At 42.3% G+C, this 60948-nt stretch overlaps 1 protein-coding gene across 3 annotated transcripts; it reads left to right on the top strand.

The window, feature by feature from the left end:
• The first annotated feature begins 13325 nt into the window (after positions 1 to 13325).
• On the top strand, positions 13326 to 58885 carry RNF152 (ring finger protein 152). Of its 3 annotated transcripts, none has more exons than XM_062569838.1 (2): positions 13326 to 13525; positions 54097 to 58885. In XM_062569838.1, the coding sequence occupies exon 2, from the start codon at positions 54264 to 54266 to the stop codon at positions 54873 to 54875; it is 612 nt and encodes a 203-aa protein (XP_062425822.1). In that variant the 5' UTR covers positions 13326 to 13525; positions 54097 to 54263; the 3' UTR covers positions 54876 to 58885. The 3 variants fall into 3 exon arrangements, with proteins under 3 accessions (XP_062425822.1, XP_062425824.1, XP_062425823.1); XM_062569840.1 differs by lacking the exon at positions 13326 to 13525 and adding an exon at positions 41258 to 41279; XM_062569839.1 differs by lacking the exon at positions 13326 to 13525 and adding an exon at positions 41319 to 41334.
• Positions 58886 to 60948: the final 2063 nt, after the last annotated feature.

Below are 60948 nucleotides of genomic sequence, written 5' to 3'. Positions count from 1 at the left end.
GGTAACAATTTAGAACCAATGACCTAAATTCAATTATATAAACTGTTATGGACTTTTAACATAAACATACATCGATCTCTTTAATTTTTGGAAAGCTGCATTACACTGCATACTGCTGCTGCTGCAACTTTGACAGTGTTAGCTCAGTGAAATTGTTAAATGCACTTGAAGTGCTGAAAATAATAAAGCCATATGTGTAACTGTGTATTTCATAAATGAGATGGCATCACCATAAACTGTGAAAATAATGCAGCTGTATGAAATTACAGTGATGAATGTGCGGTTCTACTAGTAAAAGCCAATGAATGAGAATGCTGGCACCAAACTGTTCCCTCAAAAACATGGGCATTAAAATGCTCTGTAGGAGGCAATCGCTTAATATGCCCTTTGTTTATATGCTGAATAGGACACTGGTATTTTCTTTTCTTCCTAGTCCTTGTAGATATCTTTGGGTTTTGGTGGGAATGGGAATGTTAACTACAGACATTTATGTTACCATGGTTGCCATTCAAGGTAGATAGGCTTGGCATCAGCTTTGGAGAAAATCATCCATTCTGGCCTTTGAGCGGCTGCTGTGGTGTGAAAGAAGACAAGAAATGAGAGGAAGCAGAGAACAGTAATGGGGATTGCGTCTGCACTATATTGTTCCCTGCTTCTCTCTAAGGCCAGACAAAATTCTCAACTTAGTAGATCATTACGATCAGTGTACGGCGTCTGCATGCAGCTCCCCAGAAAACTCAGACTGGGAAAACAAAGGGCAAGTTAGAACAAGGGACCAAACAAAAACTTAAGCCATTAAGAGTTGATGGCAGAAAGACAAGGAACAGGATTACAGCCAAAAGACATTCAAATAAAGAGATGAAGGACAATGAGTAAATTGCAATGACTCACAGAGGATGGAGAGACAAAGACCATATTTGTTATCAGCTCCTAAACGATGCGAAAAGCACATCCCAAATTCTCACATGGGCACACCCAGAGAAGAGGCCAGGACAGATGCTGAGGAGTGGTTAGTGGGTGTCCTTTGCCCTCCTCATGGTCACAGGGAAACCTGGTCAGACTGCTAGGACACACGTCTAGGTTACCTGGGAAAAACAGTATTGGTGTGAGCAAGCGAAATCCATTTTGTTGTAAAATAAAATCATCTTCTGCAGTTGCTACAACATTACAACACTAAAGATGAAAGTTTAGAAGCAATTAAGTCTCTGGCTAGTCTGACTACACTGACAGATATTTCCTGAAAGAAACACTCTAGGATAAAAGTAGTTGAGCCATCAGCAGATAAACCAAGATTTGGAAGCTTCCACATCCTGAGCAATTGGTGTGCTAGTGTGTGCGCATCACCTGGGAGTGACTACTGATGTTCATTGATCTTGATAAGTATGCAGAAACCTGTGTGGATAAATAGCAGCCTTGCCTCTTATCACCGGGCCATAAACTGAGCCTCTCCTTTGAACTCCTCATAAATAAATAAATAAATAAAATAAAACTAGAAGGGGTTGTCAGTATGTGAAGTACTGGTAGAAAATACCACTGGGTACATGGAGAGCTGTATGCCTTAGGTAGCTCATTGCTCTTACATAATGAACTACAGGCAGCTGAAAGAGATGAGACAGTGCCTTATATGTACCTTGCAGAGAAAGTCCACACCTCACAGGGATAGCCAAAACAACCCAGTTCTCTTAACATGCACTGTTCTTGCTTCCATTTTTCAGCTGCTGTGGCAAGACTATGCCCCCCCAAAATCCCATAAAACACAGTGCCAGCAAGAACTAACCTGTGCTGGTGAGGCTGCGATGTTGCTTCAGCTGCAGACATGACTACACAGCATGAGCTCTAGAGAGAGGTTTGTCATGCTGCCATCAGCACTTTCTTGTTATATGGGATGTCTGGACAGGTAGGAAAAATATAAGGCTCTGGCAAGCAGCAACTTGCAACTGTAGCTGTTTTTGCAGCTCAAAAATAATCCAATGTGAGGCAAAGATTGACTAGTCTGAGAGCAGCAGGAGCAAGGGACCAGAGGCGAGTTCCCTCCTCATCTCAGATTTACAGTTTGGGCCTGCTTTATTTTATTGTTTCCCCCCAGCTGCCTAGCAGCCTCCTGGAGCCACTGTCACACATCAGAAAAGTTTTCCTCATAAAATAAAGGATAGAGCAAGCCATCTAGGGCTGGATCTGGCTGGAGCAGGGTGCTGTATTTATAACACATCGAATTTGAGGAAGGTGGTTACAAGTGTTCAGGCCAAATAATATACTTCATAGCAGGAAAGGAATTATTGGGCATGAGGTGAAAAGAAAAAAAAATCCTGGTAATGTAAACGGTGTTGCTTGATCTGATTCTGATAAAGCCATGGCTGCACAAGATCAAAACTACCTGGGCCAATGAGCCTCTCATAGAGACCAACTGGATTTGTCCAAGACATCTATGGTGCATAGGAAAGGTGAAATCCACAGCAGAGAAAGGGGTTGGTGGAGCTGGTCTATATCGCATGACTATGTTTGCTCATTTAGCTTAAATATGCTGATCCTAAGTTCAGAACCTGCTCACTGTTGGATTTTCCAGGCTTGTCATAGATTATCATTAGGGTAGAAAAATCTGTGTCTTCTGTTATCTGTCATTAGCAAGAACACAAAAGTCTATGTAAAACCACATTAAGAGAAACACAACACTTGTGACTTCAAGATCCACGCTTAAATGAATGCTACTTTGGAATACTCTGCCTATGAAAGTCCTCTTCATGTTCATTTGCCACATTTTCGTTAGGCACCTGAGTCACATCATTCAAAATGGCCAGAGTCTACAGCCTTCAGCCAGGCTCATAGTCCAAAGACCTTTAGCAATGAATTTCCTAATGTGCATTGAGTACTGCAGTTATAAATTACCCAGTAATATTCTCAGTTACTATAAGCTTTAGACACATCTGATTTAAGCATGGGGGTGAATTTTTTTCCCTCCTCCCCTAGAGGACCTTCACTGCAAAGATCCATCTTTCCTTAGCTGGGTTCATGTCCTTGGGTCTATGGTAAGCAGCTGGTGACTTCCAGAAAAGGTTAGCTACAACTGTGAGCGTAACAGTGGTTTGGAGTCAAAGGCTTTTCTTTGTTAAAAGTTGGGAAGATGGCAATGAAAGGAAACACTGAGTGAGAAAAGAATAAGATAAAAGAGGTTGGGAGGTCTTCAAAGTATTGCCGAGATAGGTAGATAAAATAGTTTTAAAAGAAGTCTGAAAGAGAGACAAAGAAAGAAAGAGAGTAGAAAATTAGGCAATAGAGAGGGAAGAAGTGTGAATAAGATGAAAACTGCGGCCTAGGACCCAGGACAAGAGAGACTTAGAGAGAACAACCTCAAGAAAAAAGTCCTTGAGAAAATTTTTTTTTTTTTAAAAAAAAAAAAAAGACTAAGATGTTGAGAACAAGTGGAGACACTGTGGAAAAGAAAGACTTGCAGGACAGAGGATGCTGCTCTTTAAAGAAGAAGGGAGGAGAAATATGAAAGAGAAAATAAAAGGAACGGGGAAAGCTCTAGGCAGAAGCTGGCATGAGAGAAAAAGTGGTTGGAAGAGAAATAAAATGTTAGAGGGAGAGCATGAAGAAAGGTGTGTAATATTAAGACTAACAAAAATTATCGTATTTATTCATGTTCTTTATGGATTATTTTTCCTTGGCAGCTTCTGAGGTGAGGGTCCAGCTGCCATGCACTCCCCTCTCTCCACGGAGAGCAGCCAAGCACTTCTCTCTGAGGATGATGAATGTGCAAAACATTCTTGAGCATTTCAACTTTAAAGTGCTTTCCAAAGCCCCTTTCTGCCTTGGGCAGCTTCCTGCACAGTCTCCCTGATGGAAAATTGGCAGCTTTGTTAAAACCCACATGTAGACTCCCATGAGCTCCTTTTGCAGGATTGTAGGATTGTCCATTATTAATGTTGAAATAGGTATTTTGTGGTAAAATAACTGTAAGCAGTCTGACCTCCCTTGCAAAGAGGGGTAGTCTGCTCCCTCCTCCCCATCTTTCCTTGTCATTGTGTGCATGGTAAGAGACAGATGGGCTGTACTCTCTGCCTGTAGCAGTTTATTTAGCAACTTATTTATGGCACAGTCCAAATACTACTGCATTCGATGGAAATTCTTCCACTAGTTTAAATGGGAATTGGCATGGCCCTGTAAGGCCCACAACTATGAGATTCACACCCAGCCATACCCTTTGGACTCCTCTTAGGATCCGATTTGCTGAACAATTTAATCAGTGTGAAAGGCAAGATAGTCCTTAATCCTTTTCTTTCTTCCCTTGAACAAAGAGATGCCTTTTTCCAGCTGCTTTAAATCACCTTTTCCAACCCTAAAGTAATGTTTAAAAGAAAAGCCTGTCTTGCAGGTATTTTTTATTTGTCCAGACAATGACACAGTAAAGTTTTCAAAAGTTTGCTAGTGATACAAGGGTGTAAGTCCCATCTGATTTCAGAAGTGAGGCATGGACTTCTTTTTGCCCTTCAGCCCTGTTTTCCTTGTCTTCAGCCAGATATCTAAGGAAGTGCCCTCCTTTGAGGAAAGAGTGAATAAGATATTTTAAACAATTCTTTTTAAATCAGAGGCATGTATAAGAGCTGTCATATCACAGGATTGACATTAGGGACATGGAAGGTGTTTAAACCAGGTAGGTCTCAAGGCGCAGGGCTCTAAACTAGGACCTTCTGAACCTATTTTCTAACAGCAGTGTCAAACGTGATAAAAGTGGCATTGCGTTAGAAAACATGTACAAACTTGACTGGTCTATATGAGCTCTAGGAGAGTGAGTATTACTGAGTTGGATCTATCATCAGCTTAATAAAAAGCTTATTCCCTCTTGGACCATACGCAGGTTGTTTGGAAGAATATGTCTTAATGAAGTGAGGCTGGGATAAGATAGAGTATTTTAGAGAACTCCCACTGTAGAATGCCTCTGATGGTACGACCCCTATCAGAGGGTATCTACACTCGTACAGCAGAAATGTCCTTTTGGCTGGTGAGGTCTGAATGCTGTCAGCCTCATCTTGTTTTGACCATCTTCAGGAGGTAGAAAAACCATGGGGACATACATCAATAACTGCAGTCAATCAGACTGTACAGGCTGGCATAGGTCTGAATGCTTCTGTGTTGCTGAATGTGATCCTGAAAGCTTTTTGCCCAAACAAACAGTCCTGTTGTCTTCAAATAAGACACCACTGAAATACCTCAAGCTTCTTCCAGGGGTAAAGGGGTTGTAGGATTAGGCCCTGAATGAAAGACCACTCTGCAAGAATTACCTCAGCCAGAACAGTCTCATCAGATATCTTTTACACGGCCAGGATTTTCTGTAATGTATTTCCTTAACACAAGCCGTGTCATCTCCTGTGCTGATACGTGTGCTAGGTTCTCTCATTTTCAGAAGCTCCAGTTAAAAAACAAAACAAAACAAATTGCTTCATATTCAGGTAGATAACGAGCCATATTGTTTGTCCCCAGGAATCAATGGAATTTTCTAAAGAGCCTTGTAATTTAATACATTTTAAATCAGAAGTTGGTGGTAAATTTGCAGCTGTAATATTAATTATAAATGATGTCATATGCAGGAAGTGTCAGAATGAAGAACATTCTCTGCCATTATAGTGCTGAGCACATAAACATCCCAGCATGCTTGTTTTTTCCATGCATGCTTCAGATTTTGACATCGAAATCCCAGCCTTTGGTCCTGATCCTGTTAACACTGAACAGTGTAAGTAAAGTTACTTAGCTCAGTATGCTTGGCTGTAGCTATTCATACATGTAAGATCCTGTAAGAAGAAACAGTAGTTTGCAAGCGTTGAGGGGTAAACAAATCAAGGGAAACAACTGCATAAACATACTGACTGACACACCTCATTCTCTTTTCCCTGCAAAGAGAGAGAGTATGAGACCAGTCTTACTCCCTTGAAAATCACTGGAGTTTTATTGCTGGATTTGAGCCCGGTGTTGTATGTGTAGTAACCATAGATTTTATAAGACCAATCAACACGCTAAACTAACTGGCTTGTTTGGTCATAATGAACTATGTTTATAGAGTGTTTACACAGTGTGATTTCATCTTCTCAAGGCCTGTAATGTGAACTGTGGACTCATACTACCCTACGGGTTATATATGTGATACTTGTATTAGGGTAGAGAAAACAACCTTTCTCCTTCTCAGTTTGCTTTAATTGAAGTCTGAGGTGAGTTGCACCACTTTTTGCACAGTCTCTAACTTGTTTAAACTTTAACCTTTTGGGCTAATATTTTCCACGCCAGATGTCTACCTCAGTCTGATACCGGAAGAATGTTTTTAGCTGTTCAGTTCTTTCTAGGAAATTCTTTCCCAGAGCGTTTTTCTTGTAGAAGATGTAGCATTATTCATCGCACTTTGGAAAAGAAAAATGAAGATCTGGTAGTGATAAGGTTATGTGGAAAATCTAGTTTAAGGATGTGCCTTTTTTGCCTCCCATGAAATATATCCGAATTCAGCTAAGTTATAAACTCTTGGAAAATTGCAGTTTGCACACACCGAGTAGAGGCTTGTAAATTTGGCAGCTACGTCCTTTGATGTTTCTGTCTGCCCACAGTGTGCTCCTGTCTATGGCTGCAGGGACTAAATGGGATGTTTCTGGCAACAATGTTAATGCCTCTTAGCACAGGCATTGATGCTTATGCTCAGCATCATTTAATTCTGGGACCCCAAAAGGGAGGTGGAAGGGTCCAGGCCTTTAGAAAGGTTGTGTAAACATGAGGCCTAAAGCAGCCTAGAGAGGAAGCTTGTGATTGGGGACTCAGGGTGGGGAAGATACTGGGCCTGGCTGTAAGAAACTGGAGTGGGAAGGTGATGGGTTGATTGCACCAATAAGTGGAAAAGGCCCAGCAGGGCTTGATACCAGGGTGTGAGGCCACAGGAGGCCAGGGACAAGAAGATAAGGTGGTTGGATGAAGAGCTAGCAGGGGAGCTGGGCTGAAGAGGCTATGCTGCCTACATCCCAAGCAGCTGGTGGTGAGCCTAGCATCATGTGGAAAACAGCAGGTGTTCATGTAACTGAAGGGTATTCCAGGATGAATATGCCATGGGAGGCTTGCAAAATCAACCGTAACTTGAGCATTTCCTAACTTTGAATGCTTGACTTCACAGCTTTAATATTTTATTTAATGGAACTTTTTATCAGCAATAGATCTGTGTATGTGTAGTTATATACTATATAGGACTATATGTAGTTGTAGTGAGTTTGTGCCAAATAACAATCATAATGCTATATTCTGTAAGACCTGAACAGTGAATGAAGTAGTTGTTGCACTTAGTAAATTATCATGAAATATTTTCATGACATTTATTTGTGTTGTGTTTGTATAAGAGGATTATAATTCCGTTAAACCTTGGCTACCTCAAAGGAGGACAGTACATTAACATGGATGAATGAGGGGTTGTCTGACTAATGGACTTTCAATAGAGCTAATGCCCAGCAAGAAATTCAAAATTGCTTTGAATAACGGAAAAGGTTGGTTTGTTTGGTTGTTTTTTTTAAAAATAATCAAGCTTTGGTAATTGAAATTCATTGATGTGAGAGTATTTTTCACATAGATATGTACTCTTTTGTTTATTATACAGTGCAGTATTAATTATCAAAAGGATACAGTTATGACTCTGTATTGATGTTCAGTAAAAAATGAAAGATCAAGATTTGATTCATGCCAGTATATTTTTCTAAACATCACCTAGTGATGGGGTAATGGGGAAAGAGAGTGCAACTCTGCAGATAATTACTAGTGCTCCTAAGATTTTTCTTTTTCATTTCCTCACAACTGCAGCAGGGACAATATCCAGGACAGTACAGAAAGTAACTACTTCCATAGCACCACTGGTGTGTTTATCCAGTACTAGGCACTGACAGTAAATTGCCCTACGTATGGACTCACATTACATGTAGCAATTGAATGTGAGTGGTTTAAGGCTGCTTCAATAAAATGCCTGCAGTGTGGAGTTTCCCGAATGTAGTCCTCACACACAATGGGGGCAAGGTTGGCTCCTTGGCCTTGTGCAGACTTTCTACACTGAGGGTGAAATTTAGTAATGCTCCTGTTACAACACTCCTAGAGCCAGGAAACTCCCTCACTGGAAGTTTCTATAAGAAGGCTCAGATTCACTGGGGTGCTTGGACATGGCTCATCCTTGCAGCACGTGAATAGAGTGTACTTAGGCTATCAGGAAAGAGCAGCCCCAAGACTGTGCTCTGGACTTGACTTGCCCTCACCCTGAGCTGGTAAGAGCAGCCTGGCAGCGGAAGCTCTATACAGCGCACAGGGATCATTTAAATGTAAGAAAAAGCCTCTATATGGTGAGGGTAGTCTAGCACTGGAATAGGTTGGCCAGAGAGGTTGTAGAGTCTCTATCCTTGGAGATATTGAAAACTCAACTGGACACGGCTCTGAACAACATGCACTAGCTGACCCTGCTTGAGCAAGGGTTGGACTAGATGATCTGCAGTCATCCTATCCAAACCTAACTATTCTGCAATTCTGTGACTGTGGGTGTAGCTCCCCTGATGTGTCAGGAAGGCACATTGGCCCACACATCTGCACAGGCTGTCCGGAAGTGGGACCTAGGGTTGGTGTAACAGAGAGTTTGTGGCTACTCCAAGGCAGCTTGCTCAAATTAGTTTGGGCAGAGCCATTGCTTTCAAGGAGACAACTGATATATTAGCACTCCCAAGTGCTCTCCTTGATTCAAAGCCTACGGGGGGGGGGGGGGGGGGGTATTGGGCTATTTATGCTGCCTATCTTTTGGCACTAAAATTCAATTCAGGAAGCATTTTTTCCCTATCTTGTCAGTGGAAAGAGATAAGCCCAGACAGAAGGTGACTTAAGACTATCTAGGCTGGACTCTTGCTCTGAATCACCTCCTGGGGCATCCCTCCTCTGATTACAAAAGGAGTTGGGGAATACTGAAGGAGTTAATTCCCTGACTAAATTTTGTACCTAAAGCTGTCAATGCATCTCTGTTTTCAAGGATACAGAAAATAGATCAGCATTTACAAGCTCCAGCACAGGAGAAGAGTATTGGTCAAATTTCTGAACCTACCCAGGAACAAAAAGTGAGCCAAATAGGATACAGGTGAACACAGAATACATATTTGTTGCTATTCTATGACAAGCAGATTAACCGTTTTCTCCATCTTGAATTTAATATTAGTGGGGTAGAGAAGGCTCTCCAGATAATTCGTGATTTTTTTTCCACTTTTTTTGTGAGGGAGAGATGGGTTGTAGGCAATTCTTTAAACTGTGTTACTGTGGCCTTTTTACATGCCCATTTTCAGGTTAGCAGTCTGTAAAAATAGTCACTCTGACGAATATTTCAAAGCATGCAATAAAACAATGTTTTATGTAAGACAATAAGGGAATGTGTATGAGCCTGTCAGGCTTTGATGAGCCAAAATGTTCATCATAATTTTATCACTGGGTATCAATATGAGGAGTGGCAATTACATGTAACCAGTGGGGCCTGAACCTGCTTTCACGGATTGAAGCCTTTTTAGTCTCCATGGACTGTATTTTCACCCTCACAATTTTAGGCAATGGCCCTCAGTGAAGTTTTCATGCAAGGCATGAGGTTTGACAGGCCTTGATTCAATGATGGTTTTATGGTGAATTCAGTGATGGTTTTATGGTGAATATAATTTTTTTCCATTGGTTCCAGAGTTCTGTGACCATAAAAAACCTAATTTTTCCATTAAAAGATGTTATTTGAGCAGTGAATATTATGAAGTTTGGTTACTTAATTGCTAACTAAGACATGGGCACTCACTAGCTGCCAGCCAGAATGGAAAACAGCTAAATTCTCTCTGGCTTTTGCGCAGGGGATTCAAACAGGTTTCTTTCTCTGCCCTGTTGGTGTTTTTTTTTTAAAAAAAAAAAAAAAAAAAAGGAGAGAGACATTATTAACCCTGATTTCTCCTTCTCTGTCAGACTGGCCAATGGGTTTAAAAGCTGCTGGAGGAAAACAGAAAGATATACAGTGTGATGATATAAAATATTAAACAACAGCAGAACACACCTATCGTGTGGCATGATACAGGACCACTTTCAATCTGTCCTTTCACACCCACAGCAGCGGACAATCCTTTTTACACAGTTTTGCATTTGGTACGTACTGAAAAGGGTATTGCTAAAGAACTTGACACCCTTTAAGAACCTGAATACTTGTAAACAAAGTTTTAGAAAAATAAATGATAGGGAGCAATCTAAACCTGAAATCTATTTCTTTTCCTTTACTTCAAACCTATTGCTGGGAACTTTTCAAGGTTTCTGTCCTGGAGATTTAAAGGCTCTTATTCTCTTAACAGGTGCAGCATGGGGGGTGACAGCAGCAATGCAGCAATCCTCTTGGGAGTAATTAAATTTCCCTTTTTCCTTTCCTTTGTCTGTTGTATGTGTTTGGCAGTGCTTCTGCGAGGAGTTATGCATGTATGCACCTTTAATCCCTGCGTATCTCCATTCAGCAGAGGGAGTGAGATGCTAAATCTAAGCGTGCAGACTAGCTGCTCCGGGATCAAGACCCTCATGTTTTCATGTAGGAGCAGAAATATTTGTTTCCTTGCGGTGTACTCAAGCCCCATAGGGGTGTATGCTGGACTATCTAAGCTCTGCCGCAATGATAAAACCACAACAGCAATAATAATAATAACTAACAAAGTCATCGTGCCAATGATGCCTCGTAGGATACTTCTTTCCTAGCAATTCATCTTTTTCTACATCTGTACAATGCTCGGCCTCTTTGGCAGACATCATTGCAACAGTGCTGGCCAGCGCTTAGTGGGAGACAGAATTGTTTCCATTTTTGTAATTTCCATGTGTTCCATTTTTCCTCTCCCTGTCCTGGGGAGCCTTGAAGGCCTGGGGTGGGAACCATTGCGGCCTGCTGGGAGCGCGGCCAACTGAGCATGAAGGGATGGCAGGCGGCTCCCAGCCCCCAGCTAAAGGACATCTCCAGAGAAGCAAACCTACACAGCAGCAACCTGAATGGAGTAGCACAGGGAAAGGAGAACTTTCCCTACTGTGGGAAGAAGACTGCCGTGCCCCAAGTTAGCCATTTTGGTTTTGGTAAAGACTCACCAGTAAGACCACTTTTGGCCAATGCCTTAGTTGTGTATTCACGCTGCTAAAACGTAGGCTGGAGTGCAGCTTCCCTCCTCATTCGTACTGTTTGCACTCAGACCTGTGCTCGGGGGAGATGAGAAGGGAAAGCCTGACCACCTGCTCATCACCATGGTCCAGTCCTGAGCCTCCTTCAATGTGGGCTGGATGAGTGTGGGCAGAAAGTGCATGTGTCACGGGGCTCAGTGAGCTTCTGCAAGTCCACTTTTATATTAACTTTTTTTTTATAAAAAACACTTCTTGTGCTTACAGGCCCAAGTGATCGCCACCCTGCACAGTGTCCAGCATCCAAGGTGGTTTCATGCAGCCAAGGACTTGCGTGTTTGCTCTTAAGCAGATTAAGCAGCTGCAATGTGAGGGAGAAGGGGGGAGAATAGTGAAATGTTTTGCACAGTCCTTCTAGCTTCTCGGTGGAGAAATGAAAGTCAGCTGTGTGTGTTAAAATGATGTTTGTGGTATCATAAAATATGTCATAAGAATTCGAGACTAATCTGCTGGAGGTAGACACGATCCAGGAACCAGACCCCAAATGGTGGATGAATTCAGCCTTGTGTACTTCAGCCTTTTCTCAATTATTTGATTAAAAACAAAGAAATACTCTAGGACCTGAAAATCTGCTTTGAACATTGATTCAGAGAGTGGTAACTGAGTTTTAAGTATTTATGGCAAAACTTTAAGCTGTACTAGTGAATACATTATAGACTCTGTCCATTAAAAGTGATAAGCCTGGCTTGCTTGAGTCCTTGCTCTACAATTAGCCCCTTGCAGAGGAGAGAGGGGAAAAGGATGGAAAAGAAACCAAGCAGACTTTCGTGAAAATGACTCATTTTGCTGATTATTAAGGTTTTACTCCTCCACAGCCAACGTCTTCAGTGTGGAGCTGTAGGAGCTGGGGATGAGACAAAAAGCAACATCCAGATAATCTGTGGATCTGCTTTCACTGACCATCCTATGGTTTGCCCCCAAACAGCACTGGCTCTGGAGAAAGTCTGAAGCCCGTGGTAATGAGGACCTTCACCAGGCAGTGGGGAGATGCTTGTCTACAAGCAAAGAGCTTGTTGGTAGCTCTTTCTGGTTTGCCTTTACTGGTCCTATGTGAGACGCTAGGAAGTATGTATGTATTTGTTTTCTGCTGGTGGTGCAAATAGGATTGTTTTCTCTGCAAGCAGTGTAGGAATGAGTCTGTGGTCCTGTGCTCCTATGCTCTACCAGGCATAGGCCTTGGTGCAAAGAATGAAATGGAGGCCTTATTCCCTTGCCCAGCTCTGGGTCTGGTATGATACGAACGCGTCACTGCCCATAGATAGCTATTACTTAGGTGAGTGTCCATCAGTAACGCTGGTCTAAGCCTCAAGCTGAGACTGAAGGTCTTCAAGGCTCAAGGCAGTAGCCGCTCGAGGGTGAGGATCTGCTTTGCAGATCTTTCACAGACGCACACACCTTGTGGAACCACGGCCGGAGGGGGCATGGACACGCACTGTGGGCTACACCAGTATTTAGGCGCAGTTACCCTTCCCTGGGCAACCAGACGCAGAACAAACTGCATTTTAAAACCAGAGCATTTCCCAGCGCTCAAGGCCCCCCCCCCCCCCCCCAACACACAGTATTTCCTTTTCGCTCTCCTCCCTCCCACAGCTCGCACTGCACCCGCGGCGCAGAGCGCAGGCAGCGCCCCCGGCCGCTGCCGTCCCCGCCTGTCCCCGGCGGCAGCGCGGCCGCGCTGGAAAGCCGCGCTCGCCGCCCCCTCTGCGCGGCCGCGGCTCTCGCCGCTCTCCCGGGCGGCGGCGGCGGCGGCAGCAGCGGCGGCGGCTGCGCCCGGCCCCCGCCCGCCGGCGGCCGCCCCGCCTCGGCGCCGCAGCCCCGCGCTGCCTCCGCGCCTACCCGCAGCGCTAACGGCGGCAGTGCCCGTAGCAGCCATTGCCGGCAGTAAGCGGCAGATGCTTGCAAGGTCAGCGATCCGCGCCTCCCCCCCCGCGGCCGCGCTGCCCCCGCGGCCTGGCGGCGGGGCGGGGGGCGGTGGGAGGTGCGAGGAGGCGAGCGCGGGCGGCGCGGCTGCCGGGCGCGGGGGGGAGCTGGGCGGGCGGGCGGCGAGCGCCGGGGGCGGCTCCGGCAGCGACTCGCCCCCGTCGCACCTCCGTGCCTGCCCCCAGCGCGGCGGCGGGGAGCGCGGCGCTTCGCAACCCACTGCCGGCTGCCCCCGGCGCCGGCTGCGCCCCGCTCGCTGCAGGCGGGACGCGGCCCGGGCGCGGTTGTGCTTCCCGGCTGTCGCCTGCTGCCTGCAGACCGCGGAGCCTCTGCCCCCGGCCCCGCTCCCCTCCCCGGCCCCGTCATGCCGAAAGCGAGAGACGAGGCGCGGTGAGCGAGTCAGGTAACCCACGAAACGCGCTCGATGTCGGGAGCCCTCCGTGTGGGCTCTGGAGGGCTGCCGTGCTCGGAGGTTACTTTGAAATCCGGCTGGGCTTGTCTGCAGCCGCCTCAACGTTAAGTGGAGTACGCTTATCCGTGTCGTTCCCCAGCAAGTAAATCCGGATAACTTGTAGACTGGGTGGATTTTTTCCTCCTTTCTTTATACTGCCAGTTAGAGGAGAAGATACCCAGTAACTCCGATAGCATCATGTAGCGCTAGACGTCTTGCTCGTTTTTATAAGAAAATAATTTATTCTTTTTTTCTAATAGATAAGAGGAGGGGAATAAACTGCTCTATGCAGGTATATTCCAGCTCTGTAGAGTGACAGAATTGTGAGTTTGTTGTAGCTTTCGATGCTGCCTGCTAGCTAGGGTCGCACTGCAAAAATGTGCGCTTTACAAACATCTATCACCAAAGTGCTTTGTTTCAGCATGCCGTCTGGTGGAGTGACTTTGGAAGCAGTTCTGTGTTTGCCTCTCTTAAAAATGTGGATATGATTAAGATGTGTGCACTAAGTTGTTAGTTGGGGAGGCATTAAGGGTGTGTGTATGTGTAATATATGTGTGAAAGAAAAAGAACAAAGAAAACAGGCTTTTGATAACGTCCCATTAATTCAACTATAAACACTGTAATTCCTCAGTTCTTGTTTACTCAGTAAAACTCTTTTCCTCCTTCTCACAGATATGGTCCATGATCTGTTTGTTTTTCTGTACTCCCTTTCGTAGATCTCTTCTTCTGATACAGATTCGCTCAGGGTTTGGTACTGAGTGAGGCTGCTGGAAAATATTTGTAACCTTCTAACTTCTGATGCATGTCAAGGTCTTCTTTTTAGCCTTTTTGTATCCAGGATGAGGCAGGCATTTTAGAAATGCCCACTGAGTCTGAACTAGCGCAGAACTCATGGGATGATAATAATAATTTAGATTGAAAAAAAAAGACCTTCTGAAAATGCTATTATTGGGCATATAACAATATGTGATTGGATTTGAGCTTCTTGTTAATCGAAGGAAAGATAAAATGTGAAAAAGAACCATGGCTGAGGACTACAGAGTTAGACCAATTTTGTGCTGTTGCTGTCTGTGGCACTGGCGTGTCATCAGCACATGCTTCTGTGGAAAATTCCCTGCGTCCTCATGCTTTTGTTGGCAATACAATTTAAAGCCCAAATCTCTAGTTGAAACCTGTAACACTTTTCTGTCAGAGGTTTTGGACAACTATAGGAAATAGATGTTTATTTTCTGCTTCTTGTCCGGGGGGAAAGTTGGTTGGGGCATACCTGAGCGAAGTTTTGTTGCATGTTATAAATCTCCTTGGAAGCATTGGTCAGGGCTGTGGAATATCCAGATAAAAAAGGCCAGTGGGATCATAAGTGCTCAGTCTTAATGTAGCGTGTTTAAGTTATACATGCGAATGCAATAACTCAGAGGAGATGCTCATTCTAAGAGTTGCTGTGGCTTAGCAGAGTGCACAGGGGACTGGCAGATAGAGACCTCTGGACAGTGATCTTGATCCTGCAACTGACTGACTGGGACATCCTGCTCTGCCAAAATCCCTGCGTGTTTTTTTTCCCCACGCCTGTCTCTACTTCCATTTCTGGCTTCTCACCTTGACCCTCTGCTGAAGTGGAACAGGAGCTCCATCAGCTGCGATCTGATGGAGGCTGCAGCACAGTTTCAACTTTGGTCTCATGTTGTCCCAGTGAAATTGGAGGGATACACACAAGCAAGTGCTTGTGCAGGGCTTTAAGGTCAAGGCTTCTTACTGTAAGCTTTCTACAATGTGAACTGTTTTTTTCTTTTTTAAAAAATTGTATAGAACAAATGCTATATTGTATTTGGGTTCAGTATGAAATAACTGACCTTACTTGGGACCAATATGTACAAAAATACCAGCAGTGGTGCTTCTCTGCTGGAGTTTTCTGGAGAATTAGTTTGTACTTGGGATCTGATGTGTTGCTGGAAGCTGGTGATATTCAGACTCTTAAACTCTCTAGTCATCTTTTCAAGTGTTCAGTTTCCTAAGTCATTGAACGACTTCTTAGCATATGACCCCAGTTAGTTGGTATGTGGACGATATGGGTTGCAAGTGATTAACATGGCCTAGATGATGCCCTGATTAGTTTGTGTGACTCTGTCAAAGGCCCAGGAGCTCCTGTGTGATTTCAGTTTCTGACCATATGGCCCCTGACTTAGGGCTCTAATGTTAGGGCACTGACCTTTTAAAATGGTGGTTTTATATTGCTTTAAGATCTAGTGTTCCGGGAGTTAGCCTTTTTAAATGGTGATTTTATATTGCCTTCTGTATATCTATTTATTCGTCAGCCAGTTCTGCAGATCTTCCATGCATCAAGTAGCAGTTATTCAGGCAAGTAGATCCACTGTCTTGAGTGTGGTTATTCAGCTGAGTAAATGCTGTGCAATCTGAGTAAAAGGCACTAGATTTTGGGCATGAGAGCTCTGTTTTTTTGTAGAGAATGTAGGGAATGAATTCAATAAACCTGAGCCCCTAGTGTACCTTAATTTCTGTCCTGTTCTTTGCTTTGCTGTTAGTTTCTGGGTGGGCTGGAAGTGAGATCTGAGCCTGGTCTTTGCTCCCTCTTTACAGTATGTGGGTCTTCTAGAGAAATTCCACTGCTGTTTTTGAGTCTGTCCAGAGTTGCCTGCTTGCTTTGCTGATGCTATTTTCTACACAAATAGCTTTGCTGCTGCTGTGCTGGGTTCTGTGGAGGGAGCAGAGAAGCCCTTGGAACTAATGCAGCTCTGTAGCAGTCTGTCAGAATAAACAGTGTTAGAGGAAACCCCTCCAGCTCTTGTATGTGCAAGTTAATTGTGCAAAATCTCCCCGAGTCCTGAGCAGGCAAGGGCTTTGCTCCCCTTCTTGCAGCATTTGCTATTCTCACTGCAGCACAGTTGACCCCTGTTTCAAAGGCACCTGCGTGCTGCATGTCACTGAAAGCCATGCTATGGACTGAAAACAAACCTCACCGAGTAGCTTGGGATTGGGCCCGAACCATCCCAGAGGAGGTGGGCAGAAATTTTGACCTTTGGGATTGGGCCCGAACCATCCCAGAGGAGGTGGGCAGAAATTTTGACCTTTCCCTCTCCAGGCCGAATACCTCTTTGGGAATTAATTCAGTCCTGTCTCCTCCGAGTCCCTGTCGGTGAAGTAAGGGCGATTAGGCCAGCTGGCACAGCCTGGGGTGAGGCTCCATAAATCCCAACCAGGAAGCAGCAGAGGAGAGAAGAGCTGAAATCTCTGGGATGAGATCAGCTTCACGCCTGGAACTTCTGAGGAGCTAACAATAATGAAAATGATTGTGAAGGAGACAGGAGCCCTAGCAGCTTCAACAGTTAAAGTTGAATAATAGTCCCTCAGCCCTAACAAGGCACTTCGCCCTTGTCAAATGCAAAAGACTCTCTCTCTCTTCCTGCTGCAAAAATTACCCCTTTCAAGTAACCTTAAAATGTAAATGATTTTGTAATTTGCCCCTTACTGCTCTGGATGCATAAAATCTGGGAAGTTATGGAGCTGACTGCAATATATGCTATGCAGCTCAGACGTTTGATTAGGCAAGAGTGTGTTAAGGCCTTGTTTCCTGGGATGTAACAGAACATGGAATTGTCACTAATCAAATGGACCATCCTTTTTTTTTCCTTTTTTTTCTTTTTTCTTCTATTTTTTTTGTAAACCTAGTTTCCTGAGGAAATGAGTACTGTCTGTCTCCTGCCTTTTAAGTTTGGCCAGTTTCAATCAGATTTGACCAACGGGTGGCAGTCTTGAAGATCATTAATTTCCCACATGTTTTTCTTAAGATTAGTGGCTGGATAGATGAGAAGTCTTGAAGCAGCTCTGCCTTTAAAGAAAAGGAGACAGGCTTTAGTCATTATTTGTTCTGCCTGATAGCGGTTAACCGGCCAGTCATCATATGGGTAGTGCTTGAACATCCAGCACATTCACAGCCCTGGCCAAATCACAAGGTGTGTGTGGTCTCCAGTGTAGTGGTTGGTGGGAAAACAACTTTTGTAGGCACTGCAGTTGCTGTGATGGAGGGCAGGACGGTAGATGCAGATGACCTGCATCTGTAGCAGACTAGGTCTGTTTGTTATGCTTCTTGCAGCACAGCCACTCTTACTTTTAAAGCCAAAGCAACTTGAGATTTAGGAAGGATGGCAGGCTGACAGTTATAGCTTGGAGCCTACTTTTCTTGACCTCCAGGACACCTTGGGCCTGAACGAAGGTGAGGTTTGGAACCAAAAGGAATGTGCAGTGTGAGTGGGACTTAAGCAGAGGTGTGTGTGTGCATAAACACACATGTGCAATGACACTTTGATTATCTGAGTGATCGCACACATCTTTCCTGTTGAATTCAACGATAGTTTTGAGTGTGCTGTACATTTCTCCCCAGATATCATCTGTGAGAGAATACAGTCTTAAATGCCCATGCAGCCCCCTCCCCGGAGTTATGGTAGGCCAGGTGTACTTCAGCTAATGCAATGCTATGAGATTTCAGCTGCACACTTCTGCATGGCTAAGAGCTCCAGTGTAGATGCAGCTATTCTTATATAGGTGTCTGGGGTGATCTGTCTTGGGAATCTGGTAAAAACAATACCAGGAAAAGGAGTCTTAACTGCAACCTGGAGGTTGTACAAGTTCTAGAAGGATTTTCAGTATACCTGTGCTGGACATGGTAGGCAAATCTTTCATAGACCTAGGCTAAGTAAAAAGTGAGACATCTGCTCAGACAGAGGCATAAGAAGGAGGAATGTTGAGGTGTTATGAGCAAATATACGTATTTTGTCAGCCTAGGTATGTTATGCTACACTCGCTGCTGCCACTGATCTTGAGAGTGTATCTGCCTACCTGTTGCCCTTGGGCACAGAGTGTGGCTTTTTCAGAGCTCCTCAGTGTCAATCTCTACTGTAAAAATAGTAAGCATTACCCCAGGGGGCCAAGCTGAATCTCAAACACCCATGCGTCACTTGTCACTCCTCTTAAGACGGTATGAAGCAACTCAGAACAAATATATCTGTCAAAGTGATATGAAAGGAGAAACTGTGGTTGGTCTGCCGTCATGGGATAGAGCCTGTGGCACACCAAGCTGGGCGAATGAGGTAAAGGGGGCTGCTGTTCCATCTTTGCCTTTGCAAAATCTGCCCATTAGGGACTGGGTTGGAGACCTCTGGAAGTAAAAGCCTATATAAAAGAAACAGATTCTTGGGCAGAAGTTGTGCTATCTTTATCTTCTAAATCTTGAGCGTAGTCAGGGTAGCTTGATTCACGCTGACTTTTGGCATCACACTGACTGTTGGCATGCATATGTTATAGCCAAAGCACTTACTAAAGGAAAAATTTGCTTTCCTGTCTTTCCTTCCCATGTATACCAACTACTACCACTGGTAGTGCAGCACGGTAGATTACTGTGATCGTTAGGAATGGCCTCTTGTGCTCCAATTAGACATCCCATGCAGTTCACTCCTCTGATACTACTGTATGCTGGAGCTTCAGAGAAAGGTGCAAGAAATGCTGCAAGAGGCAGTTTTAGAGTAATCTGCTTAGAGAGCACAGATTCCTTACCCCTCCCTGGGAGAGGTGGCTCTGTTACTGGAGGCAGAAAGACTCCTCTTGAACTCCAGCTTCAATTAAAGCAACAAAACATTGCTGCAGTAATGTTCCTGCCTGTTCTTACTAGCCATATATGGCTAACATGATACAGCTAGCACTGTGCATTTAGTGCTGGTAGTACCATATTGCTCTGTTATGTTTTAAAATAAACTGACTGACTTGTATGCCAAAAGCCAAGGATTACAGTGCTGTCACCAAGGCAGACTTTCCTGCAATGGAGCTTTTATGAAATACGAGAACTGGAGAGAGATGGTGTGCTCAGAGTGCCTGGCTGAACCTGAGGGACTTGATAGCTCCAGATTTTGCAGGCTGTGCTCTTCCATGATGGGGAAAGATGGAAACTTGCTCTGTTAGGAACAAGAGAGTGTGTAAAGCTTGTAGCAGTAGCTGCCAGCAGCTGTTAAACAAGGTAAAAGTACTGCTTAAGAGAAAGAAAGGGGAGGGGTTGCAAATGAGGACGTACAAAAACCAATAGAATTTTTTTTTCTTTTCTTTTTTTTTTAAGTGTAAAACCTATACAGTGAGTACACCATCAGGCACAGTGCATCTTGCCAGCTAATATCTGCAAATAAAACAAGTGAGGTTGTTGCTGTTGCAGCTGCTTTCCCTCATGGAGTAGGGTGAGCCAGACTTGTCTGACTCTGAGAAACATGTTGGCAATTTGCCTGAAGTCCGCGGCGCACAGGGTAATTTACTTTAAAAACCCAATATAAAAATTATCATTCAGAATGAACACATACAACCATAACATTTGCTTGCAGTTGTATTTTCTGTGACACACTCTTAGAAGTTGCTTGTTGGCTGCATTCACCGGCAAACACAGCCTGGAGGTGATTGGCTTCATCCCTGACCTGCAGTTAACAGCAATAATTATACTTAAACAAGTTCTAATGTGGGAGGTGGGAGGGATTCAGTGGCTTGGACTACCAGTTGGGTTATCTGGGATCCTGGCCTTGAGAGCTTTCCTTCTGACCTTGGGCAAAGCTCATCAGCTGCTCTGTGCTTTTAAAATCTGATCTGTTACAACTCATTTCAGAGTAATTAATATCAGTCTTGGTTTCCTCATCTGAAACAACCCCAAATTCCCCGAATATTTGTACATGAAATTGACGCTCAAATATAAAATCTTCCTCTCTTTTTCCTGCCTCTTACCTCTGATAAAGGTGGAAGAAAAAGACAATCATTCATAGCCATCTGCTGGAGACATCAATCACACTGGGAGCAGAGTCTGCCGGTTCCACACGTTATTAATGATGAAAAGATATAAACATATGAACTTATAATTATGTTGCATTTAAATTACTTACAAAATAATGACATTAGGAGAACAATGAGGTTACAAAATCAAGTGGACAGAAGCAAGGAAGTGCCAGAACTAATGTTGCATAGCTCCCCTTTGCATCTGCATTATGATACAATCTTTAATTCTATAATTGCATCATTTTTTCCCTTCCACAGAGTCCCTCTTTCAGTGGATAGGTAATTACTGCATAATTCATTTTCTCTTCCCCATTTACTTTCTGTGTGTGCCTCAACATCTATTTATTTTACACCCCGCCCAAACCTTGAACTGAGCTGGTGTTAGTTCCTTCCCAGGGGCTTCGCAAATGGGGAAGTTCTTATTCTTGCAACATCTCAGATGTGGTACTCTATTCATTTCATAGCTGAGGAATGGAGGCAAGAAGCAAATACAGCTCACACTGCTGAAATTCCTTCAATTTTGGCTGCTTAAAAGAGATACTAAGGGATAATTTTATTTTTCACTTGCCCCAGAATACCCAGCATGATCTAGCAGTTCATATCGGAAGCACGAGAATGATTGACCTGAGCTGTAAGTCTCAGTACTGCTGCAGGTTAGCCTTGGATGTCCTGGATTTGCAGAGAGCAGGGACTGCACCATTAGGGGTCACCCGAGGAAAGACTGGTTTCAGTGGTTGCTGAGTGTCTTAAAAAGACTGGAACAGAGAGAGAGAGAGGGAACTCTGTTCTGCAGGTAGTATGTCCGACTTTCTTAAGTGATGTGGTTCTCTTTTTTTCTTTCTCCATTGCCTCATTCACTGTTCATCTTTCTGATCTCTGCTGAGTGAGGTGGCAGGGTCTGAGACAACCTGTCTTATTCCCAAAGCAATTGATTTCCATGGCACAAAGGATTTGTGATCATTGAGTTAAGAGACAGAATCAGTGCAGATGCATAGGGGAGCTGGATGAATGTTATTCAGGCAGTCTTTGTTATGGTACCTCTTTGATTTTGAGTACTGCCATTTGCAATCTTTGTATTAGAAGTTAAAGATAGCTGAGTTTTAGTGTAATATTCTAACTATAGAAACAGAAGAGGGGGGTGATGAATACAAATTAATCCTTTCACACGAAACTGTAGTGATCTGGGTCATCCCTGGCTTTAGACCTTGGAGCTGCTGCATAAATTTCTACCCCAAGAGCTAACAGCCTGGCTAGTAGCAGTAGTAGGCTATGGTTGCTGGAGTAGTTGCCAGAGCAGGGTGACATGCTCAGTAAGTTGTCCTCAGCTTTCACAGGGAGTTTCACAGCCTGGAACTGCTGTGTTGGGAGACTGGGTAACTTCAGGACCCCATCCAGAGCGGGGAGGGCAGTGCTCTCTCATGGGTCCCGGTGGTGCTATTGGAGAGTTTCTCATCCCCTTAAGCCCACCCTTTGCCGTTCTGAATCCATTCCCTCTGTTCCTGTGCACCTCTAACAATATCACCTGCTTGTTCCCTGGCTTTCTGTTGGTACTGCCAGCACCACCTGTGAATTTTCAGAGGTACCAGATCTAGATATCCTGCTGGGGCTGTGTGGAATCTTGATTGAAATTTATATCTAAAAGTTTTGCTTGTTCAAACTGAGGATAAAAGCCAGCCCAGTACCTTTGAATTAAGCATCTTTGGGGATCATCTTCCTTAACTTTTAGTTGAGAGCCTTTATTGTGTGCATCCTCTGAGATTAGGCAATGGGTAAATGATTGCTTTAGACCAACTCTGTAAAAATGGTTTACACCTAAAGGATATGCTGTGTTTTGCCCTGTTTCTCAGTGTTTCTTTTTGTGCTTGATCCGACTTAACCTTGTTCTACAATTAAACCTAGGGGGACATGCCATTTGAGGGGAGGGGGCTAAATGTGAAATTTAAATTACAGAAGTTCATCGAGAAGTGAGACAGGCTGGCCACTCATGTTTTGGGGGGGTTTTGGTGATGAATTAAAACATTATAATACTACCAGGCTTGCAGGTTCTGGAGACTGAGCTTCCCACTGAAATGCAAATTGGTGCAATTCTGTTGCTTCCTGGAGAAATAATGTGTGTGGTTCCAAGCAAGCATTCAGATGCTCTCTGCCTGCATTTCAGTTTTCTGACCAATTTATGGTGAGTTTCTTCCTAAAACCCTGTTTGCCCAAAGAAAGGGAGGGGAAGGAAAGTTAGTACCAGCCCCATACTACAGGAAGAAGGAAAGAGGCAAAAATTTCTGATTATTCTGTAACAAGCATAACAGTTGGCTTTCTTTAAATGCTTTGTACTTTTTTGTATCATTAAAATATGTAAGGAAAAGTGGATGATACGAGCTAGAGAAAAGGCGGTTGCCAACAGAACCTGATCATGGAACAGGCCAGACTGACCTGCAGCAAAACGATCAGCATAAAAATGATCTTAAACTCAGACTTGTGTTCTCCGGAATTTGTGATATGAATTAAGTGCCTTGATGAATATAAATCATGTCAAATTAGAATCATAAAATCAAGACAGAACCAAGTGTCTTAATGTTTTGAATGACTCAACAAATTGTACATCTTTATAAAATAAATAATAAGTCAGATACTAAAAACTTGCATCATCCAATTCTCACTGCTTTATCACAGTGTATGAATAAGTCCAAGGGCTAGAACTTAACTACTGGACTCCATGGGACTGATTTTCAGCTCTGGTTTGTAGGTGCCTTTAGGGCCAAAAACATCATCCAATGGGTCTGTGAGAGGTAACTGGGAAAAATGAATTTTATCAATATAGAGATCTACACATTTTTTGAGGGGGAAAAAAAGTTCTGTGAATCAAAAATAGATTGTGTATTGCTGACCTAGTTATCTCTAGCTGGGAAGCCTGCAGTAAGTCTGTGTACCTAGGATTTGAGCTGAGTTTGGATAGGGGTTGTGTTTTGACTTCAGTTAATCTCTGATACAAACTTTTCCTGTATAGTGTATGTGCATGTTTTTCTTTTGAGGTAAACTTATTTAGGCAGATCCTCAGGCACTGTAAGCTGTCATAGTGCCTTAGGGACAGAATCTGCTCTTTGGTAGGGTGGCCTCAGTGCTGCCCCAGCGCTACATTGGCGTCTCTCCATCTTCAGTTCTGCCTCCCCCTCTCTTCTTCCTCCCAACATCTGTGGTTAGATGCTGAAAGGCAGGGACAGGACTTAGAAAAAGCTGGCTCAGCAGAAGAGGTGGAGAGCCAGCTGATGCCAGTATTAATATTCTTTCAAAATTGATGGATGAGATGATTATAAAATTGCAGAGGGAAGTGAAACTTAACAGAATCCATGTTTTAATTGTATTCTGGATTTTTTCAGCAGCCAGCTTCTAAGGTGCAGGACGGATTGAGCATTTTTTAGGGCTGTTGATGTAGATTGTACAAGATACTGTAAAAAAAAATCTCAGTGCAGTTGGTTTTCTACACTTTGCTCTCAGTGTTCTTCAGTTGCACTATGTGGCAGTATGCTATGTGTAGACAGTAAATCAGATCTAAAATACTATCCTGATGCAGCTAGAGGAAAGAGGAATATATCACAAGCAGCTCCAGCTTTACCCGTAGTGTTAAAATGCCCAAGCCTACAAAGTCTACTTGGGTTTGGACTTTGAATTTCTACTGTATGCCCTTCAACTCTGCTGACAGGACGAAGGATGTCAGAGCTATTAGTCTTCCAGTGATAGCTTGAGTTCTTGTATCCTCCTCTCTGCATGCTAGCCATCTAGCACTTGAACCGTCTTACCTCTAACCTACAGAAGATCCTCATTCAGCTGACAAGCCCCTGGCTTAGTTTTGAGTAGCACTTCTAAACTGATGACCTGCCTTGCAATGGAAGGTTTTTGTTTTTTGCAGTTCAGTTTATACCCTTTCTTCTTTTTTTTTTTTTTTTTTTTTTTTTTTGCTTGTTACTACTCTTACTGCTATGAGAAAGAATCCCTTCCTGACTGCAGAGGGTGCCTGCACTGAATGTCAGGCTCAGGTATGCATCACTCCGGAGCAGGGATGGAGGCAGCACATACTCCTGAATCTCCTCCCTACACATCAGATTGGAGCTGATGGCAGTGGTACAGCTCCCTTTGATTTGTGGGTCTGACTTGGACCCTATAGTGTGCACAATCCTGGGCTGTAGTGTCAAGGTCCAGTATGTACGCAGTGAAGTATGTTTTTAGGCTCTTTATGAGACGGCAATTCTCTTTTCCTCTTTTTTTTTTCTCCTTTTTCTTTTCTTTCTTCTTCTTCTTCTTCTTCTTTTTTTTTTATTTTATTAAATAGCTTTTCCAAAAGTCATTGAATACTTCTGGTAGGCTGGCTAGCATGAAAAAAGTATTGTTGTGCCATACTTCATAGAGTCCTAACAGTCACTGTGCCAATGTGCTCTAAGCAGAAGTATATTTAAGTGGTCTAAACAAAAAATGGGTAAACTGAGATACCAGGAAAATAATGACCATCATTACCGATGTTGTTGAACTGGAGGCAGGAGATAACTAATTTCTGATGCATTTTATTTGAAAATAAAGTCCAAATATTTGTATCTTGCATAAAATTTTTTAATAGACACAAGTTTTGCTGAAGTATACTTCATTTTATAACTAGACCAAAACCTTCTCCATTCAAATTTTATTTTCTTCAAGCTTTAACAAAACCCACTATTTTTTTAGTAGTAATTTTTCCTAGCCCTTTTTACCTGTTGGGCTGAAAACTTTCCTATGTAATCTCCTCAACCGAAACATGATTTGCCCTAACTGTACTTATTTTTAAAAAGCACATGTGTAGGTGTTTTGGTTAAGAGGAGGAACCATCAGGATTTTTCGCTTGTCCCTTTCTGCCTTCTCCCAAGTCAAAAGCTTGAGAAGGAGACACCTTTCAAGATAATTCCTGTTTAGGAGTAGTCTCTTAGTTTAAAGTCCCGGTCTTTGGAAGTGCTGACATCTTCGGCAACGTGCCTTTTGTTCTCATCAGCTGCAGGTGGAGTTGCATAGAAGGTTCCTCAGGTGCCTGGAGGACTGCTCTTTGTTTCTGAAAGTGAGTAATTTTGGGTGGAGACAGTCTTCTCTCTGTGTGTGTTAGAGTTTCCAAGCTTGGTGTCCTCTACCTCTTTCAGTTTTTTGGAAGGACTTCTGGGGTCTGACCAAGATGGAACAGGCTTCCCCTTTTCCCCCTGGTTATATCCCTGGGGCAGCTGCTTATAATCCAAATTTTGCAAATAGATTGTCTCCCTATATAATTTTAGTTCCTCTTTCTGCGTTTGCTGTTCTAATGTTAATTGGTTATTTTAATGTCTTCAAGCTAAAATTAGGGAAAATACACTGAAGAAAGCAAGTGCTTTGAGAGGAAGGGTTTCTTGTAGAAGAGTTTCTTATAATCTCAAAGCTGGTGTATTCTTGTTTAATAAAAATGGTTGTGTGATGCGATTGTGATTGGAGTTACAGAAGCTTCTAGCTAAATAAGCACTAAGTCCTGAAGGTGAGTGGCAGATTGCTGTGGCCTTCTGACATCCTAAATGATGAAAATCTTTGTGTTGTTTACTCTGAAAATATTCTCTCTGTCTCTCCAGACGTGTACTGTTTACATACACACAAATGTTAAGATTTTGCGGAGCACTCGTGGTTGCTGTGCTTTGGGCACAGCTGGTAATGCTCATAGAAGGATTTCTATTATACAAACACTTGCTGCTTAGAAAGTAAAAATTTGCTGATAGTGGCATTTGAAGTCCAACAATTATGCCATCAACTAAGAAAGGAAATGCTTGCAGTTGATCTATGCTGGGAAATGTGTATGTGCATGGCAGCCATTCCTGCTTACAGTAGGGTGAGGGATGGTGGAGTGTTCATGTTGTTACTTGGAATATTTATATTCTTCAAGCTTAGTTTACTAAAAATACTTTCTAAATATAATTATTTAAAGATAAACCTCATTATGCTTTTTTCCAGACACTTGGAAGTGTGTTTTCTTCATTCTACCACAGTAGATCTGTTAATGTCAGTGACTACGGCTACAAATTGCTTGTCCTCTCGTAGCTTGTCTTGGCTTTTGTGGGATCAAAGACTGCTCATTATTTTGTCCTGTTTCTTGCAGGACTTCCCTTTTGTTTACTACACTGGTCTGTCTACCAGTTTTCCCGTAACTTTTATGAGAACTGGCAATATGGAATTGATATCAAGGGTGAGGGGCTAACCTAGATATAATTTATGTCTGATGTTTCTTTTTACCTTTAAAGATCTTGTGATCCAGACCTCACTAACACAGCAATAATAATTCTTCATGAAACAGAATGCTGTTTTCATCATTTGATCTCAGAACACTCTAAGGTCAGATAATGATACCTGTCTGTAAAATGGGAAATCCAGAGAGTGAAAATCACACAAAAGCTCACATATGAGCTGGATCAGGGAGCAGCAGAAATAGGGCTGCTCCACCAGGGATGGCAGGCAGGGAGCTGAGGGCAATCCCAGTGTGGGCAGTGCCCTCAATGCCTGGTACCATCCCATGGGGTCCAACCATGGGGGGCAGAGCTGAGGGCAGGTGACAGGGGCCCTAAAGGGCCCCAGGCATGGTGAGGGATGTCCAGGGCCAGGGTCCATCCAGGGAGCCTACTTGGGAGTGGCAGGAGATAGGGCTAGACCCTGGGCTGGAGACATGGCTATGATGAGGGCCATGTCCATCGAGGAGATAAGGCTGGAGCCTGCACCACTTGGCATCATGGGGCAGGGACGGATGTCCCTGGGCTGGGCTGAAATGGGGGCTTGGGTCTAGGGTTGGCCCAGGGTGTGGGCAGGGACCGGCGGGGCTGGGGTGTGTTTTCCAGGGACCTCACAATCGTGGAGCAGAACTAGGGATAGAAAAAAGAAAAAAAAAAAATTAAGTGCCAACCCAGAACTTTATTCATTGTGCTTTGTTGCTTATCCAGCATTATTTTCAGGAGGCCTTGAAGGTACTTTGTTTTAGCTGAACATCGCCTCATCCGTGAGCTCACTGCATTTGCAGTATCTGGCTGGTTTTGTTTGCTTAGCTAAGGACGGAAGGGCTTGGGAAGTGCTCGTGAGCTGTTAGGGTAGCTGGCGATCTCTCAGGCTTAAAGTACATGGCTGTATTCATGACTGCATTCAGACTGCTGTCAGCTGCCACAAAGCATGAAATACACGGTATTACCACACTGAGCTTATTTCAGAGGGACACGGCAGCTTTTGCACATAGGGCTTTGCAATCTAAAGGCTCATTGTGCAAGTCTTAGAGATACTTGATGAGAGGCCAAGACGGTTATTTGCATTAGTGATGAGATGATTAGTAGACTGTTCATGTTTCTCATTAGAGACTATGGAAGACTGTGATCAAACAGAAAAGATTTTTTTTTGTGTGTGTAATTTATGAGACCTGCTGTTCAAACCTTCATTAATGCTCTCATTTATTATCTTCAAAACTGGCAATGGGGAAGGAAAACTGGAAAATGCTAATTGTTTTGTGCACTGTCAAATAGAAAAAAAGACGGCTATTGCATCAGGGTAATTTCACTTCCTACAGAGGCTCAGATGCTCCCAAATGCTGGTGTCAGGGTTGATCAGTACAGTACTACAGAGTGAGTGTGCTGGAAAACAGTAGAGGGATCTGACTTTTGTATCTGAATATATCCTCTGAACATCTAGCCAGAGCTGATGGTTTGTAAATGGTATCTTTATTTTTACAGGGGAAATTGAAGGACCAAGCTCTTTGGTCCACAGTTGTTCTTGCTATTTGTCACATGCTCCATTGAATGAGTTGTTTCAAATGGAGAACATTTTTTTCCAAAATGAGAGATTTCACAAAATGAGAGATGTGCAAAAAAAAAAAAAAAAAAAAAAAAAAAAGTTTAATTCCTTTTTTTTTAATTTAAAAGCAAAATGTAAAAAGACACCTCTTTACTTCCTTTTCTCCTCTTTTTTTCTATATTTCTCTCAATGGTAAAATGGGAACAGTGAAAGGTTGAAGAAAAAGTTTTGTGTATATACTCATACGTGTATTTATGGAGGGGAAATGAAATAATAATGAATGTTTTTGGCTTACCAGCAAACTGTTAGAGAGAATCAGTGATTTGTGAAAATTTGTTTTTATGGAAAAAGGCACTTTTTTAGCAACTTAAAATAGCTTTCTAAGTTATTGTACCCATGTAGCCTCGTGGTATATAAATACAGGCTTCATTCTCCCCTTTTTGCCTTAACTTTTTCTACCCACAGCACAGTTGTATTGATTTAAACTTACCCTAGGGTATTGAATAGCCATGGCTAATTATTCTTCTAAAGCCAAATTTGTTTGTTTGGTTGGTCGGTTTAGGTACCAGATAGTAGCACAGGTGTTAGCAATTCCTAGCACCCTACTGTGCTATGCACATCTTTGAGTGATCTCCCTGCTGTGCAGCTATCCCTGGGTCACAGTTTGGGAATCTCTTTTCGTCATTTTTTTAATATTGCACAGATTTTAGCAAGAGCCAGCCACAGCTAATGAAGGATCTGAAGTCACTGGAGTGATATACTGGATGCAGTTGAGATGTATCGGATTCCCCTTTCACAGATCAAACAGGGTTGCATGCAGTAGCTTTAGCTGGGCACGGGTTGCTTGTGCAGTGAAGAGGACACTGGAAAATGTGTACAAGCATTTAGGTCAATGAAACCACCTTTGAATGTTTCAATAATGTCAAACGCAACAGAAAAGCTGGACTTCTGTGTTAAATAAATGGTCCTTTCCCAATAGAGAAGATCTCTGATAGTACTTACAAAAGCTATCGGGAAATTGTGGATTAAATAACTACGTCTATGATCACACATTTATTTTCTGTTCTTGCTGCTTCTCTGATTTTGCCATTGAGGTACAGGGAAGAAGCACAAAAGAAGTGAGAAGAGAGAAGAGTTAGTTTGTTCACCTTTTTGTTTGTTGGACTTCTTTAATGCATCTTTCTTGTCTGCCTCTGGCTCCTGGCGGTGTCTTATGACCTCCTCTCTTCAGGGTGATAAAATGTGATCCACAGCAGCGAATCCCATCAGTACCATCCATTCAGAACTTCCTGGGTGTGGAGAAATGTGGAAGCCCAGCGTACTGAAAGCCCTGACCTGCGTAGAGTGGTACTAGTATAAAAACAAACAAAAAGAAAGTTCAACCATTATTAAAAGAAATAATGTAAATGATTACAAAAAAGTATTCATCACTACTGTTCTTCCTCAGGAAACAACCTACTTGCATAGTTGGCCTTATTTTAATAACTTTTTAAAGTTACTGAAGATTAGCTTCATCTGAAAAGAGGACTGTAACTTGGTGTCAGTGCGCCTGGGACGTGTGGATTATCCTCTTGTGCCAGGATATATGTGGTTAGACTTTTTGGAGCTTGAGGGAATACTCTTGAAGTGAAAACTGGAAGCATTTAAGCATTAGTTGAGCATTAGGCCACTGAAGGCCTGCAAAAATCGTAAGCAGAAGAAACACAAGTTGCAGCTTTTTAGTGTTGCATAGAAGGAAACTATTAAACATGTTTCCTTGGTAAGCAAACAACATATTTGTGAACTGTATTCTATTACTACTTTAATAAATTTCCCCATGTAATTGCCTCTTGTTCTAAGGTAGATTGCTGGCATCCTTTGCATTTAAAAAGCTGGAAGAAACTACTTTGTAGGAGTAGCAATTTCAGGAGATTGCCTGGAATCTCAAAGTTGTTCATTAGGTTTCTTTGAATTACTGGGTGATGTATTTGGTACCTAGTATTTTTTGCAGAAGTGCATAATGTAAATAAATTTGATTAGACAGTGTTCGTAAACTTTGTCCTTTGGCTGGATTTCTGTAGCCTGTGAAAGCACAAAACTCCAGGTAGCATTGGCAAGTTCTCTTCCTGTAAATGCCCTCCCTGTGAAGAGCTGGTGTGGAATAGCAAAAGGATAGACTAGTGGGTGTGCTGCGCTTTCCAAATCTGTACAGGTCTATGTGCTGTTTTGAAAATATATGTATGTGATGCAGCCATCCCCGCACAACAGGTCTAGAATCTACCCTTTACTATGCCCCAGTCGCAACCGTATGGCCTGCTTATGAACCTCGCACCAGGAGAGGAAGGTAAATATAGCATCTACCTGCCCTTACCTGTTCAGAAAGGGTATTTGGTATCTGGGAAACATAGAGATTGCCTTGCAACTCGTCCTCTCCCCAGGAAGCTGGTGCAAGTGAGAAAGAGCTAGAGAAATAGGGTCTTAAAATCATTGTTGTCTTTCTAAATGTTCAGAGGGCGTGAATGTTTCAAAGCAATGAAGGCAGATGGCCATGTGCCCAATGCAAGAAATGATTAACTCCACTGCATTTACGTTTATAGTGAAATTGCATTTTCACATCTCCACAAGGGATTCTTTACCAGGATACTAACCTAGCAAAGCTTTTCTTTTTGTGGACCTAGTGTGATAAAACCACCTACTCTCTTGATGAAAACACACTGAGCTGGTAAAACTGCAATTTTGCAAGTATAACTGAATCCTCGCTAAAGAAATTCGGCAAAGCAACCGTAGTGGTGTGAGGTCATATTTCTTCATGCTCCAAGTTGACACTGCTGTGCAAGAAAAGGTATGTCAGAGAGGCACAGCTTTAGCCAAGTTTAATGACGGTGTTTTCAGAGCCCAACATAGGCTTAATAACTACTTGGAGCATTATTTGATGGAAACGTGATTTCACTTCTTAGTGATTCAGTAATGTGGAGATTTGAGATTTATGAGTCATGTTTTCAAAGGTGTTTTAACGAGACTTTCAAAGTAACGGGTACATTTTATTGCATTGAAGTTCATATGCATGTACAAGCTTGTGAGAACTAAATCTGTTTGTGCTTGTGAATTAGACAGTTGCTTTGCCATGTGCAATTTGTGTTTGCATGCAAAATAATTTGCATTAGCAGTAGAACATTCCATGTACTTATAACATATGTTATAACAAATCTGCATGCGAATGAAGTAGACCTGGGAAACGTAACTAGAGGCCGCTGAGGAAAGACTGCGTCTTTGCTGGAGGTCACCAGACTCTGCCTTGCCTTAAAATCAGAAGGAGGGAAAGGAAAAGAAAAAGAAAGAAAAGAACATGGAAGAGGGTGGAGATTACCTGGTCGTTAGGATCCAATCTACTTCAATCAGTGCAGTGCACTGTTGATGGCAGAGAATTATGCAGGGCTCTGTTTCAACAGGTTTCCAAAATGACTCAGAATAAGAACTGACAATGAGGTCATGTGGATTATTTTTAAAGGACCTGTTGTACTAATTAGGGTATGTTATGTGGTTTAGTACTTGTTAAGCATGCCTGGAGTTACTGGTAAGAGTTCAACCTTTAATTTTGTGCTGGAAGCAATTTCCCTTCAAATTTCAGAGATGAACAGCAGTCATCATTAAAGATTGTAACATATTAAACCCCAAAGCACTGTATAAATAATGGGGGAGGAAAGTAACTGCAGGAAGCAGGGAGAATTAATTAATTAATTGCATAACGGAGGCCTTACTGAATACTTGTTGTCACAGTGAGAAGATACGTCATATCGGTGTTTAATACGTATTTATGCATATGAACAGACTCGACATATAATATATATAAATTAGGCTTCCATGATTACTTATAATAGCTTGTTATGTAATTGTTTGAATGAGGCAACAAAGAAAGTAATACTTTCAGGCTGTATTTCTTTTGCTATTGCAAACAAAAGTTCCGTTTGTTCCACTTTTAGGCACTCCAAACTGCTCACGTTCTTTTTTTAATCTTTCTTTGCCCTTACTTCCTGCTGCTTCTCTCGCCAGCACCACTCCGTTTCCTCTTGTTCCTGCCTTGGCCTCCAGCTCCTGTCATGAGTCCAGTGTCTTTTCTTGTGCTACTTTCTTCATCCTATCTGTATTCTCCCTAATCATGAGTAACACAGTCCTTCCCTTACAGATGTAAATCAGACAGACTGTTTTCCCCTTAATTTCTGTAGCAAATAGGAAAAAAAGTCTTTTCAAGGCATCTTTGTTTAGTGTTAGTCTTCAGATACTGTAAAGGATGGATAGAGACCTTAGAAAAAGAATATTGCTACAGTGAGGATAAGTTAAACATTTTATCTATAAAAATCTCGCCAAAACTTACATATAGCTGAAAAAATCTTCGTCTCCCAATATATAATTCCAGTGAGGTAACTTTAATGAAGTTCAGACTCAAGGTTTTATATCCTAGAAAGTTTGTTTCCAGTAAAGCCACACTGTTGGCTGTTTGAAATCCAGAGATGAAATTCAAATCTGTAAGTGAGGCCTTGTGCCCACGGGAGAGTTAGGATGCAGCTCTGTCTCTACCAATACCAGGTCGTTGTGCAGCCAGGCTGTGTGGCTATATTCAGGCAGAATTTAGCTAGAACACGCAATATAGTATTTTTACTGTTCTTTTTGGTGATTGTGGAAGGAGAGTGATTGGGTGCAGAGTCTTCTGGACAATGCATTTTACCAGTGAAATGACCTTGAACTGATGTTGTGTGGCATGCCGGTGGGTGGTGGCGGCCTCAGGACCGGCTTTGCTTTCTTGTGACATGATGTTGGCAAAAATTAAGGAGTGGCATTGGCAAGTCCAGTTGTCTCGGCATCGCATTTGGCCTCGTGTTCTTCTTCCGACACAAGATTGGCTTGTTTTTTGGGGTGGTTTTTATCTAGACCAAGCACACCCATCATCAGCGAGCGAAGGTAACCTGCATGTCCTGGAGGATGTACCCCATGAACATAACGTACTCTGCTTGTCAGCGGTTGCCATGAGGCTGTCAACTTTGAGTTCTTTCCACTTGAGCTATGTCTGGTGTTGGCACAGTCTAAGCTAAACCGAAGCCATTTGGATACCAGTTTGGCTTCCTTGTTACTCCTCGGGACTATTCATTTTTCCCAGTTGTTCCCCCTCCCCAAAGGCTGTTACCCGTTTTGTTGCAGAACTAACGGCTCTGTGGCACCTCCAGTGATGCTTCATTGCCAGGCAAAAGGATGAAAGCACTTTGTCAGCCTACTTCAGGCAGAGAAATTTATATCAGAGAGAAGCATATGTAGAGAACGCCAATTACTCACATCATCAATATTTATACAGCAGATAATAGTCATCGTGGACAAGATGAATGTTGTCACAACAGCGGTAGCTCTGTGGGGGGGAATACAATATAATTGTTAGTTTTTTTTAAACAGGATAATTACTTAACTTCAAGGCGATTGGTGAAAAACACTTAGAGGTGGACTTAATATTTAGTTGGGGCTCACCTTCTGGATTTTAGAAATCAATAGACATGCCCCTGCTTTTGCTCTACCCTTGTGTCGCATGGTGAAAACCGTCTGGGAAGTCATCATCCTTTACGTGCGGCTTTCGCTGAAGCCAGGGAGGGTGCAAGTCACTGAACATAAACGTTCACCCCCCGCCAAAACCAAGCAACTTGTTTTGAAAATGAACATTTTGTACGTCATCTGCGGACGGGTGCATGTTTGTAGGTGAGACAGAGCATGCGTTTTGCTTTTAACCGATGCAGTCCCGGTGTGGAGGAAAGGCGGCGTGCCGCCGGGCGCCCGCTTCTCCAGGGCGTTGCAGCAGCACTGCCTGGGCTCCCCGCTGGGCCCCGCATGGCCGTGGCGAGCAGCTCCCCTTCTCGACTCCGGCTCAGCCAGGCGGAGGGGAAGTCTGCATGGTGGCTTCCTGTTCACCCATGAAATGCAATCCTGATTTCTGTAGAGAGTGACCGTGCCTTCCACCCACCTTTTTTAACCATTTTATGGCCGGGTGATTATTCCGAGGAGTCATTCCCCTTCAGTGAACCTCTGAGAGGTTGCTATGCTTTTAAAAAAGCATTAAACCTAAAACTACATGCATGTGAGCCCTTTGCAAGCGATAATTTACGTGTTGATTTTTTTTCTCCTCCTTATAAAGTGCCTGTGAATAGTTCAGTTTCCTTGTATTTATTGACACTTCAAATCTGAGTATTTGAGCCTTTGAACCCTGCCTTTCCACTAAAAAAACCCCACCCAGCCACCCTTTCAATTCATTGGGAACAGTACACTTTAGTGTGCCGTACTTGGTATTGAGAAGTTGAGCTCTGTTGGGTTGGTTGCTGTTTGTAGGATAAATAACATAGCTTGAAGTTTCTGAAACACTGAAGTAATTAAAGCCCGTTTTCAGCAGAGTAGATCCTAGATCCACAAAAGGCCTTTAGGGCTGCAGTAGCAAATATCAGGTACCTTGTCCTATGGCATATGGATAACGAGGTTCCCTGTGCAAGGCCAGGAGAAGGGTGGACACCCAAGAACAGTGTTTGCAAAAGCCAAGATCCCAAAGATGAAGCCATGTAATCTGCCTACAACAAGGCAGGGTCAAGAAGAGGTCTTTTAAGTCTGCCCTTTGGTTGCAGTGAAATGGGCAGACCAGCTCACTTCATTTTTTCCTGTCTCGAATTAGGTATCTTTTTCTGAGATGTAAGCAGTGGTGGAGCTAGCGGTTGCTCTCCATGACTTAGGTGTGATACTCACCCCAGGGGAAGCTGGGATTGTGTTCCTTTCTTTGTCTGAGGGAATGTGATGATGGAGCTTTCTCTTCATAGGTAAGCCCATTAGTTTGCCTGGATTTCGGCCCTCCTGTAAATGAATTTTTAATATAAAATAATTAAACATTCATTGGGGCAGGGACCCAGGTCTTTGCCTTCTGCTCATAGTCACTTTTCTGATCTGAATATTGAATTATGTACTTCAAACTAGAACAGTTCAGCCAGAGGGACTGATGGAGCTCTGCTGAGCTACTGAAATTACTGGTACTTAAAGCTTTCATCTTGGATATGGGAAAAGAACATTATTACTTTGTCACATTCACCCTTAGTGAATGAATGTTTTCTTCCGATTATACCCACGTTCTTATGTGAGTTCAATGAATTTGCCTGTGGTACGTGGTTTGGAGAAGTCTTGACCCCTGTTGCATGAAGATTGAATTGGACTGAATGAGTGTCTGAGGCTAAATTGTTCAGCTTAGATTTTCCTGGTGCAGGTGAAACTAAGGCATCCAGGAGTGGCAGTGTTAGTGCTTAAGATGATTGTCACAAGTGCATAGTTCTTACTGCAGATGCTTTCTATATTAGAGATCACAGACCCAGTATTGTACCTGTGTCTTCCAACTTTTTCTTATATAGTGTCCCCTAACTTTTTTCCTGATGTGGTGTGATCTTTACCCAAAACTTAAGCATTCTGACAGGTTTACTTAATTACCTTCCCCAGATCCCATTGAGGCAGTCACTGCATGGAGAGATCTATATAGCTGTTAAGACTGTTGCTGGATTATCTGCAAAGGTGTGAATCCAAGTGTTGATTGCTCCTGTTGGGGAACTTGGTACTGTCAGTGTGTGCAGTCAGGAAGGGCAGCAGGACAAATCAAATACCTTCCCAGATTGAGCTGAGGGGTAGATTGGTGCTGTTGAAGGGTGCAGTTGTGTTCTGTTTGAGGTCCTGCAAGTACTGGTCACCTCGTGGAGGCATGGCTGCAATTTATAAGACTGCCACTTAAGTGAGAGAGCCAGCCCACAGAGAGACTGGTACTTGACACTGTTTGCTCCATCAAACATTGCACATTGCAACTCAAGATAGCTTTTTGTTTTTCAGAGTAGGGAAAAAAACAAGGGACCATTGAAGAGAGCAGAGAGTCAGCACGACTGATATTCCAGTTTATTGAACTGTGTTGAATAATGAGGTTTCTCATCAGGCAAGATTGTTTGTACATAATTCTCTGAAACTTTTCATTATGGAAGTTTTACTGGAATCTGGAGATTATGGAAGGGATCATTTCTATTCCCCTCTCCCATTTAATACGGTATTGCAGTTTAGTCTTCTTGTCTCCTGTGTAAGCCCTGATCCATTCCTGAACAAGAAACTAAAAAAATAGAAAAAATGGGCTGCCTACAGAATCCAGAACCCATGAATCTCTCTAATTCTGCTCCTCTTCAGTGCCAAGGACTGGAGCACCACTGTAAAGACGGAAGATCATAATCATTCTGCCGTGCTAGTGCAACCTAGATAAAGCCTTTAGGGATTTTGCTGCATAAGAATTAAAAGATTCCACCCTATGCAGTAGTGTTCATTTAAACTAGATGTGGGAAGATCAGTGAGAAAAAACATGTTCTTTGTTTCTGAACAGTAAAAAGGTGAAGTTGTTTGCCTCTTTAGTTAGTTTTATAGCTGGTTGGAAAAGTCATCCTGCATTTCCTTCTAGAAATCTTTTCTGCCTCCCAATTTTGTCAAAGAATTCAGTGGGATTTTCTTGTTAGGTGTCATGGAGGGGAAAAACCCCAAATATCCTTCCACTGAAAAATCAGAACTAACAGTTAGGTTTAGGAATGCTAGCATACTCTCCCATGGGACCTATATTTAGCATACTTTGTTTTCCTGTTCTTCCCTTGGGGGTTTGGCTTTATGGCTAACTTGCATCTCTTTTCATGCTGAGTTGCTGTTGTGGTTATGGGAGATGTAATCTAGCTGGGAAATCCAGTCTGTGTTGGTAAATGGGAATTTGGGTCATCTTGTGTATTCAAGACTCTAAAATTAGGCTGCCAATTTTCCAGTTTTCAATAAAAAGGCAACACTTCCCTTAGCACAGGTAACATAGCTGTGTAAGCTATTCACTTGAAAACCCAAATTTCACTTGAAACACAGTTTTGATTAATCTAATTTAAAATCAGCATCTTAGCTTAATTTGGCAAGAATAAAATACCAAGTTTTTAGGGGCTTGGCTGGCAATAATTAAATTAGTCTTGGTATTGGAATTTGTTGTAAGGTTGGAGTACAGGAAGTAGGAGATGCTGATTTGATTTGCAAGAGGAGACCTTTCTTGCTTGCCTGGAATAAATATTTCTAAAGTGGAGAGTGGAACTAGACTGGGAAAGGAAGTGGGCACACAATTTACTTCAGACTTTTAATTTTACTTTTTAAGTCAGATGATTAACTTATTAAAGTAGAAATCAACAGAAATATTGGGATTGTATTGACTGAGACAGTCTGATTACATCGTCAAGACTGCTGGGGGAGGAGACATGCCAGTTTATGAAGGTAAAGTATGTGTAGAAATAACGGCTATTCAGTAATAGCAAATTGGTGAGAATTAGTGAAGTAATATTGCTCTCAAATTAGATTTTAATAAGTAATCAGGTTGCTGCAATCACTGTTGCTGCTGTTACTGTTGGCTAATTAGCAACCCCCCCTTCAGAAAAACCCTGACCTTCTCAAAAGTCTTCAGGTGAGCAGGAGCTCAGTCTTTTTAGTCTCTCAATGAGTCTTCTTTCTTTCTCTATCTTTTTGTTTATGACCTCTTGGAAACTGCCGCTCTCTTTTATTTGTGTGGCTTCCAGAGAAAACATAAGAAACAGCAGTTGAAAGGGAATTTTAAAATAGATCAGAAAATCTAGGGCATGTTAAGATGATTTTGAGGTGGTCTTAAAAAAATCCAGCGACTGCTTTTTTTGAGAGGTTTTGCTGAATATTTTGAGACTTAGCCTCCCTCTTTATCTAGTGTTCAGGAAGAGCGAGGCTTTCTTCTCTCTCAGTCAGCATATCGCGTACATCTACATTTGCAGCAAGCGGGACTGCGTGTGGAATGACCTGTCCTTCATTGGAAGGATTTGTAGGGAAAATCTGGCTGAAATCCACTTGTGAAAACAATCATCATGAAAGAGGCTTCACCCAGCTCAGTGAAACTGCTTCACATAGGAATTACTGATGCAAAGAAATACTGGAAGGACTGCAGCCAAGTTGTCTTTGAGGCATCAAAGAAATGACTTTAAAAGAAGTTGTTTACCCATCTGCAAAGTCCATGTGTTTTTTTGTCATATATAAATTTCTAAATATTTTCATATGTAAAGTAAACAAATTCATGCTATCATACTGGTGCTCCTGAACATCCTTGCAAAAGGGCAGTGGATGCTGATGGGAAGCATTTTGATAAGGAAATGTGGATTTTAAGAGAATATTATGCTCGTAGTCAAAAATGGTTTAGAGGAAAAAAAAAAAGCTCAACAGTTTGATTTTCATCTCAGTCTTGATCTGCAGTCCTAGTATTCTGTCTTCTGGTGCAGCAAGATTTGTGACATGAAGCCACGAGAGCAGCTTGAAGGCTGTTTATGGTCTTGCCTTGGTAATGAAGTTATTTAAACAAATTTTGTCATTTTATGACGTGTTTGCTTTCTTCCATATGCCCAGTGGACCAGAACGACCCAAAAATGATTGATGGTGTTTGAGGAAGGGCAATGGAAACATGTCTCTTCTACTACAAGAACCACTGGAGAGTGAGTGGTTCAGCTGGCTGGAATCACCAAGACTTCTGTGTTTTTCTTCTCCTCCCCACCCGCCCAAGCCTGCGTGTCTTAATTGTGAGATTTTGTGAGAATTAGGATCGTTTTAAAAGACAAAACTTAAACCCTAAGCATCAAGATTGTGAAGAAAGGGATTTCCCCCTCCCCTTAAAAAAAACCATAAATTTTGAGGAATTTGACCCTTTTCCGGTGCTTAGGATTGCATTTCTATGCTGTCACCTTCTCTGCTGGCTGAAATTCCTCTCTGTGTTCCATGGGAGAAATTCTTATCTTTTTATGTTAATGGGTGGTTATGAAACAAGAACAAGAAAAAAAAAAAAGATCATGTGCTGGCAATTTAATGAAATGATAAAAATCTACAACTTTGTCCTTTAAAAAGATGATAAAACTGTTGCATTTTCAAATGGAGAGACAGAGAGGTGGCAGTAACCTCTACAGGTGTGACTTTAAATCAGATGGTGAACCAGAGCTAGAATTTTCAGTTTACTCCTTAAGAGGTCTTATTTTCTGGCACTTGTACTCATTTCTTTGGTGTAAGTTTTAAACAATATACAATAGCATTTTTCCTTCTGCATAGGCCTGTGCATTTCTGTGACCTTTACTGTGTTCTTTAGAGGGGTTATGCAATCAGATATAAGGGAATGAAAATACTTAATGGTGCGCTTTTAGAAAAAAGTCTATGGTTTATGCCCATGTAGAATACAGTTTTATTACTCACATTTAAGCACCTGTGTTTTGCACCTTAATTTGAGGAGCCTGAAAGTCCACTTGCAAAAGCTAAGCTATTTTTTGAAAATCAAACTGAGGAAAGAGTATAGGTGGATAAAACAATCAACTTTAAAGAAGGAAGTTTGCATGCTAATATTCCATCACTCTTTGGTTTCACACCCCCATTTAATATATGATTTTTCTTCTAAACTTGAATCCTGTACCTACAAAGAGATCAACTCTTTTTATCTGTGCAGAGTAGCTGATGACAGAGTTTTGTGTGCTTTTGTGAACCACTATCAGCACTTGCCTATGTTTTGCTGCTTGGGAGCGTAAGTTCAGATTCATAGCAGTCTCCTGTATCAAGAGGGGTTGCTCACTGGAGAAGTAAATTTGTTTTAGCGAACAGAGATAGGAGAATATTGAAGTCTCTGCATTAGTTCTGTTTCTTTGCCTGGTAGATGGAGTGTCAAGCAGAGTATGTATCTGTTAAGGGAGATCCATGGAAACAGGAGTTTCAAATAAGTTTTTACAGCAGCAACTGCATAACTTGCTATTTTGGAAATATTTCTGATGTCTCATGATAATCACCAGACAGTTACACGTTTCATTGCTGCTCAGTGTTAAAATTGGTATGGGTTACAGTTACGCTTCATGACTTGCTTTTCCACAGATGAATGTTTTTTGAACCCAATCCACATTGGGATAGCTGCTAAGAAGGCAGAGTAAGCAAGAACAATTGCTCCATCTCTGTTTCCGTGCCATCAGCCCATTTCCTCTGAAAACGTGTATCAAACACGCATTCTTCTGTGCAGCGCGTGTCGTTCGTTGCGCTTAAGCTGAGTTGTGCCCCTTTCAGTAGGTAATGGTAGAGAGCCATCAAGAAGAAAGGTATGTGTCCGTTGCTTGTCAGGAAATGAGTTTGGAGTTCCAAATATAAGCGTATTTCGTAAAACACAGCAAATAGCTTGCAGTGTTGATTGCGAACCCCCTTCTCTAAGAAGGATGCATTGCTTTGCCTGGTTTTGTTTAGGTTGTGTGTGGTGTTCATATCCATGGAAATGACCTTAATCTTTTCCAAATTTGTGTCCGTTTGTGTGTGATGTCAATTAGGGAAAATAATGCAGGTGATACACTGAAGTATACATGAGTGGAAAGGTGATTACCTTCTGGCATATCTTTTCTGCTATTTCTGTGTCAGCAGATATCCCATGGTACAGGTTTGCCTCTGAGGAGAGTTTAAGCAGTAAATACTTTCACTTGTTTGCAAGAGGGCTGTTTATTTTCACTATTTGTGTGTTTTTTTAGGTAATTCATACAGACTTACGATAAAAATTACATTCCCCCCCCCTTTTTTTCCCCAACCAGTTATATGACCTTTAATGTTTTAAACTGCAAACTTTTCCAGGGGAGAATAGCATGGGATTATCATTTTTTCAACTGAGCTGATTCATTACCTCTCTAAGTGTTTGATGGCTATGCTTTGATTTGAGAGTTGGACAAAATAACTGGCCTGCTTAGCTCATCTTTAAAATTTCATTTTCTAAGAAAACAGCACAGTCTTCCTAGGTAAAAAGGCAGCCTTCTCCTATCTCCCCCAAGTTGGCGTGGTGTTTTAAAGGGCTTTGTTTTGCAGACAAAGGGACAGGGAGGTTTTCAAACAGGAGCAAAACAAGAAATTGCTGTTACAGTTAGATAAGAGTTGCAGGGAGCCACAATTATTTGAGATGGATTTATTTCTTCTGGCTGACATAGAGGCTTTCCTGACAGTCAACGTTTAACTGAGAGACGTGGTGGTCTGACTGAACCTACAAGCTTTGGAGTGAGGCAAGAAGGTGGGAAACTTTACCATGGCTTGATAAACAGACAGCAGCGATGGTTTGTAACCATGTGAGTGAGCCCTGTATTTTTTGTGGATGTATAGAGTACTGCCAAAAATATAAGGGAAACTAGTTTCTTAATCTTTAGGGCATGTTTTTTTTTGTTGTTGTTTTAAAGCAGTAGAAGCTAGCATTATTTCAGCTATATTCCAGCCTGCTCCTTGTTTGGAGAAGTGTAGGAGAACAGTGGGAGGCAGGGAGATGCTGCTATCTCTCCGTGCAAAATGTGGAAGGTAACTCTACCTACCCTGCAGGAGCTCTCCCCTTAATGAGCGAGTGAGTCATGAGCTAAGCACTTTGGGATGCAGTCAACAGATGTGCTAGTGCCCTGTTCTCTTATTAGAAATGACTGGGCAAGGTGCATCTCACCTTGCTGATGCATCTCATTGGGCACCTACATAGCATTATGGTGATAAAAGGTAGGACCGATAGCTTTTATCTCTACTGTGGGAAAGTGCAGACAGTCCTCTTAAACCAAACCAAACCTTTCAAGGATTGCTAGTGCAAGGTAGTGGCACGGCACAAGTAGAAGAAGCTTTATTGGTTCTGCAAGCCCTGGTGCTTAATGCTTTATATTCTGGAGTGCCACCTGCTGGCACTTGCTCTATTAGCGCTCTCTTTTCCAGAGAAGAGGAGTTCAAAGCAAAGCTCATGGATGTTAGTAATAATAGTATTAATAAAAATTGTATTAAAAAACATTAACAGTTTTATTGATCACTACATTATTTTTTATTGTCATAGAACTTAGGTGCCCTGTTCATTGTCAAAGACCTTGCTCTGGCAGGTGGTCTGTAAGTTGTGTGAAAAACTGTCACAAGCTTCACAGCTTAAAAATATAGAGCACAGTACGAAGGAATGGTTTAAAGAGCAGAAATGTTTTTTTCCAATTTATGTTGTTTTTTGGCAGAAGTATTGTCTTGACTTCATGAAATATTTTAAATTTTTTCTGTGATTGGCAAAACATGAAATCATCTTTCAAACAAAAGTTTTGTTTGCTTGCTTTTTTAAGTGGTAGTAGTTCACCTGACAGTGACGTCACTTAGACAAAAATTAGTAAAACACTGACCCAATTCTAAATAGTAACAATGATATCTGTAAAATAAATAGTTTTGAAAACTTTTGGGCTAGAAAGCACTGGGTGTTGTAGCTTGGCACAATGAAAATCTAGGTTCAGAGCTGGGAAACTCATCCTAATTGAGAACTTGTTTTGGTGGAAGAAGGGATGTTTTTGGATCTGCCTTGTCACATTGGATTTTTCTATCTGTGGGCCAAATTCTCAATGGCTGGAAGTCAGTGTGGTTCCTTTGGCACGAGTTTGGCTGGATGCATTGATACTTACTGTGTTCCGTACGCTACTGTAAGGCACACATATTACTGTAACAAAAATGGAAAAAAGATCTCGACTTGCTAGAATCTGATTAAGCCCTGCATAAATACTGAAAGCTACCTGCATCCCATGTCTTCTTAGATCATATCTTCCAGTCCAACAGTTTTTAGAGTTGCAGCACAGACTTTCTTCCTTCTCTTTAGCAGTCTCTAAAGCAGCTTTTTGATTCATAACTGCGATTTGATGTGATGTTGTATATAATGTAATTGGAAATAGGTAACGAACCTTGTATGAAGTTAAGTCTTCAGAAGTTACTATTGACTTTGGGGATGTGCTCTTGAGACCCTAGGGATGAGTGTGATTTTTCTACCTGCCCTTTCAAAATAAGATCCTATAGATGCTTAGCAAGAAACAGCTCTGAAAACTAGGAACCACATCAACCGTGTAGTCGTTTTCAGGCTGTGATCACACCATGGGATCTGTTGAAAATTTCACAGCAACCAAAGGAGCTGAGAGACTGTCTTTGTGAAAGTGCTGGTATGAATCAGTTGCTGGTAATTTTGGTATCTTTATCTCATTTGCTTTTGCTAGCTGGGAAAGAAAAAGTGATATATTGCTAGACTTAAGCATTACAAATTCAGCAGTGGATGTGAGTAAGAGGTACTTCTGGCTCAGTCAGTGGCTGACAAAATTAGAAAAAAGAAAATCCAGAGTCAATATAAAAAGCTTTGTTTGCACTTTGCTATACCTTTTTATGAATTTATTCTGGAAAGAAATAGTTAAATTGAAATGCAGTTTGAAATGACATGATCATCTGCATTAAAATTTCAGTTTTGCCTACAGAAGTAGTATTTTCTTAACTTGGTCTGAAATTGTTAGTGTATTTGAGCCTCTTAAAACTGCATTACTTTAGTTAGCTCTAACTCAGATTCAGAGCTCCAAGAAATCATGAGACTGACTTGCAAATTAGAGGCTAAAAATTAGAGTGCTGTAACTAACTGTGGGATTGAGGCTTCTGAGATTCATGTTCTCTAGCTTTTCTTCTGAAAAAATGGGGCTAGAAGCTATTGTTAATGAAAACTGAATTGATTCTTCATAATCATGTGAGCCTAGAATCCACTGTGGCCATAAACTGTCAGGATTGTGATGAAATCCGGCGCGTTAGCAATCCTATGCTAGTTACCTTTTCCAAGTTTGTTCTGCTGTTACATTGCAAGGACTGCAGGATCAGGCCCCAAATTAAGAGGTAAGACAGTTTGCTTCATTTTGACCTCTTGCTCGAATGTAGCATAACACAGTCCTTTTGCAGCATTTGCACACAGCAAAAATGGTATGGACTTTGGGTTAGCGCTGACAAATGAAGGACATTTAACATGAGGATGTTTCAAAACCAGCCAGGTTTTGACTGGCAGAAATATGATGGGTGATGTCTGGCCTAAACTTTGAAATGCACTGTAAAGGATGAAATACAACCTGACAAATCTTGGCAGGTCTGATAAACTCCTTGTAGCTACAGAAGGTGAATGGCTCTTGGAATTGAATACAGTCTCTTTGAAGGAAAACAACCATAGATTTCAAGTAATTCGGACCAGAATAGTTTATCTTCATATGCCTAAGCATTTGAGCAGCTGATTGCGTGGCTGCCAGAGCAGAGAGGCTAGTGGCCAGTAGCTTTGAGCTCAGTGTCAGGGGGCTATAATTTACCTCAGCCCACCAGAGACAGTTGTGGTGATGTACCCCAGCAGGCCCAGCTGTTAACCCTGGGTTGTGGCATATGACCATGAGAACACTGTATTGCTTAGCTGCAAGTTCCCTTTGGTCTGTCAACTGTGCTGGTTAATTTGAGGGAAAAAAGAGACTTAAATGAAAATTCCGTCACTCTTTTCTAGACTTCATTTGAAGACCATTGAAGCTAAAGGGAGTCGTCACATTACCCTCTGCTCCATGGACTGATGATGAGAGTTGAGGACCTCTCCTGGCATCAAGTTGTTCATTGCCTCTCTACTAGTATGAAATATCTCCCAGTGGTGCCGGAGCTTTGAGTCCTCATGTGCAGCCTATCGGGGTAGATGCAGCTGCGTTGGGAAGGATGGGTTGTGTTTCCTTAGGGCATGTGTTTTCGAGGTGGCACAGGGGTGGCCGCAGCTACTGACATGCTTGATCTGCCCGTGGCTGTTGCAGTCGGGTTCTGCATTAGCTTTATTGACTGCTAGCGTTTTAAGTATGTAAATATGAAACCAACTTCACGAGTGAGTGTTGTCCCATTGACTTCAATGGCGATGCGCTTAATTGTGTTTGGCTGAACTGGGACCTTGTGGAACGTTTATTAGCATGGGTAGAAACATGTGCTTTGGAAAAGTATTGGAAGAAATTATTTATTCAGCGTAGCCAGTAAGTCCTTTTTTAAAGGATTTTACTGCTGTAAAAACAGTGATGTAAATTAGGACAACTTACCACCTAGAAATAGGAAACCATTAATATGTGTGCAGTTTAGGCTTGGTTTAACTCTGCTTGTGATCCATATTTGCAGCGGGAGTTGGACTGTTCCCAAGATCCAGGAAGCAGGCATGATATTAATGTTACTAGCTACCAGGAGTATTACAAGGTGAATGATTACTTTCCAATAAGAAAGGAGCTTTTGGGCTGATGCCAGTTCCTTTTGGGGTTGTCTGCAAACCAGAATGACCAGTGCTGTGACCTGAGCAGCTGTACTGCTTATCAGAGACTGAAAATGCACGGAGTTCACAATTTGTCTGCATTAGGAAATGACATAGTTAGCAGTTGACCTTGAAGTGCTGCACTAGTTGGCTATTTGCTGCTCTCTTATGAAGATACGCTCTTGAAAGTGGTTCTTCTATGTTATGGCATCAGTTACACTTTTTTGCTTGATGAACGGGGGACTTTAATCTCTTGTTCTGCCTGTTTAGAAAAATTTGATGAGAAGGGTAAAGAGATGAAAATGCTTTGCCTCCCTATCTAATCTCCTTGAAACCTTACTCAACTTCCTTACGCTCTATGAAAGAATTTCTTTATTTATTAGTACAAGGCCTAAAATAAAATATTTTATAATCTTACTACCATCTAATTCAATGTAAATGGATGTTTTACTTTGATTTCCTGTTTTTTTTTTTTTTAACTAGCTGAAACAAAAGAACCAACCCCTCCCCACACCCAAACAAAACAAACCCCAAACCAGCCCAGCCCTTGCTGTGAATACTGTGAGTGTAGCTGCTGAGAGATGTGGGTCTGGGCAGCGCTTCCTCAGGAAGCCAGTGCTTCGTGAGGGCAGAGCGGGTTGAGCAGGCTGCTTGCAGCCAGCAGTCTCCTGGCTGAGACAGGAAAGCAGAGCACAGTCGCAGCAGTTAAAGCCCTCATGTGAGGGACTCCCATTTCCTGCCGTAAGCGTGCAATTGAAATTTCAGTTGGTGGGTTATATAGGCAATATATGAAATGTGTTAGTATTGATTCCTTTCTCTCTTCCTCTCTTTGGGCTTGATGCAGGTAGAGTTTGACCTAGTTTTATCAAAAATCTACTCAGTGACCCCAGAGAGCGGTAGTATTATCTCTTGTAATAGACTGGCTGTCTCAATGCGCTAATTCAAGCTGATTCCCACTCAGTCACCCACTGACCTATATCAGTAAGAAGCTTCTTCATTTGAGATGTATTTAAAATTAGATTTTTTTTGATGGTTGTATTTTATAAGTCTAATACCAGATTCTCAGGGGAGGGAGGGAAGAATCTTTTAATTAAATTTCTCTTCAGGTATCAGGCAAATTCCGTCAATGGCAGATTAAGCACAAAGCTCTAATGGAAGAGCAAAATTTGTCATTTAACTGATAAGGTGCGTCATGTCACCTCAGTCAAAAGGGGACTTTCTCATTCTCTCTCCCCGCCCCAGCATTTTCAGCACCACAAAATTCTGTTATATTGTGGTAAATGAATATCTCTTTTGCAAAGAAGATGTTGCACTGCAATTAAAAGGTGTTACTGAGAGCAATTCTAATGACCAAAACTTTTAGTCTTTGCATGGGCAAAGCTCCTCCTGTATGCAAAGTTGCAGGATTTTGGCCTTACTGACTTAATTTGTGATGTTATTTTGAATTAGGCAAGCAACTTCTAAATCTGTCTTTGCCATTCACCTACTCCTTATGTTCTGAACAGAAATGACTGCTGGTGCTGCTTATTTTTAGGGTATGAGAGGTAGACTTCTTCCTCTCCTCTCTCCCCAGACCCCACCTTGTTCCTCCAGATGGGGAACTTGAATAGCAAATGAGTTTTTTATCTGGTAGTGGAGAAATCTGTGCTTTTTTAATTCCTCTCACACTGGAGTTTAGGAGCGAGTGGGGCATAATTGAGAGCAGTCAACAAACTGGAAGAAATGCGAATGGGACTGTAAGAGTTGTACTTTCGTATTTCGAACGGACTGTAAAAATGAACATTGTCCCTTGGGATGTTCTGAATGCCAGAGATTTTATTTCCAAGCTAGAAGGGAACCGTGAAGTTTCGTCAGAAGGGAAGTTTTCAAATTTGGGAATGTCTTAGCACTACTGTTGAGTGTCTCATTCTGTCAGGGCACTTCTTCAGAAAGCCAAACTCTGGGGCTTAGGGACAGCACAGAAATGGTACCTTCAGATTCATAACAGGCCAGGACTGAGGTCCCTTGTACTCTGCCAGGTTGCCATGAGCCTGGTAGTCTGAGAGATTCGGATACATGTAGCTCCAGAGCTAATGAAGTGTAAAAAAGTTGGGCTGGTAAGGAGCAGGGTCAGGGCTTGCAAGCCGTGGGCTCCACGTCCACCCACACGGAGAGCTGTCGAGGAGCTGAGTAGACAGATGGGCAGGAAAGCTGTCGGCTTTCTGTCTCAGTCTGATTGAAATTGGCACATTTCTGTGGGATGTTTTGATTTCAGATAGCATTTCCCACTGGTGAAGCACTCCACATGAAACTTTCTGACAAGAGGTAGTTTTGCTGTTTTGACTCAGCAGTAAGAGAGCGAGTCAGTCGTTTGCTGATCAGGCACATTACGGGTGATTAGTAGTGTTTGCTGTTGGAACAAAGTGCAGCTTATCTTGATCATATAGTTGACCAAAAAAAGTTCTTTGGAACCAGGGAGTGTGGACGTGTCAAAGTTTGCAGATAAAAGGAAGGAACAACACAGCTGGTGAGGAGAAATGGAATAACATGCAGCATGTGAGTGTCTCTCTGTTTTCTGTAAACACCTAAGTTTGGTGTTTGCACCTGAATTATTTTTTTTGGTCCCCAATATGTAAGTTTTTAATGTTTGGTTACATTCTTAGGCCCCTTTTTATCTATCTAGCTCTTGTTGCTAGCACTAGTGGGTGACAATTTCTAATGTAAATGCTCTGGGTTAATACATTGCAACCAGACTCCCCTCTCGTGACTGCACCTCAGATTGCTAGGCTGCCAAAGCAGCAGGAGAGAGGCCAGCTTCTGTCTTGTTTGATCTGTGCAGCTGAGATGTTCCAGAGCTGATTCTCCAACCTCCCATCAGCATGGTTCCCCTGGCTATGGTTTGTAGGATGTTTTAGGCTCATATATTACAATTTACTCGGCTTTATTTTCCATGGCTTTATGCATCTGCGAGTGTGCACACCTGATTCTCATCTTGGCAAATGCTTGACTGAAGCTGAAGGAACACTGCCAGGCTGCACTGGATAAGGATCAGGCCAACTCAAAATGCTTTTCTTTTGCAATACTTTTTATGCAAATGTGAATAACTGTATGGGAAGGGTGTAGGCTGACTGGCCTAGAGGAAGGTGCCTGGCAAATACGTAAGTCCAGAGAGAAGAACAGATTACCGTCATTGTCTTATTATTAGCTGTATGTCCCTGAAAATACGTATAATCTCCCAGTTGTAGTCTACATGGTGGATGGACTGTGTCCACTGAGATATTTTGTAAGTTCTAGATCACAGGCTGTCATGGCTTTCATGGTTGATGGAAAAGGTAATGTGTGCAATGAAAGCCACAGAAGATCTCAAGCATACTGCGGAGATGCTTTCACCTGGGAGGTAGGGGAGAAATCTGTGATTTTCTGTCCTTTGTTGATTCTCTGTTGGAAATAAGAATTTGTCCAGAAACTTTCACCCCTACCTGGTGGCTGAAGTAATTGTCCAGGAGCTTTAAGGGACTCTGGGTGGTGCTTGCATGACCTTGTACCAACTGCTTCTTCTTTCAGTGCTTCTTTTCTTAGATGATGAAAGGGTGTAATGACGATAATACTTCTCTGTTAACAAGAGTGTTGGAATGAATAAATTAATTAATCTTTGTGCTGTTCTCAGTTACTATGGTAATTAGTGCTACAGAACAGCCTAAAAATAAATAGGATCATTTAGTGAAGGATATTCAGGGGATATCAGGTGGCACATCCTGGGCATTTGCAACAACCCCAATACATTATTCTTCAAGAGTAAATTTGTTGGAAACATGCATGGATATTGAATTTCATAGTAGAAGTGCTTCCAAATATTGAATATATTCCTTCTTCCTTGCTATCGTTTTGAAGCAACTCTAGCAGGCGTTTCTTTTCATATCTGCAGGCTGATGATTCTTGCAATTAGTTCCCCTTTTGAGAACAGTTGTCTCTTTCCCCCTATGTCTCTTTTCCAGCCTAAGGGCACCTAAAACAAATGGATCTTTTTCCATCATAAATCATACATACTCTGTAATACTGTCTAAGTGCTTGATGTGTTTGGGGAGTTTATGTAATGAACCTTTCTTTAGAAAGGTGACGTATCATCAATGCACTGCCTTGCTAAAAGTGTGTTATTAACCTTGCCATACAGCAAGTACAGCATAAGTATATACATAAGACTCTGCAAAGTGTTTGAAGTTTTCAATAATCTGCTGACTACATCAGCCTACTCCTAAGTCAGCCTCTAAAAATGTGGTGTGATATTTAGTGTTCTATGAATTGTATTAAATTCCACAGGTACCATTAAAAATAAATTTTGTAGGCTTTCATGTTAATATAATTTTGGACCCTACCAAGTTAGGAAGTACGTGTGAAGATAGCTCTTAGTTCTGCAATGGAGGCAGAACCCCTTGAAGTATGTGGTTTCCACTGCTTAGGATCACTGGGGCTTGTCCTTATACAGCAAAAATATTTGTTAATAGGCAACGATTTGCAATTATTCTGGTCTCTGACTTGTTGTCCAGCTCTCATCCCTCATGCATGGATGTTTATTGTCTGTCTTTTTACTGTACTGACAAGGTTCCAAAAATTATCATCTTTCTGACCTGGCCAATTTGGAACTACTTTATAGCTATGGTTTGTGCAGAGCTTTCTCTGAGGAAAACCTGATTTCAATCTAACTCCTTTGCTTTCTTCTTCCTCTTGTTGTCCGTGGTTGTGTTATACGAGCTGCAGCAGTCCTCTCCTTTCACCTCGGGCAGCATCTTCCCACGCTGGACTCTGCTCAAAGCGAGAGAGCGAGAAATACCATTTCCTCCTTCTCTTTCCTTGGGCAAAGGAAGCTGCCACCTTGGCCTGCCAAGCCTCCTGCTCACCCACAGAGCGAGTTTGGCACCCTGCCAAGGCCTCTGGCAAGGTGCTCACAGTATATTTAGTATGTGTAACAGTTGAAATACCTGGTTTATGCCTCACAGAGATTTGTGTCTTCCATTGCTCTTGACCCATAGGAGCTTTTGTCAAATCTTAAAAGCTCTTCCAGAGAGCAACCCAGATCCACAAGGAGGAACTCTGTCACGCTCTTAGTCATCTGGCTTTACTGTGATGCCCCACTGCAGGATTCAGCTGCTTTGCCTGTTGCTGTCCGACCCTTCTCTCTCGAGAGCTGCCCTGTCTCCTGGTGAATCTCTTGTTTCGCCTGCTAACTGCAGCTGGGTAACTGATGTGTGAGCCACAGCAAGTGGAAGGGGCTGCGGGTGAGAGGAAGGGAGGCAGACAGGTTTCCTGGTGCTTCCTTGGCAGATCTGTCTCTTCTCACTTCCTTTGCTTCTGCTGCACCTTTCTGATGCTTGTGTTTTGGAGCTTGTGGATTTTATACCTTGTTAGTTTTTATTAATATTACTAGTTAGATCTCAGCCCTGAAGAGCTTTCAGTTGCTGTCAGATTTATGCCAGGTGGAGTTATTAATCACAATTTCAGCTGCTTCTGTCTGTGTAGGGTTCCACAGTCATGTTCCCCAGCCCTTCCCTCCACATGCGTACACATATCCACACGCATGCTGTCTCTCCTACAGAGTCCTAAAGATATCCCTTACTGTCTTTTGTTTCTTTTTTTCCCTCTCTTCTCTTTTTTTTTTCTCCCTGTCAACATTTCCCCACCAACCCCCCAGCTGCCACTGACTGATGAGCACAAATAATAACAAAACAATGTTTTTGACTGATGCTGAAGTCAGCAGTGCCCTCCTGTGCAGCCTGGCTGCCTCCTGGTCTTTGCGATTTGAGCACTAAGAAGAGTCTGGTTTAACTCTGCTTTGAATACAGTGTTTGTCCGTGATAGCTGAGTCCTTTCTGCTGCTGTGGGAGGTGCGTGGATTGCAAACTCTTTTCAAGAGGTCAGTCCCCTGTCAAAGAGAGAGCTCATGCTCCAGCAGATCTCAACTAGCACTAAAGTGCTAGAGAAATACCGTGAGAACTCCTGTGGTTTTTGTTTTCTTCCAGTTTATGTCTGATGAAATGAATTAAACAGATACTGTGCAGGTAAATTCTAACTGTTAAATCTAACTGCAGATCTGTTTTCTTCTTCTCTTCTTTCAACACAGACATGTTGTAGGGCTTTCAGTATGGTTGGAAGTAAAATTACATTGCAACTGTCAGCCTAGGTACCCAACCTTTGAACCAGGCAACTTGTCATTGTCAGAGACAAGGGGCTGTTAGGTGGCTGTGGCTACTCTTTACTTGGTCCATAGATATATTCTGAAGGAACCATATTAGCCCCTCTGCTTACAGGATGTTACTACTGCTCTGTCAAAATGCATCTCTGATCATAATTTGAGTCCTTTTGAGAAAGTGAGAAATCTTACAATTTGGTATAGGTATATGAGTGATGCCCTTGTTATTCCAAATAATATGTGTAACCGTTCTTTAAAACAAAGAAATAAAAAAATTCACTTCAAGAGACACAGCTGCATAAGACAGTTTTGAAGACTCAGCACTAAAACAAGATTGTCACCAGAATAGCTTCTGCACTAGCCTGAGCACTGTATGTCATGCATGTGCTAAGACACATCATGGCTTGGCAAATGTTTTCATTTGGCTCCTTAAAGAAATAAATCTGGCTCTCTTTTCCTTTTTCTTTAACACTTTAAAACCTCCACCTACTGGAGAAACACTTCACAGACCTATATAGCATTCAGGCCAGCTGAGATCTTCTTGTCATCATTTTTTTCTTTTTCCTTAGATACTGTTTGCCTAGAGGTGACTTTAATTTTATTCTTTAGGTATTTGAATACCTCATCTTTTTCTGTCTAGCACTGATCTTCTGCTGTAAGATTGTCACTGCATCAGGGATGAGGGGCTTGCTAGCTACCTGTATGTATTACTTGTATGTAAGATTATGAGGTCAGAAAAAATGAGCTTGGTCCCGATCACATTCATATTGATCCAAATTGGTTTAACTTTAGCACAGTATATGGAAAAAGATGGTTATAAACAACAACTAAATGAGGTAAGAGAACTTCACCAGTCAATTCACTGGCATCCAAAATGCAGAGGACAGACCTTCCATGCAGAGATTCCGATTTATAGTGACGCAGGGATTACCTCTACTCTATTTTTAAACTTAAGCCTCATCTTTTGAATTTCCAGACATTGGAGCCTTTTCTGATAATTGTACTGCAATATTGTTGTACCTGTTTTTTTAAAATAAATCTACAGAAACCTAGGACCATCTGTAGCAAGTCAGAGTTGCATCTTTTAATGTATGAGCTGGTGCTTGGCATGAGGGGATGGATGCCTGACTATGAAGCAGGTGTTGTATGAACATTTCTATGCAAAACACAAAATTCCTTGATTTCATGAGGTTGATGACTGGAAACTGGATCTGATTACTTGAATGATCCCTTCTGAGTTTCTGTAACTTTTAATCTGGTCTGTGTCTTGAATGTTTTTTAGCCAGGAGTTGCATTGCATTGTGAGTAGTTCTTCCATTTTTCTCTCTGTTGAACACCAATCTCTCAGTGATCCTTTCTTTCAGTTGTCTTTGCGCCTGACTCTTATCATAGAGTTGTGTGGTCCAGAGGCCTCTTCTGCATGGCTGCCTTTTTGTCTTGAGCCACGTTATTTCTGTTCTACTAATGTCACCTGTCCATTAGCATGTTGCAGTCTAGCTGCTATGATTTGGGGAAGGAGAACAAGAAATAATTCTACAGAAATGAAGAAGTCTTCCAAGAGCTATAGCTTTCAGGTGTTAGCTCTGTTTTGGGAATAATATTACTATACGAGAAATTCAAATTTCACCATGCAAATATTTTGGGTTGTCTTTATTGTATTGTTTGGGGACAAATTCAGATTGATACTTCTTCAAATACACCATGGAATGCAAAACAGAAAGTTGTGAAAATATGTCACCCTTTAGTATTTATTGTGCACTGGAGTGGCAAAATCAAAGAAAGCTAAATAGCCCTCCGTAGAGGAAAATGCTATAAGAAATCAGTGGGTAAATGCGAAGAATCCTCTTATAATGACTAGTGTGGAATAAGATTAGTAACAGTCTGCCTTTAATTCTGTGCATTAACAGTTGTTTCTCATGGTGTTCTGCAGCCCTAGGTCTAAATAGAGTCTTTTATCCTGGATGAGATTTCCACTGATGACAAGGCTTTTGTTGCAGAGAGCCATGTCCATAAACTGCATAATGAGTCAAACTGTTAATTTTATTGAAAAACATGCCATCCCTTTTCATTGTGTACAAATGCGGATTTTTTCAGTATAGTTATTTGGTTGCTAATTCACACATTTTACAGGCATAAATTCAGGAGCCTGTGGAAATGCATCTTTTTCTTTTCCCCTACCTTGCACACAAGCACACAGACTTAGTGGTTGAGTCAAATGGCTAAAAATCCTTAGGGGTTTAAAGGATTAAATGAGAAAAATTTCTAAGGTGCAGAAAGGGTTGAAAAGCTCAGAAAATATGACAAGAGGTAGATACTGAGGGACCTGCTTCATGAACTGTAGCGTCTGATTTTATGGGTATAAACATAAATGCAGGTGGAAGATGGGTGGTGGAAGTGATTTTGTAACTGCAAAAAAGAAGGGAGAACTAGTGAAGGCTGCTGTGACAGTTTGACACTAAATAATTTTGCAATGCTAATAGAGTAATGCATACTTGTGAGTTGCAAATTTAATCTTTCTGCTTCATTCTGAAGACAGCTTTAGCTTTTATATACAGTCAGCTAGACCTTTATTTTCTTTAGTTCCTTTAAGTAACCTGTTCACTTATATTTTTCTGTTCGTCTCAGATACTGGAAGATTCAAGTCAGATTCAAGCTTTTCCTGCAGTCTTCCTAACTGTTGCCCTTCGCTGGTGGGAGAAGTAGTTGTGGAAAGAAGAGAGCTGCCCCCCAGGTTTTGGGCCCTGTGGTGAAAGTCGTTGCAAGGCACAAGGTGTTTGCCTGCACGGGCTGCAATGGAGACGCTGTCGCAGGACTCTCTGCTGGAGTGTCAGATCTGTTTCAATTATTACAGCCCCCGTCGGCGGCCCAAGTTGCTAGACTGCAAGCACACCTGCTGCTCAGTGTGCCTGCAACAGATGAGGACGAGCCAGAAGGACCTGCGATGTCCCTGGTGCCGTGGGATCACGAAGCTGCCGCCGGGGTATTCTGTGTCGCAGCTGCCTGATGATCCCGAGGTCATTGCTGTGATTGCAATCCCCCACACCTCAGAGCACACGCCGGTCTTCATCAAACTCCCGAGCAACGGGTGCTACATGTTGCCCTTGCCCCTCTCCAAGGAGAGAGCGCTCTTGCCGGGAGACATTGGCTGCCGCCTCCTGCCCGGCAGCCAGCAGAAGTCCCTGACGGTGGTGACAATCCCGACAGAGCAGCAGCCCCTGCAGGGCAGCATCCCCCCAGAGGTCGGAGCCGAGGAGCAAGACAGGAGAGGCGTCGTGAAAAGCTCCACCTGGTCAGGAGTGTGCACTGTGATCCTGGTGGCCTGTGTCTTGGTCTTTCTGCTGGGCATCGTCCTCCACAACATGTCGTGCATTTCCAAGCGCTTCACGGTGATTTCATGCGGCTGAGGAGAAGCTGCTCTCGGAGTACTCTCGCGGGCTGATCCAGGGGTTGGGTAGGTGATGGTGGTGGGATCAAGTGAGACAATTCGCTGCAACTTTGACCAATTACTACAGAACGCTTGACACACGGACAGCTGCTTGTTAGTCCTGTGGCAATCCTAAAAGGTGGAACGTGAGGCCTCTCAGCAACATGTGGAGAAAATCATGTCGAGTGTCTGATGGTAACAGCATTGAGGAGGACTGCATGTGTCACCATAATCATTTATCAAAGGGACTGTAATTTACAATGATTTTTGTCATGTTACGAGATTAAAGACATCTATGTAGCTGGTTATACTGTAAAGTATATGGAATGAGCTCTTCTCTAAACACAGTAGATTAAAATCAAAATTGCTCTTTTAGAATTAAGAGAGAGAATTGGTGTATGACTCAGTAAAAGGTGTTCAGTACCAATCCACACGTACATTATTTTTAACGGGGGCGAGGTGGACTTGTAAAAACAAGAAATCTTTTAGTTGGTAAGGCATTTTATATGTTTTAAATTGCACATTAATTAGACTAAGTTAGGAAGTTGTACAATAGTTTTTAAAAGGAAATATTTTACAAGCAATCATTTTGCTCTGTGGTGGGTTTTTTTTTTTTTTTGCTGTTCTCTGTCTCTGTTTTCTTTTTTTCTATTTTTTTCTCACTTATAGGGGAGCAGCACTTCCAAATTGTTTCATTTGGTGAAGGATCCAAGCAGGGAAGCAAAGTGAGCTAGGAGGAATACCTAAAAATGCAGTGAAAACATTTCTGCCTAACCAGCTTCACATGAAGAATGCCTTTGAATGGTAAACATTGGACATGCTGCTTTATCTCTGATCTGTCACCAGGCCTTCTCGATGATGTGGCCTTCACAGGATTAGTGAAGATGTGAGTCATGAGAAGTCCTAGGATTCCTTCCTGCAAGGACGTGATAGCAAATTGTTCTTCATTTTCTTTTTCTACTAGAGGTCAATTTTGTTTTGTTTTAAGAACTTCAGACCTATTTCACCACCCTCTCTCCTAGGAGGTGCAACTGTGTACCCATGGAGGTATAAAAAAATTTTACCCTGAGGAAGCCTCACCATCTGGACTGAGACTGAGGTCCATTCTGTGCAATCATTTAGTAACAGGTGGTGACAGAGAAGGATGCAGCACCTAGGCCTACCTAAGCCTCTCCTTGGGCTGTGCAACTCCTCCTAAATCACTGTGACTGTCCTGGTGTCAAAATGTGAGCATAACTGAGCCCTTTCCTCAATTCAGTGATATAAATCTTGGGATGTAGGAACAGATATGCACATATGGACTGATGTGAAAAAGGACTGCAAAATATTCCCCTCCACCTGTGAATTGCCAATAAACCCCCAGTAATTTGTACTTCATTGCTTGGAAAGAGCCAAATTCTTGTAATTTCTCTTCAGTTCAGTAGCACCTTGCACCATATAAGCAGTCCCACTAGCTTTAGTAGAACTGCTCATGAAGTAAAGTAGAGCTCAATGTGAGTTAGAGTATTTGGCAAGTCTGAAAGCTCAAATTTGTGAGATTTAAGGATCAGATCAAGGGACACATGACACAGATCTTTAATGAGGCAGAAAAAACTATTGATTTGCACTGATTCTTTTTGCAAGTACAAAGTGTGAACAGTTGCTTAGGCATAACCTCTCTGAAGAATGTTCTCTTGTCTGCTGCTAGTGCTCTTTCTAAATTAATTTGAGATTGCTCAATGCCATGTTGTAACACCAGGAAACAATTTTGGCTGTACATTGTCCAAGTTAGTCCTGTAGAAGTTGGTGGTTTTGTGATTATGTCACAAAACCAAATTTTTGGTTCACGATAAACATTATTCTCAACTAGAACTTCCTGCTGAGAACATAACTCTTTCTTAGTGCTGTATTTCTTCCCCTTCCTCTCCGAAACCACTGTTTTCTTCATTGATTTCTTTAACTGAAGAATAGTGTATATGGTGCTTAATCGTTATGGGGTATATAAGGCCATGTATGGAGAGGAGTTTAAGTACATTATACTGATTTTTATTTACTGTCGTTTGTATGCATAGCACAGCAAAAAAACCCAATAATCCTCAGATAACACATGTTCAATGCCTTTTTCATGTAAGGCCCATGTGCAGTATGCCTTGAACCTGACTTACAAGTATTGTAATACACAGACACCTCTCAGCAGCATGTTTGATTTGGTTGCAGTAGGGAACGACAGTAATTCCAAACTCGTGAACTTGTTACTCTCTTGTCACCACTAGGTAGCCAGATCTCTATTGACATCTGCGCTACACTGCTTGTTGTGTAAAGGAAAACCAGTTCACGAAGAAATCTTGCCTTTTATAAGACTCTTAAAGTGATCGGATACAGGATTCAACCTTCTACTGCCTTATTCCCTAGCGGTGGCTTATGCTTGTAGCAGGAGTGTAGAGCATAGCTGGAAGATGCTCTGAGAACAACGGCGAAGCATTTTACACCAATTTCTGCGTGTGTTTGTTGGAGTCGTGAACGGCTGTGCGAAGATGCAAGGCAGCCAAGGATCAGGGCCTGGGAGTTAATCTATACAATATTAATTACGTTAACCTCGTTCTGGCTGTGCAATGCCTGCCGTAAGCTCTTGAGGTCGAGGGTTCCCTTTGGTGTCGCAGGGAATGGCTGTCTGGAAAACTGCCACTCTTTGTGCCTGCGTGGGGAGGGCAGTATGAAAGAGAAATCAGAAATTAGGTTAAAATACCACACTGCGTACTATATTACGTGACAGGCAGACCTGGAGTTTATCCGGTATTAATGACGTAAGTATTATTTTAGCAGAATACCATCCTCTATTACGTAGCACAGTGCATTGTTTTGTTAGTAAGAATTTCCTGTACTTTTAGTGCCTGCTGAAATGCATGTTTGACCTAATTTCTGATCCAGACACTTGCCTGCTCACAGCCTTGTGTAAGAGCAATAAGTAAGACCTCAAGATTTTCGTCTCTGTGGGCGCGTGTGTGTATGTTAAGTTCCTTTTTAATAGGAGTTCTGAAGATATTTTTGTTTTTGCTTTAGACTGTGACTCTCATTTTAAATTTGCAACTGCCATATCATGTTGGATCACCCCGCTTTTTGCTGACTTGTGTAGAAGTGAACTAAATAGTTTGTTGTAATGTACAGTGTTAAAATGTTTCTCGAGTATGTTGATTGTCATACTACTTTAAAAATGCGGTGCAGTCTATCCCATTCCTCGGTCTAGTACCTGGCATTAAAAAGTGATACTGCTGTATATGCCTCTAACTTTTCTTTCTTTTTTTTCTTTCTTTCTTTTTTTTAAAAAAAAAAAAAAAAAAAAAAAACAAAACAAAAAAAAACTTGTCTGTAGTTTTTTCCAGGCCAAAATCCCAACCTGAAGGAAATCCCAGATGTACACCACGTGTACACCAATTCTGTATCAAAATCATCGTGTCCTGGGTTAGTTTTTGTCCCCTGGTGTCTAATAGGCAATCACTACCCAGTTCTTCCAAAAAAAGAAGGAAACTTCCTGTGACTCAGTACTGTTTGAGCAACCAAAACTTGTGCTAAATACTGTTATGGGAAATTACCAATGCACCTGCATTTTTAGAACAAATTTAATCTGTATGAATGTGTATTTATTTGTTTGTTTAATGGCAAGGATGTGTGCGTGTTGGGGCCCAGGGCTTTCTTTTTTTCCTCCTTTTTTCTTTCCCTTTGGAATATCCCAGCTTCCATTTTTCTGCTTGTGCTTTCCTGGCAAACAGACTTTAGGATTATTCACTTTGTGAAATTCTGTTTAGTGAATTTTAAAAATTCAAAATATGCAATTTTGTTATGCAGGATTTTTTTAGGAAATTATGTGTTCAGTGATTGTTCATGCTTAACCAAGATGTAAAGGAGCCTGGATGTTTTGTAAACATGGAGCAATCATGAGTCCAAAGTTTCATCTTTATTAATGAAACTCAATCTGAATAAAACATTAGCAGGAAAAGAATGCTATCCAGTGAATCCAGAGTACCTGTGTTACTTTGCCATGAAATGAAGAGCATGGAAGGGAATTTAGCAGAATCAGTCTGTATTTACGAGGGGTGGCTGAAATTTGACTCGTGTTTTAAGGCAAAGTGTAAGTGGGGGTGTGGTAAATCTTGAGAGGTTTTTCGTGGTTTAACTGCCTTGGAATACAGAATTACAGCTGATGACTATTTAGCCACAGCAGCTTTTTGTTTTTCCTTTTTTAAATCAAATGATTTAAAAGTGTTAAGTGAACTTTTTCCTTATGGAATTGGGGGATTATTGGCCTTCGTTTAAGCATGTGTTGTACAGATTGGCATGCTGGCTCCCCCTTCCCCCTTGAGCTTCTCTTCCCAGTCCCATTAGTTATGCTGGAGCCTGGAGCAGCCAACCTCCCTAATTTTACAGGCGCTTTTTGGGGAGCAGAGATGGGTGACTTTGCACTGGATTTGTTACATTCACCACAGGGCTAAAATGCAACCAAACAATTCAGATGTGATTTGTGCTCTGCTGTAGGCGGTCCAGCAAGAAAAAACTCTGAGCTGCTTTGAGCCTCTCTGTTCTCTGGGTCTTTTCACATAAATGCCGATGAGCTGAGGACTTTGCCTCCTCCCAGCTGTGGAAAGGGACCCTACCTGGCACCCACATCTAAAGGCCCCCTGGAGCAACTGCCTGCACGACAACTTGTGTGAGCACTGCAGGAGATGTTCATGTGTTAAATGAACACACCTCCAGTTGGGTGTGAAATGTTTCCTTATCCCAGAAGCACCAAAAGCCTGTCTTGAAATTTATTTTTCAGGCTTTTTAAAGGGGTGTGTGTGGGGGAGAAGGTGCATGGCAGCAGATGAGTCCCAGCATCACCCAGGAGGCTATTGAAAAGATCTGTTGGCCCTGAAAATGTAGGTTCTTGTCTGAGAGCCTCAGTAGGGCAAGGTTGTGTTGAAACGCTGCCATGGACTTACAGCTTCCTAGTGACCTTTCTGATGTGTTACAGTGTCCGTAGGCCTGACAGCTGGGACTGTTTTGTTTTCTTTGTCACTTTACCTCTTGCGTGCTCGTGTCAACAAACAAAGCTGCTTGCTTCATCAAGCTGAGCAGTTTTGCAGACATCTCTTAAAGTTGTCCTGGGCATCTCTCGTTGAAAGTGCTTACCTTCTAAGTTATTTTATGGCTAATACATGTTCAGAAAATGCAGATTTTTTTTTTCCCAAGTATTTCCTTATACTTCAATAAACTTTATTTTAGTTCTAAGGAATGCCAATAATTTTTGTACTAGGCACGTTCCTGAACATCAGAGGCAGTTCTGAGAGATTAGGTAGGAACTGCACCCAGGAGAAAATATTTCCTCTCTCCTGTCCATTCTGCAGTACCCTTCAGATGTACACAAGCCTGTGCTTACTCTCCTCAGTTAGCACCATGCATGGGGGTGAAATGGGGGCATGTGGGTAGCATGGAGCCCCTATGTGTGGGAGGTGTTTCCACATGCACATAATGCAGTCTTGCATGTAGCAGAGTGATGCTGACAGGCTTAGTACGAAGGCCTCGGGCTGTTATATCTCAGGAAGGCAGCAGGCTGTCCGGTGCCGAGAGGCGCGCTAAGGCAGCTTTGGAGTGTGAAGTCCAAATATTTCTTCCTGCATTTCCCATATGATGAGTTGCCACCTCTACTTCTCTGAGCTGCCCTCTGCAACCCAGGTTGATACCAACTCCTGGCGACGCTGCATGGGACTGACTGCCGCAGGCCTGATGCCTTGTCTGGGTTCAGGCGAGGAGCTGTTATGTTGCTGTGTGCTTCCGGCTGGGGATGTCCACCCCAAAGGAGAACAGCTGGATGCTTGGGCTTTCAGTGGATCAGGGGTTTATGTAAGCTCAAGTGAAGGTCTTTTGATGCACAGCTATTACAAAGTGCTCCTGAAAGCCAAACCAGCTGGGGCTGAGCTATTTTGAAAGAGCAAAGAACGGGTGCAGAGGGAGGAGGACAGGCAGAAATGAGCAGGTGATTAGGCCACAGCCTAGAATTTCAGATCTGAGATGTGTGAAAACATCTATTGGCCATGTTT

This window comes from Rhea pennata, chromosome 2, assembly GCF_028389875.1.
Source record: "Rhea pennata isolate bPtePen1 chromosome 2, bPtePen1.pri, whole genome shotgun sequence".
Classification (NCBI taxonomy): Eukaryota; Metazoa; Chordata; class Aves; order Rheiformes; family Rheidae; genus Rhea; species Rhea pennata.
The sequence above is the reverse complement of the archived record's forward strand: the minus strand, read 5'-3'. Positions and strand labels throughout refer to the sequence as shown.

Bases quoted from the DNA above. Each gene is read 5' to 3' on its own strand.
- RNF152 (XM_062569838.1), top strand. From the start codon at position 54,264: ATGGAGACGCTGTCGCAGGACTCTCTGCTGGAGTGTCAGATCTGTTTC.